This window comes from Lagenorhynchus albirostris, chromosome 17 (genome assembly GCF_949774975.1).
Source record: "Lagenorhynchus albirostris chromosome 17, mLagAlb1.1, whole genome shotgun sequence".
NCBI lineage: Eukaryota > Metazoa > Chordata > Mammalia > Artiodactyla > Delphinidae > Lagenorhynchus > Lagenorhynchus albirostris.
This window is the reverse complement of record NC_083111.1, coordinates 15342373-15414461: the sequence shown is the minus strand read 5'-3', so window position 1 is coordinate 15414461 and position 72089 is coordinate 15342373.

Here is a 72089-nt window from a genome sequence, read left to right as displayed (position 1 = left end):
CCATCAAGTCCCACAAAAAAATCATAAAGGAATAAATGATTATCCACGGTGCCAAAAACACATGTATTTTGAACAAGAAAACATTATGTTAAAGAATGTGAGAAAAAAATGATACATATTTATTCAATGAGCTTTTCAATAAAACCTCTAAGATGGAACACAAGAAATGTTTCATTCCATAGCATGGTATCAAGGTTTTTCCCAAATATAGAAAACAAAACTGTTGTCTGTTGACAATGATATAAATGACGAGAAGATTCTGGGTACAAACTTAAAAATGCAACATGTAAAATATTTTCGCTGTTACATCAAGTTAAAAGAAACTTTACCACTTATGTTTACTACTAAAAATTATTCATTTTTATAGGGATGATGACACTAATGTTATTATAGAAGAATTCTTTTAGAGATGCATATGGAAGTAAATATTTAGGGATGGAATATTACAGGTCTATGATTAACTTTCAAATACTTCCCCAAATGAAGCAAATATGTATTAAATCTCAGTGATAGGTATATGGCCGTTCATCACACTATTCTCTGTATGCTTATTGCTAAAGATTTTACATCGAAAAATTCATGATTAACAATAATAGGCTATCTTATGAAGTTACCAAAATCTTGGAAGCAAAATATTAACAGTACATTATTTAACAGAATATGCCTGCTCAGTGGTGTATGAACTGCCCATGTACGCAGAGCACAAGAGAAAAAATACACATATATCCGTTTAGAGAAACACATCCCATTCTTCTAATTCTGCTGCTAGGTGTACACATTGCTCAGTAGATTTAGAGCAACCCTGCCTCTCCTTGTTTTTAGAATTGAAAAAGAAATGAAGAATTCCATTTTGAGTAAGAGGGGTCAGTTTGATTTTTCTTTTTTGACCTACAGAAAGCCATGCATAATTAATGTATACAATCTGATGATTTTGGAGATAAGTATTAATAAACACTATCACCATCACTGATGCCATAAACAGATCCACCGTCTCCAAAACCTTCCTCCACCCTATTATTTATTTATATTTTTGTGTTAAGAACACAACCTAAGATTTGACCTCTAAGCAAATTTCTAAGTATACAGTATGATACTATTAACACAAGGTGCTATACTCTACAGCAGCAAGTTTGGTGTCGATGGCTGGCAGCGTTCATCTTGGGATCCACAGTAAATGCAAAGACTTTCAGGAGAGTGAACTCCCCTTGCAAAACTAATATCAAAAGCAGAGTTTGTGTGGAAAGCACATGAGAGCATGCACACAGTCTCTTCAAGCTTCCATTTGCAAGAATATTTGAAAGGTTAGAAACCTTCCCTGCCAAGGATATTCAAAAAGCCAGAAGTAGTTTTTTGTCACTTGCTCTGAATTTCTTTTCCCCCAGGATGAAATACAGGAAGCTAATTCAGAGTAGCTAGTAAATTTAGTCATTTCCAGGGCACCATGCTTCACCCCCTCCTCGCCACTACCCCTGTCATGCACAATTCCTAATCTCTACCCAGAAGTATAGCAGCTGGATAGAGGACAAAGATGACCTTGGGTATAAGTGGAGCCTTTAGCCTATCTGAGGGGCTTTTATTCAAAGAAAGCTTCCCATTTTACCTCTCATGTTAATGGGGTGTGTGTGTGTTAAAGCAGGAGATAAAGATGCCAGGAAAACAAATCTGGTCCCATACTGGGATTCTCTTTGGAGAGCACCACCTTGCCTCCAGAAGCTATCAGTCATCAGCATCTCCCAGTTTGCAGATATCACAATACAGTCATGATTTTATTTGACAAATAACTCAGCAATTGACCTCCCAAGATTTGAGAATTTGGAAATGTTGGGTTAGAAAAGATGCTAAACTAACTTATAGGAGAGAAGACTAAACCTCATCTTATGAAAGGAAGACAAATGAGGTGTGCACACGGGCAAAAGCCTAGCTGTGAGCTCTCTCGCCATCATCCCTGTGGTTTAGAGGAAGAAACACTTTATCTCCAACACCAAGGGCCTGGAGACAAAGAAGTAGTGTAGTCAGTGGATTGTCTCACAATTCTAGAAAAAGTTCAAATTGTATGTATAATATTTTTCTATTAACAAAGAAATGATTGTTTCTCCCCAAAAATCATCCCTAATTCCACCCAGGGAAATGGTGCACCATTAGCACATTGTCCATACACCCACAGATGCTCAGAGAGGTTCGCCCTGGCAAATCTAACCAAAATTGACTGAATCCATCACCATCAACCCCACTGTGGAAACTTTGGGTGGTAAAGGTTGGAAAACCCAAATCAGACTGGTTTATGCAGGAAGGGATCTGAATCCAGAGGCTCCAATAATGTCTCCATCTCTCAGACCTGCAGTCCTTCACAGTGCTCCATTTACAGGCATCCTGTAATGAATAGAGGGCCACCAGCAGCAAACAGGCTATAACCTCCCATATTTCAACCCCTGAGGAAATAAGCTCTCTTTCCTACCAGTTGCTTTTGCAAAAGACCAGGGAACACAATGACACCAGGAAGGCTAAAGCCCTGGGAAATGAAGTGAGGAAGGATGCCTTTTTCATCTCGAAGGGCAAGACATCAAGCAGTGTTGCTTACGCCACAGAGCTCGGAGTAGAAGAGTTCTTTATATTTGTACTCACAGCCCCTCAGATACACCAGACCATCCTCGAAATTGTCATCCTGTCTCCCCAACTAATGGCCAAGCTTTGTTACTGAGGGGCATCTGGTCTGGTTCCTTCTTCCCTAGGGCCAGTGGTTCCCCTGGGTGGCTTGGGATATAGTCACGTGGCATCTTTATCCCAGCTGACTTGCAGGTTAGAATTCTCCACTTTTTTCTCTCTCTGTCTCTCTCTCTCTCTCTTTTCTCTGTTTAAAATAACTAAACTCTTTCTCCTTAGCATCATCCATGTGGTGTCAGTTTGGGAGACCTTTTGAAACACAGCATTTGGTTGGCTTCCTGATCATTGTTTTACATATGCGGTGGGGACGAGAAACTAAAGGGAGACCAACTTGGTTCCACTTGGAATAGATGTGATTCCATAAGAGAGCACAGAGATGATGGACCAGATGATACCGGGTCCACTCTGTCATCTTGCTGCCTCCTATGGGTGTCATCCTCTGTCCTCAGCAAGCACAGTAAGTTATGAGTGGACCAGTTTCTAGAGCAACGTCTGAAGGTCTGCATGTCATCATGGCCACTGGGATGGCAGGGCCACCTCTGTCTCTATGGAAATAAAGGCTAAGTCATCAAGAAAGGCAGGTATGTGGGGAGCACATACGCTCTAGCAGGTATGTGGGGAGCACATACACTCTAGCACAAACGCTAGAGTCGGTTGGCTTGGGTTGATCCCACAACTCTGCAACTTACTAGTTATGTAATCATGAATAAGCCCTTCAGTGAGATAACCTTTGCCTCTCTGTGCCTCATTTTCCTTGTATGTAGAAAGGGAATATTTTAAGTCTACCTGCCTCATGGGACGATCCCGAGGATTAAATCAGATAACACACATGACGGGCTTATCACAATGCATGGTGCATAAAGCCATCAAAAATGTTCACTGGTATGGCGAGTATCACGCCTACCACCACTACTAAAAGTACATGGGATTTATGAGCATAGAGTTTAGGGTCAGACTGCATAAGTTCAATTCCGATTCTACCTCTTACTATGGAATCTTGGCCAAGTTACTTGAGCTCCCCAAGACTTAGTTTGCTTATACATAAAATAGGAACAATAATGGTACCTGCCTAACAGAGGCAGGAGTGAAGTTTAAGTTCAATAAACATATCACTGGGCTCTCAGATGTGGTCTATCATTTTATTTACGTGGCATGACATCTGAAGGGTTGTGATAAGCCTCCCTCTCTCCAGTACCTCCACAAAGGAAAAAAAAAAAAATTCCACAATTGCCACTTCTGTCCCAGGCACCTGGAATTCCGGAGTTGGAAAAGTGTTCCTTCAGCTTAAAGGCACTATTCACTGTTAAAGGTAAATGCCCCAAGGTGGCCAGGAGGAGGGGTACCCCGGTATCTGCTCGGCAGTTTTGTTGATTTAGCAAATGCTTTCCAAGGTGACAATTTTCGGAAGGATGAGTGAAGGTCAGAGCACTAGACACAATAGCTGTGGACAGCTGGAGAGCATGGAAGAGGCAGAAAGGTCTCGGATGTGGTGGTCAGCTCTCCCCACAAACGTTACTGACCTTCTCAATTCAGTCAAGGATTCAGGTCAGATGGTCCCAACAGGCCCGGAGCCCAGTGTAGACCCCAGGACCCAGATTATCCTCTCATTGCTGAGCTCAGCATCTCCACCACAGAGCAAGGTCAACCTCAAGATTCACCAGCGCTTTCTCCCAGTTCTGGAAACACTCGAGTTTTCCGAAGCGGTATTGAGGCCACATGTAACTCGTCATGGAGTAGAGAGTTTCAACACTCGCTATGGCCCTTGCTCTCTCATCTTTTCCAAACAGTATTTTAATGATGAGACAATTCCTCCTCAGATGTGGAGAAACTGGAGAACTCAACAATTTCCTAAGACCACAAAGCACAGAAGAAGCAAGGACTCTCTCGAAATAATGGGATGAGCTTAACCAAAAGAAATCTTCAACTTATTAGCCGAACCAGTTTTCATCTAAGGAGAGAACTCCTCAAGGAAATTTGGGCCACTCTCTTCCTGAAGCAAGTTTTAAAATTCAATCAGACTAAACAATGGAGACCACAGGCAACAACACTCCCCTTGCCAGGTAGAAGGGGATGAGGGCTGGAATGGTATTTTCCAGCTCTCATTTCTGTGATAAGTGATCCTAGTTACCTGGGCTGCTGGGCTGGGAGTGGATGCAGACAGAGCTGGTTGTTCACACCGACTTTCAATTTTAATACGAGCCAATTTAATCAGTTCCTCGGCACAGCCCTACTTTCAAGTCTCTGGAAACATCTCAAGGGAGAAAATGACACTAAGAAACACAGAAATCTTTTCTCGGCAGGCGTTTGTCACAGTGCCAGTTCCTAAGTGCACAAACTTTTGGCAGACTGAGTCACTTTGATATATTTTTCCCAGGGTTCAAAAAGAAAAGATAAACAAAGAACTTGGGACTTCAGGGAGAGCAAAGGTAGCCAGGAGTTTATGAGGTAGCTCATCTTCTTTATGTTTCTGGCAAAGGGGAAGGGAGTGTCAGGGCAAAGAAATCACCTTGTTAGTGGTTTCTGAGACTGCAGGTTTGGGGCCTGGGGGAATTTTCTGGGCGGACACACGGGGGTTTGCTGCCACTTTCCACAGGTAAAGCAGAGGGCAGCTTCTGTCAGCCACGGCTGTGCTGAGGTTGGCACTTTTTTTTTAGAACAAGGACAAGTATTCCCCATTTCAAACCTGTTCTCAAAAGGTATATGGATTTTCTCTAACAATATTCCTCCATGAATTAAACAGGCAAGGTAAAAATAGTCAATATTTTCTTTAGGCTTTGTGGGAACAAACAGGATATGTCTAATTAAAACTTTTTATTATCTGGGCCTTAACAGCTTTGGGAGTGGTTTGTTTCTTCTAGGATAAGAGTTTTTAGGACCACATCAAGATCCAAAATGTTAAGGAACCAATGGCCTGGAGATGAAGACGAGTTTCGATATTAGCCATATTTTGATGATACGTTTTCACCTTTCCGTGGCTCTCGGACACGTTTCCTGAGCTGTCAGTCGTATATCACCCCACTGAATAAGACAGACTTTAAACAAACATAGCGACTACTTCTTGACAGTGTATTTCTCTGGATATTTGCCAAGAACTTGAGATGTAAGAAATAAAAACTCATCTTCAGTTTTTCATAGAATCGGACCGGAGCCAAGAAAATCTAGCACAAATCAAGTGTCTTCTCCGATGATGTGCCAATGACGTCATAATTGGAGCTGAGATTAGGAAACCTCACAGGATCTCAGCGGTTATACTCACTAATTCCTTCGTCAGTCGAATTACTTTCTTCACACTCTCTGCCCATTGAAAACGCAGAGCACTGCCTGGCCTAGTAGGAGTGTGGTGACGTGCGTCTCTGCTGATGGAGGCTGGATTGCCTTGAACTTCTAGTCCCTCACTGCAGGTGAGCAAGGTCAACGAGGATGCTGACTGTCCCAGACTGACCCTGCCTGGCTGAATCTTGGAAAGGTCCCCTGTAGCCCTTGCTAGGTCTAGCTCTGCAACGTATGGTGTTTGGGTTTTTGCGTTTCTATTGACTGAGGGTGGCTGGCTTCCAGATGTTGACATGAGCAAAATACCTATGAGAATCATTCAAAACATCAATGTATTCATTCACAGGGACAAATATTGATATAACTCCCAAAGGCTCCGAGTGGCCCTTGAGGGTAATCAGATCATTCTTTCCTCTACAGGAGAAGTCACATGGGAACCTAAATTACATTTAAAAGGCAGCTGGGTGAATCTCTCAGGGAGTACTACCAAGGGGTGATACACTGTGCTACCCAACTCCATTTCCAGGCATAGTTCTCAAAGAGGACAGGAGGACGGTCTTTGGGTCAGTGCTGACACTCTGATAAATTACCCTCCTGATCCTTTTCCTAGAATTCAGGTAAATCACCACCATCCCTAAATGATAAGGCGATAATCCCTTTAAATATGTGATCTACGTGTATTGAGCAGACTATAACATTCCTTTTCTGACAAAAAAACAAAGTATAACAAAACACCCTGATAACTTTGTCAGGACCAAGGAAGAGGTCCAGGGCCCTTGACTGAATCTGTGATACATCCTGCATCTCCAATATGGCAATTTGGAAACAAAATAGCTTCGTGGGCAACACAGAAATTAGACTCCAACCAGAGGGCTTACTTCTGCAGTTGAGCAGATGACAAACGAATCCATAATGTTTTCTCTTCTTGTATTCACCTTCAGAAGTGACATTTTCTGATCTTACTCCCATATTTGGGACTGCATTCTGCTTTGGTGGACTGCTGTATGTCATGTTCCCATGTACCTACAGAATGTCTTGTCTCTGCTGCTTGGCTGGTATTATGGGAGCATAATTTTTGTTCAATAATAAAATGAAGGGGATGCTAGAGATTTTCCATATCCAGCAAGGTAGAAGAAGTGTTCTAGCCCCGTATCTATTTAAGGAATGGTATTAAAGGGATTAAAACCATTAGCCAATATATCAAGCATTATAAGTAAGATTCTCATTTCAGGAATAATTCCTGAAAGTCATGTGCATAATTGTGGAAATTCTCTCAATTCCTCCACTCTCTTTCCCAGTATCTGAAAGATACTAGAAAACGCTAATGAATAAGAAATTCTTTTTCTTTTTCTTGAGTGAATAAATGTGTCCATGGGCAATTTTTTCTATTCAATAATAATGAGAGCAACAACTAATATTTATTGAGTACTTAGTGTTTCACCCCAGACATCATATACCAAGAACTAAAACAAATCTTCACAACTATTTCATGAGTTAAGTCCAATTATTAACTCTAGCAGGCATCAGGGTGAGAAAATTGGGCAAGTTGCTTAATGTCTGTATGCCTCAAGTTCATATAGTTCGTAAGTGTCAGGGCTACTGCTTAAGCCCAGGGAAACTGACCATAAAACTTGCCTTCTTAGCTACTAAGCAATGTGCCTCCTCAAAATTTCAAACTATAAATACTTGTGTAATTTGGCCTAACCCATTATATCCATTAGCATTGACTCTATAAACTTGATTACTATGCTGAAGCTGTTTCTTGTTCCCTTTTCCTTATGAAAAATAGGCAAATATAAAATTAGAACAACCTCCTGTTCTGTTTCTCAGTGAATGATTTTATTATCATCTCAGCCAATATTGAAATCCCATTTCAAAAAAAATCTCCACCACCCACATTACCTTCATTGTTAATATTTACAACATGTGGTGAAAGGGTTTAGAACTCAACTTCATTGTTCCAACAAAAATTCAAAATCTTCCAAATTGGCTAAGGGGTCTGACTTCTAAAAGGTTTACTCCTCAAATGCAGGCCTCTTGCCAACACGTCTGACAAAGTGAGTCTCAAAATTTGAAAGTTATCAGAGCATCTTTTGGCAGGTTAAAGAGAGTTCCAAGAGTCACATGGACTCCCAGAACTGTATCTCCAAAAAATATAATTCCTTCACATTTGTATATAAGAATTTAACCAGATGTTCATTATGAGGAAAAAGAGCCATGTTAACTAAGGAAGGACGTAGTCATACTCTACTATGAAAACTAGCAAGCTTAACATAACTCAGAGGAACTCAATTTACTTTTTGAAATATTTGACAATAATTCTCCAACATAAGTATTTAAATTTCTGAAGATAGACCCCGAAACCTCATTCTTTAGTTAAAATATTATGAAAAGAGTCCATTTTCCCAGTTCTCTCTGATGTTTCCATTTTTCTAAGATGTTTCATGACACTAGAAATGCATCAATGTCACAGGGGATTAATCATTGTCCAATCACCATGTTACTGTTGAAGTAGCCTAATCAGCTAGTGGAATCATTTTCTGCTCTTATTTCTCTTAGGATCTCAAAGGAGAATATCAAAGAGGGTTCTGTTTCAGGCATAAATGTTCCCTTCATCTTCCCATTAATCTCTTGATGCCTAGATGCCCAGGAAGCATGGGCTTTCTCCTTCCCTCCAATTTTCCAAAACCACATACAAGAGAATTGAGCTGTTCTGTAACAAAGTCTCAAAATACAATTCCATCTTGATACCCTCTTGCTCTATGTTTATTTCCTCTTGTTCTCCCATTCCCCCATCTCATTATGTTTGTATATAGCCTCATATTTTCAATGATCCTATACTTCAAATACCTTCCATCTGTTTCAACTTTAGTCCTTTTAGAACAGACAGAAGGGCAATAAGTACATATCACTATTTCCCAGAAATAATCCCAAGATATTGGTGTAAAAAATGTGATACCAGACATGTACTGAATTAGTATATCAGAGATTAAAATCTGTTCTCTTCTGGATTTCCAATCTTTGTTTCTTAAATATTTCCTATTTGTTAGGCTGGGATGTTATTAAAGTTATCATTGACATCTAAAGAGAAAAATCTTTCATCCTCTACTCTTATTATTCAGAGGATAAAAAATTAGTCAAATCTTTTAGCTCACATAAATAAAGCATGAATTCCTGTTGGGGAAAACCTGATTAGAAGCCTCCTCAACTGGACCCATTATAACAATTTGTCAGTCTCTTTGTAGGTTAAATGTTTCAACTTTAGCAACATTGATTCAGGGTTCTTAAGTTAGAATATTTGGGTCCTCCCCACCAAAAAATAGTAATAATAATAAAGAATCTAAGCAGTATCATGCAACTCTTTAGCTCAATTGAACAAATATTAAGTATAACGATATAGCCACTTATGTCACTAATTATACTAATGAACTATTTCCTAAAGTTCCACAGGCACCAGTAGCTGCAATAGTAACAGAGATGGAGGCTTGATTCAGATCCCAGGGCCTTCACATTTGGGTCCATGGTCATCTTCACAGTCATCATGGTCAACAGCAGTGCTACTTCAGAGACACCGGGGGCCGGGCTGCTGCTCTTGATGTCAGGAGGGAAAAGAGACATCACCTCAGAGCAGAGATGTCATCAGAGAATTTAAAAATAGCCAACAACACATTGGCCAAAAGGACTGGTTCTCAGATCATATGTTCTAAGTAACCCTTAGAGAAATTACGTGGGAAGAACATGACGGGAATGGAGTTACCACAAAGCAGGTGAAGGTACAGCCGAAAGTACTACATTGAAATTGTAATTGTGATCCAAGTTTTTTACCTTCACACTGGTATGGACTGGAAAATACGCTTTGTCTCAGTTATCTGTTGCTACATAACAAACCATCCCAATACTCAGCAGCATGAAACACCCACTGTTTTGTTAATTCTTGTGATTCCGTGAGTTGACTGGGCTCGGTGGGTAATACTTCTGCTCCAGGGGCTCTTGATTGAGGTTGCAGTTTTCTGGGGCTCAACTGGGCTGGAACACCCAAGATGGTTCACTCTCCTGACAGTTGGTATTGGTTCTTGGCCACGAGCTTAGCTAAGAATGTTGAACAAAATGCTTGAATGCAGACTCTTCATGTGATTTGGGCCACCCGTCAGTATGGCAGGTGGGTTTCAAGGGGGAACAACCCCAGAGCTAATGTGGTAAGAAAGAAGAAGCAAAGACATAGATTGAGAATGGACAGGGTGTCATTCCTGACATATTTTGTTGATTAAAGCAGTTGCAGGCTCAGCCCAAGCTCAACGGGGTGAAGAAGTACCTCCCTTTCCTCATTTGTGGCCATCTTTCCTCTGTATAACCTCCGTCCTTCGATTTCAAGAGAGGGAAAAGCAGTCAACAGAAACCTGGGCTATTACCACAAACAACTGGGATGGGACAAGGATAATGGTGGGACAAGGGAATCCATCCAACACATCTTGGTTGTGGTTGCTCCCCAGGCTTCCTTTACATGGCTTGAAGTCTATTTTTCAGATTCAGTCTGAACTACTGCATTTATAAGATCTTCTCCATTTCTTTACATTACGCTGCTGAATGGGAAACACCTCTGTCTGGTCAGGAAACCACAAATCTTTTTTATCTGTTTCACTTTGCTGTTTATGTTTTCTACTCCCTAAGTGGCAGGGCTAGAGGAATAGGGCGTGTGCAGCCCTCTGAGGCATCACTGACTTCACATCAGATTCACTGCGGGTGGGGTTATTAAAATCCCAGGCTGTGCTCCAGATCCAGTGAATTGGTCTCTGAGGGCACACACACACACACACACACACACAGGGGAAAGCTCTCCAAGTGATTCAGATATGCACCCTTTGGTTGGGTGCCTTGTTTAAAAGTTTTTAACTTTAAATTCTTTGAGGGAAAGTCTTAAGTGGAAAACTAATATATACGTAATTTTCCTTATATCAGATTGAGTCACACAATTTCCTTGGTCCTGCCTATGACCTCGTGAATAAAATTAAGTATAACCCATTCGAAACGCTTCATCTTTGCCACTGTCTACTTTAAGTACCATTGGACTCACTGTGATGGAAAACCAAGGTACAGACAAAGGCGGCGATGTGCAGCTGAGATGGGGCGGCTGATTCCAGTGCATGATGGGGGCAGGTACTCTGCAGAGCCCCGGGTTGTTGAGAACCGTTACCCAGAACATAATCACCATGCAACGGGTCTCTGTGTCCAACCATGAAAAGTCTGGTAACAGCATCTCATTGTGTAACTGTGGAATCTCTGCTCACACGGCTGTCGAACCCAGTCGTGCTGCCTTTGGAGTGGAGAAGCGGCCTTGCTGTGAGCACCCCGCCAGCACTGTGCATGCCAGCAGAAGGAAGCAGAGGCCCAGGAAAGAAAGACAAATCCTCCTTCCCATATAAAGCGTGTCTGGCATGCCTGGTTGAAAGCTGACTCTGGAGTAAAGAAGGTTGAGTTGTCCCCAGAATCATGCCTCCTAAGGGACTACCGTGACAATAACTTTTCTGTGCCTCAGTTTGCCCTGGAGCAAAAGAACATCTGAGTCCTTGATTCTTCCTGGGGTTGCCGTAAGGATTGGTGAGACAATGCCTGTAAGATGCTGGCAAGTGAGTTGCTCAGAGAGCCAGACGAAGACAATGTATATTGTTAAGACCCACGCAGAACAGGCCAACTGATGAGTTGGAAAGCTTTGCTCCCCCTCATTTGGGAGGGTTGGAAGGGACACACCCAAGACAGCCTCTAACTCTGCGTGTCCCAATCTCAACAGCAGGCTCACTCTAGATGCTGGCAAATTCGTTAAAACAAAACAAACCAAAACACCAGTCATTTCTGATCATCAGAGCTGCATTTACTGGACATCCTCTGTTTTCTTTGATAGAAAGGCAGTCGCCAGCAAGATTCCTTCCCCCGGCTGACAGCCGTTTCCATAAAGTGTTTTTTTAGAGCAGCTTACGGTGACATAGCAGCCCAGACATATGGTGTCATTATTCAGCCGACACAAATTTGACACTTAAGTGAATTTATTATATTTTGCTTTGCTCCTGGTGCCTGAAAGGCTTTGCCACTGTCTCTTCATAGAGCTTGTCACAGATGTTGATGTATTTTCCTCCTCCATGGCCAGGTTTTACTGTGGAAACTGATACAACTTCATGATAGAATTTCTAGATGAATTATTCACGCATTGCATGCTTTCTGCACACGGGCGCTTGGAAGAAATCCATACTATTCAATAACTGGTCTTTCTAATCCTCTTTAACAGAGCATTCTCTCCTGGTTTAAACTGTTTCTCTTATCGCCTTTGTAATCATGTTTTGGATAAAGTCTTTCATAGTTGATAGCTTGGTTAAAGTATTCACAATAGTTCACATTAATGTGCAACACAACTGCCCGGGCCCTGGGATGAAACAGATCCATTCCAGCAACAATAAAGCATATGGGCCAAATTCTCATCAGTTCAACTTTTATTCGCTCAAAACAAAACAAAACACGCAGACGCACACAACTGAAGCCTTTAGTTGATTCTACTTCCAATGATTTATAGAGCAATTCCCAAAATATCTCAATATTTGTTATTTTAGACAGAATAGGCCTCTCCTGATGCTAATACCATCTGTAGAGATGAGTTTTTAATTGAAAAGAATTTTCAACTTGATGGAAAAGAGTCAGATGAACTCATCACTGGCCTCTGAGAAAAGATTAATGAAACAAAAACATATCAAGCTTCTTTAATACCTGGAGAAGCCATAAGGATACCTCAAGTGACATTATGGGCTATGGTATATGGGAGTGAATAACCTTAACATGGCACAGTGAGCCCGTGGAAGAATGAAGAGCTATAATTACAGTTTTTTAAAGTGTACTGACCTGTTGACCTTTAAGATTTAAGACTTTGCCTCAGGGTCACTTCTTGATCTAGTTTTTGCTTTGTTTTATTGTGTTTCGTTGTCTGTGTTTTTTCTATTCCCAACTGAAATAAGTTTTCAACTGTATTCTGTAAAATTCCAAGGGATTGGAAAGTTACGTTTTTTCTTCTCTTTGTCTTATTTTTAACTGAATTAAGTACTTGGGAAGTACATGTTTTTAAATCAGAAATCTCTTCTTTTAGAATTTGCTTCCCATTCAAAGAGCACTGACATCCTGAATTGTTCCCAGAACAGATGGCAAAAGAATTGCACAAAAGCACAAAGGAAGATGAAATTCTAGCTAATGATTATTATTATTTGAGCACATTCAGGCAAAGTGCCGCAGATTTCATGGGCGAAGCTTTGAGGTCCATCCATGCATAACTTCCCTCACTTGTTGTCCGTGGTACCACTCTCTTCCCAGCCTCTTAAACTCTCAACATCAGAGTCATCTTTGGCTACAACTTCTCACATCCTCATACCCATCCCCCAAGTTCTAACAGTTCTTTCTTTCTTTGAAATATATCTTCCATTCAAATCTCTTGGTTTCCTCCACCCTACTCCTAGCTTTCACTGTCTTCATCCAGATATCCATGAGATCTGTCCCATCTTGTCTTCCAGCCACCAGAATGTCCCTTACTTGAGTCTTCCCTGTATATCATTACCAGGATAATCTTCCTCATGCACTATTTTATCACCCCCTGCTTAAGAATCCATAGTAGTTTTCTATTACCTGGTGTATATACTTTTATTTCTGCATATAAAGGTACTGAGCTTGTTCTAAGCCTTTAAAAATATTGACTCATTTAATCCTCACAACAACCCTGTGAGGTAAGAACTATTACTTCCCCCTTTTCTTAGATGAGGACACTAAGGCACAGAGATGGTGAATAATTTGCCCAAGATCACACAGCCAGTGAGTAATGGAGCCATGATTCAAACTCACTCCTCATTTAACCAATATACTGTGTTGCCTCCTGGGATCACTTGCACCTACCTCATGTTTTGTATTTTGTAAATACCTTTCATTTCTCATTTGCCCCAAGCCTTCAGCCTATTCATCCCTAAATCCATCTAATTTGATTTCTTTTTAGTAAAAGGTCCTCCATTTCAATGGACCACTCTCCTTATGGACCCATTTCTACCTCTTGCCCCTTTGCCTGGGCGGATTTTCTTGCCTCAGCTCTCTTTCCATTTTTCTCTCTTTGCCATGCATATATCAAATAATATAAATTATAAATATTTGTCATTGTGATATACAAATTTCTTGCAAGATGTAACTCAGTTCTCAAAGGAGGCTTTCTGAGCTCACAGGAACTTCTTTTCTTCTTTGCCCTCTCTCAGTGTGTGCACACAAAACCCAGGGTGGTTACACTTTCTTCCAAGAACACCCTCACACTCTCCTTCTTTTCTGAAGCCTCCCTCTTAGGCAGAACTTAGAGCCGTGTCAGTCATGTTCTCACAACAAGAAGGGAGTTGGCTCATCCCTTGATTATCACCCCATCCATCTGGCTCTCCCTACCCCCATCCCTACCCCACCAGATAATGAGCTCCTCAAAGGCAGGTGCTCCAAAACCTCTGCCTATACAATAGCATAGTAGGGTCGATACGTTGCAGTACCATTTTTGCTTTCTACTTGTCGTATATATATACATATGCACACACATACACACACACACATGCTTGTATCAGTTGTATTTTCTAACAATATTATAAATCCAGTGAAGACAGACCTGGCCTCTACCTCCCTTGCATTTCTCATCAAATCAAATACAGGGCTATCCCATCAATCCTCACTAATTGCTTGCTATATGAATGGGTGAGTTATGAAAATTACCCCAGGAAATGAAAATCTTGGACTTGCATTGCCAAGTGTTACAAATGGCAGCACACAAAAATACATAGTCAACCACACATTAAAAAGTACTAAAAATAACTCGATATTTCTTGTATGGAACAGTTGCATTTTCTTCTGAGAATCCACATGTTAAAGTCTCTCTCTGTGTTTCCCACAGAGCACTTAAGTCCAGAACTCACAGTGTACCTGGCTTCCAACCAAGTACATTAGTTATTTTGGAACTGCAGAATTCATAGTCATTCTCCCACTTGCAGATCTACCTCAAATAAAATTGTATTTCATTTGGATTAAGAGTTATAACTCATCAACTCAGCTGCAGGAAGCTGTACCAACACAGCTCTTCAGCACTTATCCCATTGCCCTACTTCAGAAAAACACTAGCAACTGTGATATTAGTTATTATATATGAAGAAGAAAACTCTCTTCCCTCAATGCATAGAATACACGTTCTGCTTATATTAAGAACAAGAATGGTATGGCAATATTGTGATTCATAGACCAAATTCACATACAAATTCAGGAAACAGTTTGGGGAATTCAAAGTAACATCCAGATGCTTGAGAATAAAGCCATGATAATGTAGTTACCAAATGTCTCATAACTGTTAAAAATGGAACCAGACAATGGATCCATTTTGAAGTTACTTTTATAAATAAATAACTGTATAGAAAATGTTATCTATCTTAATATTTGTTATTATTATTATTTTTTTTATTTTTTGCGGTATACGGGCCTCTCACTGTTGTGGCCTCTCCCGTTGCGGAGCACAGGCTCCGGACACGCAGGCTCAGCGGCCATGGCTCACGGGCCCAGCCGCTCCGCGGCATGTGGGATCTTCCCGGACCGGGGCACGAACCCGTGTCCCCTGCATCGGTGGGTGGACTCTCAACCACTGTGCCACCAGGGAAGCCCAATATTTGTTATTATTAATAGATACATTTCTATTATCTTAAAATTAAAAAAGGAGAAGAGAAAAATCAACGTTTAAAGGGCTCAGGGAGGCTCAGCCTTAAGCAATGTGGCGTGACAACCAGTGGAAAACCACAGATACTGACAGCCCAGCCTGCTGGACAGAAGGGAGGGAGAGAGGAAATGCATCGTTCAAGCAGTCTTAGCAATCGAGTGAGGTGTAGAGAAAAGTCAAACAGGCACAGTCCTTCTACATAGCAGCTGTAGATGAGAAATGAATAAGTAATGTCATATTTGTACACCATGGAGAGAACAGTTGACTTATTTTTTTCGGTCATTCCCATACACAGAGAGTGTGAGCATCTCCCACTGCCTCCAAAAAGGGAAGAAGCCTGCAGAGATGGGACTATGCAATATCCCAGTAACATGGTCAAACTGAAGACTTGGATTTAATTTCTGTGGTTCCCACTGTTGGAGTTTTCTCACATTTTATTTAAATCAAAGCTAATGACTTTTAGCAATTCCAAATTAGGACAGAGCTAGTTTGGCCATTTCAAAAGAAATGTTTCCATATGCTTATGAGTATCTTTTCACATACAAATGAATTGTCCTTTTACAAAGGATCAGTGAGGACCAGTCATTCACACACAGTGTGCTGAGCGCATATCACACAGTGGTAGGACCTGGGGGAGGTGCTGGGGTGGAGAGATAAACCTGACCCTTGCCCTGGAGGAGCTCACAGGCCCATAGGGAAGACCGACAAATCAAATCAGTTTTTAAAAGATGAGATAAATGCCTCAAATTCGGTACGCACAGAGCACAGAGAAAATGCATCTTGCCCAAAGTGAGGAGCCTGGCAAGGCTTCCTGCAAAAGCTAACATCTGGTCCATGTCTTGCAGCTTGAGAGGATAACTTGGTTTCTTACACTTGGTCACTTTGAAGGTCAAATAAAATGCATGAAGAGGAGGTGCTTTTAGAACTTATGCCTTAGCAGGAATTAAGATCCAAGTTAGTTGTAAGTTTGCATTTGAATACAAAACCAATTTTATGGTTGTCTACTCTGCCTGCACTGCACTAGGGTACTGCAGAGAGTACAAAGAATAAGTGATAGTGTTTATCATCAGGAGTCTATGAGTTAATTAGATAGTAAAAATCACATGCACGACAGCTAAATAACCAGATAGGGTAATATTTGGTTCTGTGTAGACCTCTAGCTTTGCCAAGCCGACTCTGAATCACTTTCTATTCTTACCCAATCTCCTTTCCCACAACTTCTCCTGTTAATGATGGGTTTGCACAAGAGACAATACTCATGTATAATTCTTATAAAGTTTTTCCATTTGTTTGTATATAGATAAATATAACAACATCAAGAACAAAGCAATTATCCTAATAGATCGGCATAGCAAGAAACCCAACTTGGGTTCATATTTCTCCATATTTGTGCTAAATCCCATGCAGTCTTGCTTCATAAAGAAATAGACCTCAATTAGAAGCTGAGTTCTTTCTCAGGACCAAAAAGTCATCATTATAGTTTTTATACAAAGTTAGATATGAGAATGAGTCCAGAGAATCAACGATGACTTGAAGATTTGCCAAACTGGAGAACTAGATTTATAGTTTAGTTATGTGGTTGTTCCTCCATTGAATCATATTTGCTATATCTGAGAAAACATCATCTGTATGTTCTAACATTTAATGAGGCAATTGCACTAAAAAGTGAATCTCTAATGCCTAAGGTCCTTTACCCCTACCTACAATAGGATACAGCAGTTAGCTTTAGAGAACACCTTACAGATCATTGGCTGTAGGAAGACATGGATCTGGGCTTGAATTAAGATATTACCTCTACTGGCTGCCCACTTTAGCAATTCGTTTGACTTCTATGAGCCTCAGTTTTGCCATCTATCAGATGGGTATAATGATACTGAATTGTTCCAAAGGGTTACAGATTAGAGGGAAGGGATGACACACATTCACTCTGAGAGTTAGCTAAGCCTCTGATTTGAAAAGCCACCTAAGTAGAAATGAAGTGGCCACACAGCAGAAGTGTATGCACAGAAATACCATCCATATGCCTGAAATACCACCCATACAAAGGAGGACCTCCCTGACTGCCTTGAGAATCTAAGCTGTACCGTTCCACCACCTTTTACAGACTTGGGCTCACATCAGCCTTCAAGAAGAAACCGCACAATAGTTGATGCACTGCCATTTAAGGGAATATTGATATTCCCTCACACTTAATAGCCATTCAATAAATAGTGACAATTATATTCTTTATTACCAAATGATGAGTTCTTGGTTTGTACGTTCAGAAATACAAACTGAATATAATACAGAACATCCACTTTTCCAGAAGCTTCATGAGCTTGGAGGGGTACATGTCAGAGTACAAGTCACAAAACATCGTTTCTCCTTTAGCTTCGCTCTCTCTCCCCTAGTCTGATTTCCCACCTGCCCGTCTGGGAGCCCCTGCTCAATAGTTTCAGTGGGTTCACAATGTAGACACCCCACCTGCTCCCCCAGGACATCCTTCCTACCATTTCTCCTGCTACTGGGAGAAGTGACACCTCCTACTGGGCTTGAGGCTGTTAACTCTCCAAAGCCAGCCAACCTCCCAAGCCAGCCATGCCCAGAGGCATGTTCCACATCCAAGCTGCCTCTTGCCAAAGTAAGAGCAGGCTCCAGCGGTCATGACGTCACCCCTACCGCACAGGCCTCTCTACTGAAGTGGAGAGAACACCTCTCCCCAGGCCCTTGCCTGTGATTCAACAGGTGATCATCCCCCGTCCCCCCAAGTTGTGCTCTGCACACAACCCGCTCAATTCCATACAAGGGCCCTGTTTCCTCCACACTCTGCTACCTGGTCACAAAAGTGGTGCTGCCTTATGCTCGCTAGGAGCTCAGACACTTTAATAAAAAAATGAAAAAGCTCTCTTACTGGTTTCACTGTGACTCTTCTCCCCTGGGATCTGGTACAACCCCCAAGAAGAGCAAGGGCACATGAAACACAAAGATGAGCGACACGTTGCCAAAACTGCCCCCGCCACTCCCCGCCGGCCTTGTTCATATGGGCCTCGTTCCCCAACCTTGTCTCGGCCTTAGGAATGACCCACTCCTTCTCAGGAGGCTTCTTGGACTTTTTTCAAATAGTCCTCAGACAAGCCTTTCGGATATGCTGGAATCTCAGAGCATATATAGCTTGGGTTCAACCTGAGGGCCTTGTTGTAGTCATAAGCTAAAGATTTATAACTTATGATTTCTTGATAAATTACTCTAATATGAAACAGTGTTTGGAAGTGGAAGAGTATTTTATTTTCCTGAACTCTATTTGCTTCTGCTCCCCACATCTAGAAAGTATAGACACACCAATTTATACACCTAAATTTAGCCCTTTTCTATTCTCTTCACCCTCACCAGAGTTAAAAATGTATGACATTGATCTAAGTCTTCTGTCTCAGAAATTCCATTATTCTAGAAATGTGCTCAAGTTAAACATTTCCAGCCTACAGAATTTTTGTTTCCATTCTCCCGTGAACAAAACTTTCTGTTGATCGGTAGACAAAATATGCTGGTTGCACTTCTTTGTTTGAATAACATAATCCATGGAGGAAAGTTGCTAACATATGCCAATTTAAATTATTAAATGAACCTCAAAAATAATTTTTGACAACATGTCATTCTTTACATTACCATGGAAGTTTCATACTTCCAAAGGCCATTGGCAAGACATAAGAAGTGATATCAGAATCTTGCGCTGGTGAGAAAGCATATTCCAATTTTTTTTAAGTCTAATACAGTTTCATTTCTAAATTAGGAATGTAAAGCGTAAGTACTCTTATAATATACCCCTGTGTACACAAACCAAAAAAGAGAAGCACCCCTAGGAGTATGTAAGAACACTCTAACAATTTTAGCTGGTTCCTAAAGGTAGCTTCATTAATCATTACTTCACTCAGGTAATTTATTTTTCATGCTGCTCCAGAAAATTCTCCAGTTGTTTTTAATCTTTCCCAACACCTTCAACAATGGCTCCAACTAGCTTTTATCCGCGAGGCTGTTTTGTTACTCCTGCCGTCAGACACAAAGCAGCACACCAACTGAGTGATCCCAACAGCTGAAAGAACTACCTGGTGAGAGCACATGTGAGGTAAACGTACAATAACTCTCCAGGACAGTGGAGAAATTCACTTCTGAGGAGATTTAACATGCTTTTGGTAAGCTTAAGTACTACCCTTGGAGAAGATAAAAATCTAGGTATATGGCTTGTGTGAGAAAAATTCCAAATAAGTGACCCTAGAGGCATAACACATATTCTGCTATAGTTTTAGCAATAGTTTCCAATTTGACTCACTCCCAGGGAGACTTGCCATGAATTTTAATGAATCTTTTCAACTCACATGTTGCAGTTTTTCTTTTCACACATAGCTAATAGCCCTGGAATCAGACAGTTAAATTTCTGTTTAACCTTAAGTCATTTTTGAAGTAATTCTATCTTTCAGGTCTATTAGAGCCCATTTTACTGTCAAAAGACATAATTTAAGTAAAAACCAGTGTTTATAAATTTTATCACTTTTATATTTGAGTATATATTAAAGAAAAACAAAAGATCAAAAATACTTTGGGTATCACATAATAAGAGGCTTTATTGTGAGACACTGATACTGAGAAACAAGGAAAAATGATTATCTAAGAGGGAGGAAAGCTATGAAAACAGCTTTCATAACAGCTAAATGGAATTGTCAAAAGAAGCAAAAGGTTTTCAGGCACATACAAGTGACCTAAAGGCAATAGCAGTTCTTCGTTGAAACTCTACAACATGTTCATGTTTCAGAGATGAAATAACACACCTTTCCTTGGTATCTGGTCTCTGGAATATGGAAAATGCCCAGGGTTCCTTGATCCATATTTCAGGTACCACTTTTCTTAATGCACAAGGAATTTTGCAAGTCTGACCAAGACCTGAGGTCCTCTAGACCTCTGTAAAGACCTTGTTGCAGGTAAGGATGTTTTACAGTATTGTTTCAAATGTCTAATTACGAAGAAGGAACTGTCCTATCTCCAACGTTTAACCCAGAATTAGACCTTTTCAGGAACAGCTACTCCAGATCACCTTCCAAAGCTTGGGGTGGCTGGCACTGATCAGTTAGCCTTGAATTCTTCAGTTTCCTCTGGCCAGAATAGAAACAAAAGAAACCCTTTGTCTTTGTTCTGCACTATTTCCTCGGACCAGCGTCTGACCTGCCATTCAACCGCACCGTGTCAGGGTACCAGGAGAACCATGAATTTTCCACCAATGTCCCAATTTGACTTTTCTCCCTGGTCCTGAGTGCCGTGCTTCACACCACTTAGCCGTCCACATCTCAGGAGCGCTAACACATGGAGCCTCAACTATGTGTTCTCCGCATTGAATGGCTGCTCTGGAGTAGCTGGAAAATTTGGAGAGGTGGAGACACTTTATCAAAGTTGCTCCCTAGTGCAATAAATGCTTCATTTGAGTGGAGCGCTCTCTTTAAAAAGGAAAAGACACTTATTTAATCAGCGTAGTGATCAAGGAAGGAAGCAGTGGCCTGACCACTGGGGCCTTGCATGGGGTTTACCAGGAGGCCTGTTTGTCATCCTCATATCACAAAGGACCTTGGATTTAGACTTTTGACTTAATTCCCAAATGAAGTTGTGCTACAGTCACTGTACTGTGTGTATAAAAGGGGAATTTGTTAAATATGTTCATTTAAACATACCAAAAGTTTTTGGAATCCTCTTTGGATATTTATTTTAATATTCTGGGAAGACAAAAATAGACAGTACTTACCCCATGCCAAGGACCATTCTAACACTTAGTGTGTATGAAACCACTTAATCTTCATAGCCACCCCGAGGTAGGGAGTATTATTAGCCCCATATTACAGAGAATAAACTAAAGCACAGAGAGGTTAAGAACTCATCTGAGGTCACACAGTTAGCAAGGAGTGGCACCCAGTTTCTAAGCTGTCTGGATCCATGCTCCAAACCTTTACTGTACTGCCTCCCTTGGAAGTAGCTCCAAGAGGCCTGATAACTACCTGTCCTCTGAGGCTTTGCCCTGGCCCCAAGGCAGGGTATTCTCATGGTCTAGGCATTTCCTCTTGCTTGATGTGGCTATGATCCATGCAATGTCAATGATCCCACTTGAACCGCAGCTGGGCCCTATTTCTGTATTCTAGGTAAGCTAGTCTCAAAGCATCATCTGAACAAGCAAGATGGCCAACACACACAGCAGTCACACCTTGATCCTGTGGTACCTTCTCACTCCCTGAGCTTGCCACTCACCAAATGCATCACCTGTGGCACTTATTCCTCGCTAGCTTATTTTCTCTTCAGACCCAGAGAAGTTAGAGTCTAATTAGCATGAGTCCAGTTGCTTTATCTTACTCAGGAAGATACATTATAGTAAATATGTGAGAATTTTTAAACACGTTGATAGATATTATTGACCAATATTAAATTATCTCCGGTTTATCACATATGTTAAGCAAAAATACACTAAACCTAAACATATTCTGTCTTTTACTTCTTCTTTCCCAGGTATGAAAATTGTAATGTGTTCTTTAGAAAATTCCCCAAACATAGGCTGGCACTAGGTCTCCTTTTCCCTCATTTCCTCAAGGCAAAAATAATTACAAACAGAACTTTAAGAAATCTTGTATGTTTTGGGAACTTGGTCTTTCTTTGGGGTGTCAGCTTATTCAGAGACCATTCCCTTTGAGAAAAGCTAGTGGTTCTCTTGATACCAGCAACTCCAAAGCTCTTCCTTTATCCAGACTATGACATTGTCATTGAATATGGTTTAGGACCACCATGTAAGCAAGTCGTTTGAAACAGTTTTTAACATATCCTGTGACTGATGAGGAATCAAACTTCATATATCAAGTAGTATTTAAAATACAGCTATTTCCAGTTGACATGTGTCAAGAGATTTTTCTATGTTCATACCCTTTGACCAAATAATTCCACTGTGGGGACTCTATCCTAGGGAAATAACCTGAATAACAAAAAAAAAAACTTTATGCACAAAGACAGCAACCCAACTACCTAAATGTCCCCTAAATATAGGAATGGCCAATAAACTATCCACTTAAAGGAATATTTAATAGCCCTTGAAATAAAGTTTTGAAAATTTTATAACATGGAGTATTTTTCTCATGTTAAATGGAAAGTTAAGATGAAAATTATATGTAGAAGTTAATCACCCTTATGTAAAAATTAGGAACACAGCAGAGCCGAGAGAGAGAGAGAGAGAGAGAGAGAGAGAGAGAGAGGAAAAAAGGAACCTAACACCCTAACTCCCAGAGTAAGTAATTTTGACCTCTTAAGTAGTCTTAAAAGAAATAAGAGTAGGCAAGCCCCAAGCCAAGGGGCTCTAGAAGAGCCTTTGGTCTTTTACATTCTCTCATTTAAGGTGGGACTCAATAAATACTTGTTAAATGAATGAATAACTAGAGCATAGGTGTTCACTATTACCGAATACGTTGCAGCATATGAAATTGCTGATATGTAACCATTTTGACCAATAAAAACAGCAATTTCATGTGGTTCGACCATATAGGTCAATGAGCCTTGACCACCACATGTTGCAAAAGATCAGGATGAAATACTCTGAACCTCCCACCAGTCACTCCCTTCTTTCCTCCCTCTCGCCCCTCCCTTCCACCCCACAGTGGTCAAATAACCAGCCTGAAGAAAACACAACTGGATATTTGACACGATATTGCAAAAGAAAGAAAAATTTCAAAAAGACCTGTGGCTGACTTTTTTCATGTTGCGCTCATCATGTAGACATACTTTGGGCTTAAGCAGGAGAAACACATAATGCTTAATCTTTCTTTGTCATCTTGGAATAATAGATTCTAGACGATGAGTCTCATTTCCTACATCTGGACACCTAAAGAGAAAATTACTAGAGGATTTAAAAGATACAGGGATTTTTCTATTAGAAATAATCATTGATTCCTTTTCAATATCCTGAGATCACTCACTGTGGTCTTCTGATTTATTTCCTTTCATATAAATAGAGTGGGAAATGTTGAATTGACACTCCCTATTTTGCAAAGAAAGCACTTTTATTTCTATTCCTTTCCCTCTTTGCAATCCCTTTCCCCACTCCCAAGCAATTAACAAACAACAAACATCATAGGTAACCTGACTGGGAGGTGACAGGGGGTGAGCGGTGCTAAGGAGGCTTGGAACAGATTCAGAACAGTCAAGCAATATTTCCAGTATTATAGACAGCTCTTGGGCAACATTCTACTAACAAACAATTTTTTAGCAAATAATTTACTTTTTATCGTTTACCTTTTCTCATTCCTTTACTGAGAAGAATAAATATATAACTGTGTCTAATCACTTTTGTAAAATTTTCACTTCCATCTCAATGCTTTTCAGAGTTATAGTTGTTAAAATTCTTATCCAAAAAAAGGGGATACTTGTCTCTTTTTTTTTTTTTTTTTTTTTTACATAGGAAGGAGTCTAGGAAAATTATTCATGAGAACTGCTAGAGTAAAACAATTAATCGGTTACCCTCAGTTTTTGTTTTGTTTTGTTTTGTTTTGTTTTTTGCGGTACGCGGGCCTCTCACTGTTGCGGCCTCTCCCGCTGCGGAGCACAGATTTCGGACGCGCAGGCCGCGCAGGCTCAGCGGCCATGGCTCACGGGCCCAGCCGCTCCGCGGCATGTGGGATCTTCCCGGACCGGGACACGAACCCGTGTCCCCTGCATCGGCAGGCGGACCCTCAACCACTGCGCCACCAGGGAAGCCCTACCCTCAGTTTTATGATACGTTTCTACAACCAAAAGACAGAATAACAAATATGTGAGATGATTAAAGAAAGCAGTTGATTTTAACCCATGGTGTGGTCTTAGCACTAAGTTTACAGTATATTCTGTCCTGCTTGCTACTGAGTTGACAAAGGGTGATTGGCAAGTTGTTCTGATCTGACAGCATTTTGTTAGGGGAGCTTAGAAAAAAAAATCTTTGAAAATATTCACTTCTAGGAAAAGGAAGAAAGGTATAAACTCTGTAGATATAAATGCCTAACTGCTTTCAGTGCCTATGTAAGCACGACAATATCAAACCTTCTTTTGTGAAAACAAATGAATCCAACTTCTATCAGAATTTACTGTACGTTTTTATGTTCCTATCATTCAAAGACAGATGTGAGCTTTAATACATTTTAACCATATAAGGAGTCAAACTGAGCTTCAAATCTATCCAGGAACTGAATTCATTCCTTTGATATTCCAGTGACTTTCTTTGGATTTAAGACTCAAGACAAAATGAAAAGTATACAAAAGACACTAAGATTATTGCAATCACCTGAAGATTTGTCACTATAAAGTCACCTTATGTTCCAACTGAAAATATCTTAACTTCGTAATTCCTCTTACAGCAAAGAAACTTTCTAAATTTTGCCCAACGTTTTCATAAGAACCTTATTCAAACATAGTATGAGGCATTTTCTCAGTTAGCAATTAGGCATCTATATTTTTATTATTAATTTGGTAATATCAAATCTATGACTTATAAAATCACAGGGAGGTTGTTAGGAAAAGCACTGGACTAGAAGACGTGATTCCCAAGAGGTAGTCTGTTCTACAACATACGTAAAATGAGAGTATTTTATTAGATTACTCAGTTTGCTTCTGCTTCTCCCTAGAGTTCCTTGACCTATTTGAACTTCAGTTTCTTAATCAATACAACGGACAGGAAAACAAAAACAAATGAACTCTCAGTTGACTTCTAGTAATATTAATTTAACTACATTTTCATTCACAGGCACTATGAATCTACAAGTTCCAAAAGATATGATACAATTTCAGAGGTTAAGAATAGAATCAGAGGGGCTTCCCCAGTGGTGCAGTGGTTAAGAATCCACCTGCCAGTGCAGGGGACACGGGTTCAAGCCCTGGGCCGGGAAGATCCCACATGCCGCAGAGCAACTAGGCCTGTGAGCCACAACTACTGAGCTTGCGCGTCTGGAGCCTGTGCTCCACAACAAGAGAGGCCACAATAGTGAGAGGCCCGCGCACCGCGATGAAGAGTGGCCCCCACTCGCCGCAACTAGAGAAAGCCCTCGCACAGAAATGAAGACCCAGCACAACCATAAATAAATAAATAAATAAATAAATTTATTAAAAAAAAAGAATAGAATCAGAAAAGGTCATCTTTTTTGTGGTATATATATTTTACAATGGAATATTACTCAGCCATAAAAATGAATGAAATAATGCCATTTGCAGCAACATGGATGGACCTAGAGATTATCATACTAAGTGAAGTAAAACAGAGAAAGACAAGTATCATATGATACCACTTATATGTGGAATCCAAAAAAAATGATACAAATAAACTTATTTATAAAACAGAAATAGACTCACAGACATAGAAAACAAACTTAAGGTTACCAAAGGGGAAAGGGGGAAGGGATAAATTAGGCATTTGGGATTAACATATACACACTACTATATATAAAATAGAAAACCAACAAGGATCTACTATATAGCACAGGGAACTACACTCAATATTTTGTAATAATCTAAATGGGAAAAGAATCTGAAAAAGAATATATATATATATAACTGAATCACTTTGCTGTATGCCTGAAACTAACACAACACTGTAAATCAACTATACTTCAATTAAAAAAAAGAAAAAGTCATCTTCTGCAATTGACATTAAAATAAGATAAAACAGATACGATTTATCATCTATCTAGTAACTCGCATTATGAGGTGGTTCTCACGTGGTGCTCACTTGGTAATCAGTAATACAAGTAATGTAAAGAAAGACGTTATCTCAGGTCTTACGAATCAGCATAAGCTTGAAATATTTTGTGGCTAGAAAAATTCCAAAATTATTATGCTTACACTACTATCCAAGGAAGAGGATGCCCCAATTCTGAAAGTCAGTGACAGGTGTCTAGAAAGATACATTTGGATTCCACTAACGTTTATTGAACACTGGTGCATCATCCATTGTGATTGGATCTTTCATGTGTTAACTCATTTTGTCTTCACAAAACCCTATAAGATAATACCCCGATGTTACACATGAGCTGCCTAGAATTTAATCCCCTTGTTCTCTGACCCCAAACCCCAATGTTTTCTATTATGTTTACTCTTCAGTGAATGGGGGGAAAAGCTTTTTGTAAATACCCTAGACATGAAAAAAAAGTAATCCATTTCTCTTTGTTATAAATGACTTAATTTGTTCTTCAGTGTTGGAGCAATTGCAAATGACAACCTGCCCCCGTACACATATCTGCAGTTTTCAAACGTCTGCCCCTATATTTTTATATTATTTTGTCCATATAGATTATATGATTTGAAAGGTTTTTGATGACCAAACAAGTTACAGTAATGTGTGCTCTGTTAAAAAAAACTAAGTTTCACCCAAAGAACCCAAATCATCAAGTACTCACAGTAATATTATGAAATCATATAAATCATTAATGATGATAATAATAATAACTAATAATAAATATAATTTATTTAAATATAATGATAATAATAAAATAATAATGATGATTGCTTATGATGATAAGCAATTAATTTAAATAAGGATTTAGACACAGAGCACTGTTTACTGCTACTGGACCCTTAATTTTGGCTACCACCACTGTGTCTTGTCAGAGTTGATGGATGGGATGTGTTCGGTTCAGAAACAGCCTGATATGCGACTCTGCTAATAGCATATGCTAGAGCAGGCGTGCCCAACCCCCGGGCTGAGGACCCAAACCGGCCACACGGCAGGAGGTGAGCGGCGGGAGAGTGAGCGAGGCTTCATCTGCCGCTCCCCATCGCTCGCATTACCACCTGCACCATCTCCCCCAGCCCACCCCCCATCCGTGGAAAAACTGTCTTCCATGAAACTGGTCCCTGGTGCCAAAAAGGTTGGGGACTGCTGTGCTAGAGCAACTATGCCTCAAAGTTCCTTTGACCTCAATACTGGAATCCCTGGACAACACAAGATAACGTCAGTTTGGCCAAAGGAGATAGAACTCATCATGCTTCTTAACATTTTGCCTAAGACAAATTAGGTTTGCACAAATATTCAACACAACCTATGGACCTCTTTTCATGACTTTCTCGGACTTCTAGACGTCAAGTGAAGAACCACTAGGCTAGCAAACCCCCTGTTTTAAGTTAATATATTGGTGTTCTGTTCAAAAGTCATCATTCTGATTTATGTCAATCATGTGCATTTAATTGGCACATGTTTGTTTTTCTAAGGTACATGCTGATGATTTAACTTTGATAGGCTCTCTCTGGATGATGCTTCGTGGGCAATAATAGCAATTGAATGTTTTGTTATCTCCATATCAAGACCATTTACCATACTCTGTGACTCAGCAGTTCCACTCTCATGTATTCACTCCAAGTGATAGGTGGCATCATTGAAAATAATGGACAACTATCTAGCTGCCCAACAATGAGGAATTATTTAAAATATAATACATTGTTCAACAAATAGCTGAGGGCTCCTATATGCTAGGTGACAAAGATTAAGTAGTGCACAAGACATATGATCTCTACATTCATGGAGTTGGAAAGATGTATGTTTCAGGGACTACTGCTGCATAAAAAAATACTCCAAACTTTTGTAGCCTGAAACAGCAACATTTTTTTTTTCAAGGCTTACAGATCCTGTGAGTGAAGAATTTGGACAAGGCATGCAGGAATGGTTTCTCTCTTCTCCACAATGTCTGGGACCTCAGCTGGGAAACCTGGAGGTGACAACAACAGGAGGGCGGAATTGCCTACAGGCTCCTTCACTGACACGTCTGGACAGGGATGAATCAAAGACTAGGGCCTGTCGACCAGAGCGCCTATGTGTAGCTTCTCCATATGACTCGGCTTCCTCCCAGCATGGCGGTCTCAGAATAACTGGACTTCTCACATGTCATCTCAGGGCTCCAAGCATGAGTATTCCGGCAAGCACATTACTTCTTATGACCAAGCCTTGGAAGTCCCGCTGTAATCTACGTGTCAAAACAATCATAGGCCCACCCAATTTCAAGGGAAGAGAAATTAGACTCTCCTTCTGGATGTGGGGAGTAGCAAGGTACACTGTGGAAGAACATGTGAGGTGGAAAGTCATCTTTGGAAAATACAATTTGCTACAATGTAGTAGTGATAGTAGTGGTAAGAATGCTATTATTGGTAGTTCTTAAATTATCTTTTAGGATGGCTAACACTTGTGGAGTGTTTATTATGAGTTTCAAGGACTGTTCTGAGACTTTTACAGGTATTGACACATTTAATCTTCAAAACAGCCCTAGAAGGTAATGTTTTCGTTGCTTTCTTACAAATAAAGACATCACCAAGAAAAGAAATTATATCACTTGCCTAAGGTGACGCTGGTAGTGGAAGAGTCTGGATTTGAACCCTAACAGTCTGGTTCCAGAGCTCCCACTTGGAACACTTGTTAACAGCCATAATAATTCTGAGAAGCAATATTATAGGTTATTATTTACTTGCTGTTTCTTTTTGCTTACTGACATTTCTAAAATGAGAGGAAAATAAAGGAATGTTTCCTTGAGGTTATTCTTGTACTCTCATAGGTTTCTCTATGCAGTGTTTTCCAAACTGGCCAGATCAGAAGAATCATCTGACAAACTTGTTAAAGAATACAGATTTGGGACCCCACCCCAGATCTACTGGCTCAGAATTTTCAGGGAAGGGGCCTGGGTTGTATTTTTAGCAAACATTTAGAGTCAAGGAAGGTTAGGAATCCCTAATATGTGGTGTATTAGATTTGAGTTCTCTCAAATCTGTGTGGCGTTTCTCTCTCCTTCCCTTTGCTGCAGCTATCAGAAACCATTCAAATAAAAGAAACCACTCAACCATGTAACTAGTGATTTTATGTAATAAGGAAGAACTTGCCTCTTAAAGGCTGATAAACATTTGATAGCTAAAGGATTCCTGGCAGCCCTAAGACACAGTTTAGTGTCTCAGAGTTGTAGGAACTTCAGTAGTGTTTTCGATGAGGCAGGGTACATGTGGGATGAGAGGTGCTGTCATCTTTGGAAAATACAGTGTAGTGGTGAGAACAGGCCACGGTTGGCAAATATTAGTGAACTATACAGGTCAAAGGAAGCAAATACTTACTACAATTAGAAAGGTGAATTGGTTATGTAATTTAATTTCCCAAACATTTGATAACATCTATTGTTATCTTGAAACATAAAATCTATAACGTTTTTACTCAGATCAGGAAAAAAAATTGTGAAAGCAATTCAACTGTCACTCAAGGATATCATTTATCTTAAAATTACCTTATTTGGAGCAAGCATTTATATATCCACCACTAAATATCCTCAATTCAAAAATAATCATAATAAAAAAATAAAAATAAATAATCATAATAACATCTAATACAGGAAAACTTACTACATGCCAAGTACCGTGCATTGCCTCACTTCATTCTCACAACACTCTTATGAGCTATCCTCCCTGTTGTACAGATGAGGACACTGGGACTTAGAATAATGTAGTCATTTGCCCAAAGTTTCACAGCAAGAATTTGAACCAAGTACAGCATTAAATCACTAAATGATACCATAGTGACCTTCATATTAGTAAAGGCCATATGCTCATTACGTTTTACACATGCATATGCATAATATTTTACAGTCATGGCATTTGAGGTCAAGATCTGTTTTAAGTAGGTAGACATTTTAAATATGGATGAGGGAGTTATAGTCATGAAAAACAATATTAAAAAATTATTTTAAAACTGCACAGGTGAAGTTTGTGGCCCTGAAACAAGATGGCAGAGTAGAAGGATGTGCTCTCACTCCCTCTTGCGAGAACACCAGAATCACAACTAGCTGCTGGACAATCATCGACAGGAAGACACTGGAACTCACCAGAAAAGATATCCCACATCCAAAGACAAAGGAGAAGTCACAATAAGATGGTAGGAGGGGCGCAATCACAGTAAAATCAAATCCCATAACTGTTAGGTGGGTGACTCACAGACTGAAGAACACTTACACCACAGAAATCACCCACTGGAGTGAAGGTTCTGAGCCTCACGTCAGGCTTCCCAACCTGGGGGTCCGGCAATGGGAGGAGGAATTCCTAGAGAATCAGACTTTGAAGGCTAATGGGATTTCATTGCAGGACTTCGACAGGACTGGGGGAAACAGAGACTCCACTCTCGGAGGGTACACACAAAGTAGTGTGCGAACTGGGACCCAGGGGAAGGAGCAGTGGCCCCAGGGGAGACTGAACCAGACCTACCTGCTAGTGTTGGAGGTAGGTAGAGGCCGGGGGGTGGCTGTGGCTCACCATGGGGACAAGGACACTGACAGGAGAAGTTCTGGGAAGTACTCCTTGGCGTGAGCACTCCCAGAGTTTGCCATTAGCCCCACCAAAGAGCCCAGGTAGGCTCCAGTGTTGGGTTGCCTCAGGCCAAACTACCAACAGGGAGGGAACCCAGCCCCACCCATCAGCAGTCAAGCGTATTAAAGTTTACTGAGCTCTGCCCACCAGAGCAACAGTCAGCTCTACCCACCACCAGTCCATTCCATCAGGGAAATTGCACAAGCCTCTTAGATAGCCTCATCCACGAGATGGCAAACAGCAAAAGCAAGAAGAACTACAAACCTGCAGCCTGTGGAATGAAAACCACATTCACAGAAAGATAGACAAAATGAAAAGGCAGAGGACTATGTACCAGATGAAGGAACAAGATAAAACCCCAGAAAAACAAGTAAATGAAGTGGAGATAGGCAAGCTTCCAGAAAAAGAATTGAGAATAATGATAGTGAAGATGATCCAGGACCTCGGAAAAAGACTGTAGGCAAAGATCTAGAAGATGCAAGAAATGTTTAACAAAGATCTAGATGAATTAAAGAACAAACAAACAGAGATGAGCAATACAATAACTGAAATGAAAACTACACTAGAAGGAATCAATAGCAGAATAACTGAGGTAGAAGAACGGATAATTGACCTGGAAGACAGAATGGTGGAATTCACTGCTGCCGAACAGAGTAAAGAAAAAAGAATGAAAAGAAATGAAGACAGCCTAAGAGACCTCTGGGACAACATTAAACGCAACAACATTCGCATTATAGGGGTCCCAGAAGGAGAAGAGAGAGAGAAAGGACCTGAGAAAATATTTGAAGAGATTATAGTCAAAAACTTCCCTAACATGGGAAAGGAAATAGCCACCCAAGTCCAGGAAGCGCAGCGAGTCCCATACAGGATAAACCCAAGGAGAAACACACCGAGACACACAGTAATCAAATTGGCAAAAATTAAAGACAAAGAAAAATTATTGAAAGCAGCAAGGGAAAAACAACAAAAATTTGTCATATTTGCATGACAAATAACATACAAGGGAACTCCCATAAGGTTAACAGCTGATTTCTCAGCAGAAACTCTACATGCCAGAAGGGAGTGGCATGATATACTAAAAGTGATGAAAGTGAAGAACATACAACCAAGACTACTCTACCCAGCAAGGATCTCATTCAGATTCAATGGAGAAATCAAAAGCTTTACAGACAAGCAAAAGCTAAGAGAATTCAGCACCACCCAAACAGCTCTAATATGCTCTAACAAATGCTAAAGGAACTTCTCTAAGTGGGAAACACAAGAGAAGAAAAGGACCTACAAAAACAAACCCAAAACAATTAAGAAAACTGTCATAGGAACATACATATCGATAATTACCTTAAACGTGAATGGATTAAATGCTCCAACCAGAAGACACAGACTTGCTGAATGGATACAAAAACAAGACCCATATATATGCTGTCTACAAGAAATCCACTTCAGACCTAGGGACACATACAGACTGAAAGTGAGGGGATGGAAAAAGATATTCCATGCAAATGGAAATCAAAAGAAAACTGGAGTAGGAATACTCATATCAGATAAAATAGACTTTAAAATAAAGAATGTTACAAGAGACAAGGGAGGACACTACATAATGATCACGGGATCAATCCAAGAAGAAGATATAACAATTATAAATATATATGCACCCAACATAGGAGCACCTCAATACATAAGGAAACTGCTAACAGCTATAAAAGAGGAAATCGACAGTAACACAATAACAGTGGGGGACTTTAACACCTCACTGACACCAGTGGACATATCATGCAAAATGAAAATAAGGAAACAGAAGCTTTAAATGACACAATAGACCAGATAGATTTAATTGATATTTATAGAACATTCCATCCAAACACAGTGGATTACACTTTCTTCTCAAGTGCACACAGAATATTCTCCAGGATAGATTACATCTTGGGTCACAAATCAAGCCTCAGTAAATTTAAGAAAATTGAAATCATATCAAGCATCTTTTCTGACCACAATGCTATGAGATTAGAAATCAATTACAGGAAAAAAATGTAAAAAACACAAACACATGGAGGCTAAACAATACGTTACTAAATAACCAAGAGATCACTGAAGAAACCAAAGAGGAAATCAAAAAATACCTAGAAACAAATGACAATGAAAACAAAATGATCCAAAACCTTTGGGATGCAGCAAAAGCAGTTCTAAGAGGGAAGTTTATAGCTATACAAGCCTACCTCAAGAAACAAGAAAAATCTCAAATAAACAATCTAATCTTACACCTAAAGAAACTAGAGAAAGAAGAACAAACAAAACCCAAAGTTAGCAGAAATCATAAAGATCAGAGCAGAAATAAATGATATAGAAACAAAGAAAACAATAGCAAAGATCAATAAAACTAAAAGCTGGTTCTTTGAGAAGATAAACGAAATTGATAAACCATTAGCCAGACTCACCAAGAAAAAGAGGGAGAGGACTCAAATCAATAATTAGAAATGAAAAAGGAGAAGTTACAACAGACACAGGAGAAATACAAAGCATCCTAAGAGACTACTACAATCAACTCTCTGCCAATAAAATGGGCAAGCTGGAAGAAATGGACAAATTCTTAGAAAGGTATAACCTTCCAAGACTGAACCAGGAAGAAAGAGAAAATACGAACAGACCAATCACAAGCAATGAAATTGAAACTGTGATTAAAAATCTTCCAACAAACAAAAGTCCAGGACCAGATGGCTTCACAGGTGAATTCTATCAAACATTTAGAGAAGAGCTAACACCTATGCTTCTCAAACTCTTCCAAAAAATTGTGGAGGAAGGAACACTCCCAAACTCATTCTATGAGGCCACCATCCCCATGATACCAAAACCAGACAAAGATACTGCAAAAAAAGAAAATTACAGACCAATATCACTAATGAATATAGATGCAAAAATCCTCAACAAGATACTAGCAAACAGAATCCAACAGAACATTAAAAGGATCATACACCATGATCAAGTGGGATTTATCCCAGGGATACAAGGACTCTTCAATATACACAAATCAATCAATGTGATACACCATATTAACAAATTGAAGAATAAAAGCCATATGATCATCTCAATAGATGCAGAAAAAGCTTTTAACAAAATTCAACACCCATTTATGATAAAAAATCTCCAGAAAGTGGGCATAGAGGGAAACTACCTCAACATAATAAAGGCCATATACGACAAACCCACAGCAAACATCATTCTCAATGGTGAAAAACTGAAAGCATTTCCTCTAAATCAGGAACAAGACAAGGATGTCCACTCTCACCACTATTATTCAACAAAGTTTTGGAAGTCCTAGCCATGGCAATCAGAGAAGAAAAAGAAATAAAAGGAATACAAATTGGAAAAGAAGAAGTGAAACTGTCACTGTTTGAAAATGACATGATACTATACATAGAGAATGCTAAAGATGCCACCAGAAAACTACTGGAGCTAATCAACGAATTTGGTAAAGTTGTAGGATACAAAATTAATGCACAGAAATCCCTTGCATTCCTATACACTAATGATGAAAAATCTGAAAGAGAAATTTAGGAAAGACTCCCATTTACCACTGCAACAAAACGAATAAAATACCTAGGAATAAACCTACCTAAGGAGACAAAAGACCTGTATGCAGAAAACTATAAGACACTGATGAAAGAAATTAAAGATGATACAAACAGATGGAGAGATATACCATGTTCTTGGATCAGAAGAATCAATATTGTGAAAATGACTATACTACCCAAAGTTATCTACAGATTCAATGCAATCCCTATCAAATTACCAATGGCATTTTTTACGGAACTAGAACAAAAAAATCTTAAAATTTGTATGGAGACACAAAAGACCCTGAATAGCCAAAGCAGTCTTGAGGGAAAAACACGGAGCTGGAGGAATCAGACTCCCTGACTTCAGACTATATTATAAAGCTACAGTAATCAAGACAGTATGGTACTGGCACAAAAACAGAAACATAGATCAATGGAACAAGATAGAAAGCCCAGAGGTAAACCCACACACCTATGGTCAACTAATCTATGACAAAGGAGGCAAGGATACACAATGGAGAAAAGACAGCCTCTTCAATAAGTTGTGCTGGGAAAACTGGACAGCTACATGTAAAAGAATGAAATTAGAACACTCCCTAACACCATAAACAAAAATAAACTCAAAATGGATTAGAGACCTAAATGAAAGAGCAGACACTATAAAACTCTAAGAGGGAAACATAGGAAGAACACTCTTTGACATAAATCACAGCAAGATATTTTTTGATCCACCTCCTAGAGTAATGGAAATAAAAACAAAAATAAACAAATGAGACTAATGAAACTGAAAAAGCTTTTGCACAGCAAAGGAAACCATAAAGAAGACGAAAAGACAACCCTCAGAATGGGAGAAAATATTTTCAAACAAATCAACGGACAAAGGATTAATCTCCAAAATATATAAACAGCTCATGCAGCTCAATATTAAAAAAACAAACAACCCAATCCAAAAATGGTCAGAAGACCTAAATAGACATTTCTCCAAAGAAGACATACAGATGGCCAAGAAGCACATGAAAAGATGCTCAACAGCACTAATTATTAGAGAAATGCAAATCAAAACTACAATGAGGTATCACCTCACACCATTTAGCATGGGCACCATCAGAAAATCTACAAACAACGAATGCTGGAGAGGGTGTGGAGAAAAGGGAACCCTCTTGCACTGTTGGTGGGAATGTAAACTGATACAGCCACTACGGAGAACAGTATGGAGGTTTCTTAAAAAACTAAAAATAGAATTACCATATGATCCAGCAATCCCACTACTGGGCATATAACCAGAGAAAACCATAATGCAAAAAGACACATGCACCCCAATGTTCATTGCAGCACTATTTACAATAGCCAGGTCATGGAAGCAACCTAAATGCCCATCGACAGACGAATGGATAAAGAAGTTGTGGTACATATATACAATGGAATATTACTCAGCCATAAAAAGGAACGAAACTGGGTCATCTGTTGAGACATGGATGGATCTAGAGACTATCATACAGAGTGAAGTAAGTCAGAAAGAGAAAAACAAATATCATATATTAACGCATATATGTGGAACCTAGAAAAATGGTACAGATGAACCGGTTTGTAGGGCAGAAGTTGAGACACAGATGTAGAGAGCAAACGTATGGACACCAAGGCGGGAAAGCGGCAGGGGGTGAGGGCGGTGATGTGATGAATTGGGCGATTGGGATTGACATGTATACCCTGATGTGTATAAAATTGATGACTAATGAGAACCTGCTGTATAAAAAAATAAAATATAATTTAAAAATTTAAAAGATTGTACAAAAGATAAATTGCACAGCCACATGGAATATATAGTATTTGTCTGAAAGTCACCTAGCAAATTTAAAAGGTAATTTAATTCAATAAATATTTATTGTGCAAGTAGTATAGGTAGTATTTAGTCCCCAGTTTTTTAGAATTTACAATTTAGTTTAGAAGGGCAGGGCACACTAATATCCATGTAACAAGAAGAAGAGAAGAATTTATTCCTCTTTTTTTAGCAAACACTCTCAAAGGGAAGAAATGGCTATTTTATCAAGAAAGTAGGTGTAGCCTTAACATTAAGCTATGACTATAACATTCTTCACTAAATTATGAAAATCGGGACTTCGTCCAAAGAGGGTCAAGATTTCACCTCTAAGGTCATTCTAAAGCATAAACCTGAAAAACAATGTTATAATGAGGTTTCAGTGTATTTAGAATCCAAACTCTTTTAAAATTCACTTGGGAATCATTAAAATATTTACTTGAGTTCTTTTTTTCCCTTCCACCTTCACTAACTTATAAGGTTAGATGCCTAAATTCCCTCTTTGCCTCTGTTATGTATTCCCATCCTCGTCTCAAGGTAGATTTTCAAGTACACTGATAATTCCATCATCAAATTCCCAATTATGGAAAAATGAACCACCGGCTTAGTCTAGGGCCTGAGCACCCAAATGCTGCAGGTTAAGGTTTTTTAAAGCTTTGTCTTCTCAAACTTCCTAAGACCACACTGAGACTTCTGTAATGAAAGTACTAGTAAGACAATGGACTTGAAGGCTACTTTCAGTCTATTTTCAAGCCAATTCTCTTGGGTATGGTTTCCTCCACTATGAGTTGAGGGTATCACCTACCTTACTCAGCTCTCAGGGTAGCTGTGAGGATCTTGGAACACAATGAATATAGGATAGTTCACACTTGTGAACTGGAGAGGACTATCTGGAGGTAAGAGATTATTACTATACTCTGGAAACAAAATCCTTCTCCTCCCCACCAAAAGTCTAGGAAACCCCAGCTGCTTTACCCATTTTTCTTCAGTGTATCAAGAATGCATCACTACTCAAGATGCCGTGCATGCAATCTGTCCTGCCAACATTTTTAAGTCTGCAGAACAAATATAAATGGATACGTGGATGGATTCCTGGCCTCAGTCCTATATAAATACAAACGTGCTCTATTCATGATGATTTATATGTAACCAAGACATCCCACACATTTCCTTATAAGAAGGGTTAATCGTGGGCTATTAAAGATACACAGTGATCAAGTAGCCTGTATCACTCTACTATGAGGGTGCAGAGAGCTGCACAAAGTCACATTTGGCAATGTTGATTTAACACCTCATAAAAAATCCAACTCTTTAGAAAAGCACTCTGGTCTTCAGGCTGGGGACACAGTGAGAAGAGTTTAAAATAGGTCAATTAGCCAACTTTTTTTTTTAAACCTAAAAGCTTGTCCAGAGCATGATACAACAGACTTTTAAATGTTCAAAGAGAATTGAGAGTACTTTGTCAATGTACCAAGACGACTAGTGACTTTTCTCAGCAAACTACATTTTAATTCTGTATTTTTTATATGTTCTACAGAAGATTAGGGTGATGTTTTCAATTGCTGGGTTTCATTAAATAAAAAGTTTAAAATATACCTATGCTAAAAGTAGAATAATAATTTTAGGATTAATATCTTTGCTCTATTGGCAATGTGATATTTTCAAAACAGTTTTCTATTATTAAATAAGACAACACTGAAATACCATATATGTCCAGAGAGCCTCTAGAACATGATTATTATGTTAAGAAATTATACCTTCCTCTTTAGATTACACATTTTGGCAAAACAGAAAACTGAGTAATTGGTAACTGAACATTTTCCCAAAATTAATTTTCTTGAGTACATTTCCAAAGACCATATGAACAGAATAATAGCTGAAATGGTTTTTCCATTTAATCTTTTATCTGTTTCTTTAGGAATAAGAGTAATAGTAAATATATCAAAGTAACTGAATATTTTACATTAGAAACCTGATTTTCTTTAAAGAATTGTATTTGTATTTCCCAGTTCTTGGAACTAAAGACCAAGTCTCATCCTAGTGCCTGGTACTGTAAGTACGTGTCCCTCCTGCCACAGAACGTCTTGTTTGGTGACTCGGAAACCAATGTGAAGGCAACAGATCTCATGGCAAGAATAATGTAAGAAGGAGCCTATTCAGTGTGGCCAGGGGAGTATGGATTAATGGAAACTGGAAGGTCGTGGTTGCCTAGAGACGAGGTCCACTCCTTAATACCGTCACAAATCCTCTGAATTCCTTTCTCTTTCTCTCTCAACTCTTGAATAGATCCTTGGCCTCTGCAAACAAAGAGCTCTAGTCGCAATTCTATGAATCATTTGCTCCATAGTGTTGGGTATGTTAAGGTCCCTGAGTCCCTGCCGCTTAGATGCTTTGTCTTTAAAAATAGAGACCTAGCTCTTCCCACCTCTGACATCCATAGCGAGCTCCAAATCCAAGAACTACCTAGCTTCTAAATGATGGTTTGTCAAGATGCCCCCCCGCAAAATATATATTCATATCATAGAGAGTAAAGTATTAAACATTCAAGAATCTCTACTGAAATAAGAAAATTAAAGGAATAAAATAGAAGAATGTCAACGGCCAATCCATAAAGATGACCTTGCCTTAGTTACCCTTGACATCATAATACACATTCTCAATTCTACTGCTCCCAATAAATAACAAAAAAAAGAAGTTTTAGATTTCTTAGGCTAGATCACATAAAATTGCCAATACTTAACCATTTTGACATTCGATAATGATTTTAATAACACCCCAGACACAAGAATATTTGGATTAAATATGAAATTTTGAGCTAATAAGCTACTCTTCCACATCTAAGTATATTAAGTTTTTTAAAGTTTTAAATGAACAGTAGTGTTAAAAATTTTTTCAATGTTGTTACATTTTTTTTTTTCTGGTTCTAGTAAGAGCCACAATGACAATTTTGAGTGGTTCTTTCAGGATAGAATTGCCTGTATTTTCCACTCAGTGATATGAAATCACAGGAGAGCTCTAAATTTCACATGGGTCACATAGCACAGAGCAGGTAGACCTTCAGAATACTGAAATTCTCACTGTCAGCAGGGAGAAGCAGATCACACTTTGAATAAATATCATTTCTAAAAAACTCTCAGCTGATTATGAAAGAAGGTAACTAAAACATTGTTTATGTAATTAAGTGTTTGTTTGGTGCTCAGAAAGAGGTAGTTTGCTACAAGCAAATACCTCTAATGTGTTTGACTACCAGATTCCATTCCCTGTGCCGATAGCACATCGTTCTCCCACATCTGTATTCCCAGAACACACTGCACAGACTTCCTGCCATCATAACATAGTAACTTGTTTCCTTCTGTCCCCTCTCTTGAACTGGAGGGCTCCTGATGCAGGAATGAACGCTTATCTATCTTTGTACCCCTAGCCCAATGCCTGACACATAGTAGGTGCTCAACAATTTTGGATGAAGCGTCTCAATTATTCCCATAGAAATAGAATTGGAAAACAAACTGATTCCAAAAAGTTTTTAGAAATAGAATCAACAGGACTTGACAAACCCTTGGACGTAGGGAATAAGGGACAGGGAAAAGCCAAGGATAAGTCAGATTTCCAGCTTGGAAAGGCATAAATTCAAGAATAGTCTGGAGGCAGGGACATAGTTTGGACAAATTGAGTCTGCAATATGGGTAGGCCAACCAGAAGAAAAATAAATAGCAAGAAGATGGAAAACTACCTTGGAAGAGAATTCAGGACTACACAGATTCGATTTTGGCATCTCCCATACACAAGTCACTGTTGGGTACCTGGATGAAAATAAGGTCACCCAGGGTGAGAGCAGAGGATGAGAAGAGAGGGCTAAGAACAAGAACCTAAGGCAATGCCTGTGTTTGAGCCAGGCTAAGTGAAACAAACAGGAGAGGTAAGAGAAACTTACAATGACACAGCATAATGAATATAAGAGCTGGGTTGGGAAGTAAGAGCAAATTCTATGGAGAGGGCAGGCAGAATCAAAGCACCCAGAGAAGATAGAGTTACCTAATAAGAGAGGATTGATACTGTTCAAGGGACGTAATTCAGTAGAATAGAGCAGGAAAGCACATTTGCAGGGGATTAAGAAATGAGAGTGATTGTCAGAATTCAGTCTTAAAAGCAAGGACTTTTGGATATGAATAGACTGTTGGAAAGCCGGGGTCAATGGGAGGCTTTTTTCCATAAGGGAGATTGGACTTGTTCATGATGCTGATGGGAGAAAGGCAGCAGAGGGAAGATCATGTCTTTTACTTTGATTTTGAATGTCTAGTTCGATTTTATGCAGTAACTTATATGGTGTTTTATTGGATGGACAGTAGAGGTAGCTTTTAATTTGCAAGTCTTTTTCAAAAACACCCGAGGACATTTGCAAAGAAACATTCAAGTGCACATTTTCTTAGTTTAAGGTGTCATAAGAGTTGAAAGGATGGAAATTTCATGGACTAATTTTAGCTAATTGGTGAATGTAATTGTCCAGCAATAGAGTCAAAGACCATTATGTAGCTACCATTCATCAGTGAACCAGGATTAGTCCTTCAGTAGCTCTCACCTATTTGAGAGCTGACTAGCGAGCTAACGCATTTCCTCTCCACGCAGCGCTCCTGTTGAGTGCAATGGTGAATACAAGAGCTCTGGAATCAGCCTGCCATGCGTTCTTGGAGCAAACTGATAATGGTCTGTATGTCTCAGTTTCCTTATGAATAAAATAGGGCTATCGAGAGTACTTACTTCACAGAGCTATTATGAAGGTTATATAAGTTAATACATATAAAATAAAGCTCAGAACAAGAGCAGATAGACAGGAAATGCTCAATAAATTCACTATCCTCTTGCATACACTTCATAACACACACGGAAATTTGATTTTTATGATGATAATCTCGGGTTCCATTCTCTCCCATTTATGGCCACCTTAACCAGGATGATGTTCATGGATTATTTTTCCAGGAGTGACAGAGGATTTTCCCGGAGCCCCATTCTCTCTAGAGTGGTCCTCCTTCTTGAACCACGGCGATTATTGGCAAATCAAGAAGCTAGGCATTGTTAGAGATACAGCCTATGGTATTTTTCGCCTTCAAAACACCCTAGGCCATATGGGAACTGAACCTTGGTCTCATTAGTGCCATGTTTACAACCGGCCCAGCTAACCAAGCCAGGCATGTAGCGCCTTGCAGATTTTGAACTCTCTGAAAAATGTCAACTTGTCAAATCACCAAGAAAAGGTGTTAAGAACTACTGAACTTAACCATTATTTCCATTAGTCCAAGCATTAGACCAAGGCAGGTCCTGAGAAGTCTAGTCTGAACCTAGGACTAGACTTCGTCCTAGGTTTCTGTTAGCACATGGTTGGCATTCAATAAATGCCCTCTGGGTTGACCGATCGTTGAGGCTAAATTCCTAAGCACGTGTAATAAAAATAGGAACCTGCCTAAAGATCAAAATAACAGTAAGTAGAAGGTATGTCAGTATTTTATATGACTTTGCCTAGCCAGTTAAGAACCAGGTGTTCAAAGCTTTAACTATCACTATATACACGGTTCAGAACAGATTTTTATATGTGCTTCCCTGAAGGTAAAGTACTTAGCCTTCTGAGTCAACTTTACAGCCTTTTTGCTTTCACCTTAATGGATAACATCCGTCCACAAATTTGTAACATCAGTGGATTCTAATAATGACTGGGGAGAATTCCATTCCTATTTGAAGGTTAAGACATTTTAAACTTCATTTCAGAGTGTGGCTTCATCTAAAAGTTAATCAGCTTCAACCTTAAAGATTTAACAAAAACATAATAGAATAGCCCTGAGATCAACCTGTGTTCCACTAAAGGCTCTAAGGGAAAGTGAAGAGGCTGATCTCTTTATTGGATCCAGCACGGGGAGGCAGCTACTCAACCAACCCCCTGGAGTGAACCTCCACCAACCACACCAGGGAGGAAAATTTCTCAGGCAGCCTCCCATATGGCTTATAAAGGAATAAAGACCATGACCCTGAACGTTTTGGTCTTCATAATACCTGTAGATCAATCCTTGCAGTAAACACTAATCAATATTAAGAGCTAGATTTCCTTAGCATTTCATTTCAGGCTCTTTGTCCTGCTTTGTCTCCTGAATAAAGATGATGGAGAATCATTTCCAAGGATTCCACTAAAATTCTACAGACTCAGGTCTCTTAACCAGTCAAATCCTTCTTTATTTTTCCCCAGCTGTAAAATACTTTATTGACAGCATCTGGAGGAATAGACAGTCATTAAATAGAAGAAAAAGGTATTTCTCACTTGCATCTTACATAGAAAAAATATATATATGTGTGTGTGTGTGTGTGTTCTCATTTTTAAAAAGTGAGTACAAAAGAAAAGCGTTGTGTAGTCTCATCAAAATAATTTAGGTGTTTAACAAACTTGAAATCCAACCAGATACTACTGAACAGTGAGATGGCCCAGATGATAAGCTCCTTCCTCTTGGGCTGTAGAAACATGTGGAATGTAGCTGTCTATCACAGATCTGAATGATATTCAGCTAAACTATTTGATAAGGCCATTTAATTTTATCTTGTGTTCATATTCTCAAGTGGATATGTTTTGATTGGAAAACATGATCTGAAACTTAGATATTTCCTCCCAATAAAGTGTTTCAGGATTACATTTTCCAATCTAAATTTCATTCACAAAAAGGCTAAATTTGTGTTATCTTTTATGGTTTCTTTCACTCAGAAAATCGTCTCCTTTTCTTTGTTTTTATCCTACCGCCTAACAAATATCCTCCCATCCTTGCTAATTTTGCCTGACTATAACTTTACAGCTGTGCTCATTCTTCAGGAGCTGATTACCCGTTGCGTACCAGGCCTCGTCCCAGAGCTGAGAAATCAAGTACCTCCTGCCATGATCTCTGCCTTCACAAAACTAATTTCCTACTATTCAGGCAATGTGTTACCCCCTTATTTATAACTTGGGTTACTCCACTTACTTTCTTTACGTCTTTGGAAGCTCCCACGGCCTCTCCATTAGGTATCTGTTTCGGAACTTTTTTCTCCCTGCCAAAAATTCTCTGACCCTCACACAATTTTAGGGCAGGTATCCTATGTCTGTATTAGATCACACCTTCCTCTTGTAAGAGCGATTTCTCTCAAAACTTTTAGCTTCGAGCATTAGCTTCTTTTTCTAATCCTTTCCATTTCTTGGTAATCTTACAAAAGCCAACTGTATGTGTATGTTCTAGACTACTTCAGCTTCCATTTTTGTGTACTCACACTTTGCCTGCTTTTCTCTTTATAGAAACCTTTACTCTTCTCCCCTACTCCCCACACTCTCTGCAATCCTTTCAATTCTAAATTATCCTTCACTGATTCTGGATACAAGAAACTGACACAAGAAAACCAGTTCTGAGATGGGTAACGTATCCATTCACATCACAAAATATGAGGTTCAGAGGGAAAACAAAGCTATTACAATTTTGATTATTTTTTAAAACAAAGTAAATTTCACAAAAATTACCAACTTGAGAATTCTTAAATCTGAAAGCCTATCTAATTCATACATTTAATATTGTAAGCACGCACCCGCTCGACCAAAAACAAACTATGCTGCCTAGAAACTTTGGAAAAGAAAATTAAGCGCTTCCATTATTTGAGTGACTGGGCTGTATTGCCAAGAGGCATTGAGTTTGATTCAATGCCAAGTTGCATCACTACCAAGTCAAGGTATATACACCTCTCCTCTAGGAGGCCCTCCCATTAGCCCTACCTTGGGAGCATCTGGACCAGATCCAAGTTACCCTGAATTCCAAAGGCACCTCTCTCAATCCCGATGCTTCAGAAATATAAGGTATCATTTGGTGCTTCAGAGCTTTCTGCTAAACTAGCAATAATACCCCCTGAGAGTTGAGACTGCTTTCTGAACATTCCAGAACCTGCCTTCTCGATTACTACACATTGATATGCATGACAGGTGCTCTTTGTGCCTCTCCTTCTCCATCACTCCCTCCATCCCACCACGCCCTCGATCCCCACTCCCTCCTTCCTCTTTACCTCCAAGCCTTCTTGGAGATAGTGGATTTGACTAACACCAACTGAATCCAAGGAATTCAAACAATAAACAGATCAGCATTGCAAGTGTAATAAGTTTACTGTAATGAACTGATTAGCAGTTCAAAATGTTAACACTGGAAGATGTATTTAGATGTGTTTCTCTAAAATGTACACACATATTACTGATCTCCTCCACACCAACCCCATCTTTTCTGCATCATTTATGGGAGCCATAAAAGGCGTACCTGCTCTTACTAGAGAATGGACTTGAGAACACGGGGAGGGGGAAGGGTAAGCTGGGACGAAGTGAGAGAGTGGCATGGACATACATACACTACCAAACGTAAAATAGATAGCTAGTGGGAAGCAGCCACATAGCACAGGGAGATCAGCTCAGTGCTTTGTGACCACCTGGAGGGGTGGGATAGGGAGGGTGGGAGGGAGACGCAAGAGGGAGGGGATATGGGGATATATGTGTATGTATAACTGATTCACTTTGTTATAAAGCAGAAACTAACACACCATTGTAAAGCAATTATACTCCAATAAAGATGTTAAAAAAAAAAAAGGCGTACCTGCTCCATCCCATTCATTCTTCCTCCTGACCATTCCTACTCCCTGGCAACGGCCTGAGCTGAAATGCCAAAATTCCACATAAAGCAATTACTGAAAGGCCTTGTGTAAGGCCACACAAATTACACTGATAGTTTTCTGGATCACTTGTAAATTCAGTTATTCCAGTATAATGCTAGGCCCATAGTATACCTACAATACATTGTTATTAACTAATTACAAAACCTCCCAGAACATCTAAGAATTAAGTGGCTCCATTAAGTAAAAATCATACATTTAGAAATTTAATAGATATGTGCTTTTTCTCAAGGAAACTGAGACCCACTAAAACTGGCATTTCATTAAGTATAACTAGACCCATATTTAATTTTCAGGACTTTCCCAGCCAATTGGTTGTATGACTAGAAAACAAAGAGCATGTGACCAATGAACGCTAGGGCATTTATTAGATGTTGGATTTCAACCTTCCTTACAATTCCCTGTTTAAATGTTAATGCCACTGTGAAATTTATTACTAGTGGTGGAAACGACCCCCATAAATTACTTGAGGCTTGGCTAATTGAAATATATGATGCAGGTATCGTATCTGTAATGTATTTGATTCAAGAAAGGTAGCTGTGTTTTGTATCAAACTGGATTTGGCAGTGCACATAGGGCTTACAAATCTCTGGTGTCAGACTTGCGCTAAAGCACCATTTGTTTTGGGGAGATTTGAAGAACATGAGCGAGTAGGAAAGAGTAGGTCCAGATGTTCTGCTTTAACCCAGGTGTGGCTCAGTTGGCCTGTTTTGTGCTGAGGGATTTTCCAGAGCACAGGAAGCAGCACCTGTGTGAGATTACACACAGATTTAAACCCTTTACCAAGTTGACTGTCTTCTGTCTGGTCTCTTCCTAATTGCAGTGCCTTAGATCTCCGGTGGAATTGGCCAAACATACAGACTTTGTTTGCTACTTACTACTAGATTGAAAAATATAAAAAGCTCAGTTGCAGTTTGATCTTCTTAAATAAGGAAGATCAACTACCAATATAATGAAATCAAAGTTGAGAGCACTGAAAAGATTAAAGCTCACCAAATTAATAATTAACCCAGGCCTTTTTATTGCTATTATATCCTTTCACTCAAAAACAAGACAAGCACATTTCCTATACAAACTCAATACCAAATCAGAATAATGCTGGAAAAAAAAAAAAGAAAGAAAGGATCACTAAGCATCCGTGATGCTGTGTTGGTATTCAACAGGTTTGGGCTGTAAATTGGTTTGGTGTGTGTAGATGACTTTAGGCTGCCTTATTAAAGGAAAATTCTTCCAGTAAAAATACACAGCACCCATTTTTTATATAGTTAACAGATGTCAGCCTTTCACTGTAAAGTATTTTTGATTCAGTAGATGTCAAATATTACTTTAACAGACAGTTCCTGTCTACAAAGAATACTTACTATTTGTAAGATAAAATAATGACTCAAAAGTTTGGGGGTTTTTTTTAAACAGCTAATGAGGCATCATTAAAATAAATGACTTTGAAAATCTAGTCTGAGTACTTTAAGGATGATTTCTATGCATTAAAATTTCTCTAGTGTATGATTTTGCAGTGATAAAAACTTTGCCATTAGATGTGTTTATCTGATCAAATTACCCTCCCGTAAGTCTGTTGTGCTTTCATAAACTGCTGATTCTTCTTTAGTTACTACAGGCTGTAAGTGCTGCATAACAGAAAGCACAGGGCAGATGACCAAATCAAGACAGTAGAGCTATTTCTGAAGACCGAAGTATTTGCGTTTAAGACTTCTGTAACATCTTACGGAAAAACGTGAGCGAAATTTTTGGCCAACCCCATATGTGCCAAGGACTGCAAAGGAAATAGTCTTTTCATTATTGAACATCTTACCATTAGATGTTTTTGATCGAGTTCATGTCTATGTATATTGTTTATAAGGAAATCCTAACTCAAAATTAGTTGCTGCACACTAAAAGTATTTAATTCGAGTAGTATGGTACAAACCTGGATGGTTTCATGGACTCAGAAGCATCTTTGTAAGCATGGCCCCCAAAAGTGAACCACTTTGCAAGTTCTCATGTCCCGCTAACAGCATCAAACTCCTCCACCTACTTTTGCATACCACTCCTCAGTTTACAGAGTGAGTCCTGTGGTGTTTTATCCTCCTAACCTCCAAAGTGACCAGCTCCTGTGACAAAGGAGAGACCTGTCTGCAGCTGGTAATTAGCGGACCCAGGTCTCAAATGCAGTGAAAATAAAAAAACACCCTTCCTGGGCTTCCCTGGTGGCACAGTGGTTGAGAGTCCGCCTGCCGATATAGGGGACACGGGTTCGTGCCCCAGTCACGGAAGATCCCACATACCGCGGAGCGGCTGGGCCCATGAGCCATGGCCGCTGAGCCTGTGCGTCCGGAGCCTGTGCTCCGCAACGGGAGAAGCCACAACAGTGAGAGGCCCGCGTAACGCAAAAAAAGAAAAAAACCACCTTTCCTAGTCTCTGACTAGAAATGTTTAAAAAAATCTTTATTGGAGTATAATTGCTTTACAATGTTGTGTTAGTTTCTGCTGTATAACAAAGTGAATCAGCTATATGTATACATATATCCCCATATCCCCTCCCTCTTGCCTCTCTCTCCCACCCTCCTTATCCCAACCCTCTCGGTGGTCACAAAGCACCAAAATGATCTCTCTGTGCTATGCAGCTGCTTCCCACTAGCTAGCTATTTTACATTTGGTAATGTATATATGTCCATGCCACTCTCACTTCGTCCCAGCTTAACCTTCCCAGTCCCCGTGTCCTCAAGTCCATCCTCTACGTCTGCATCTTTATTCCTGTCCTGCCCCTAGGTTTATTAGAACCATTTTTTTAAATATTCCATATATATGTGTTAGCACACAGTATTTGTTTTTCTCTTTCTAGCTTAATTCACTCTGTATGACAGACTCTAAGTCCATCCACCTAACTACAGTTAACTCAATTTTGTTTCTTGTTATAGCTGAGTAATATTACATTGTATATATGTGCAACATCTTTATCCATTCATCTGTCGATGGACACTTAGGTTGCTTCCATGTCCTGGCCATTGTAAACAGAGCTGCAATGAACATTGTGGTACATGACTCTTTTTGAATTATAGTTTTCTCAGGGTATATGCCCAGTAGTCAGATTGCTAGGTCATATGGTAGTCCTACTTTTAGTCTTTTAAGGAACTTCCATACTGTTCTCCATAGTGGCTGTATCAATTTATATTCCCACCAACAGTGCAAGAGGATTCCCTTTTCTCCACACCCTCTCCAGCATTCATTGTAGATTTTTTATGATGGTCATTCTGACCGGGGTGAGGTGATACCTCATTGTAGTTTTGCTTTGCATTTCTCTAATGATTAGTGATGTTGAGCATCCTTTCATGTGTTTGTTGGCAATCTGTACATCTTCTTGGGAGAAATGTCTATTTAGGTCTTCTGCCCATTTTTGGATTGGGTTGTTTGTTTTGTTGATATTGAGATTCATGAGCTGCTTGTAAATTTTGGAGATTAGTCCTTTGTCAATTGTTTCATTTGCAAATATTTTCTCCCATTCTTTGGGAGAAAGGGTTGTCTTTTCATCTTGTTTATGGTTTCCTTTGCTGTGCAAAAGCTTTTTAAGTTTCATTAGGTCTCATTTGTTTACTTTTGTTTTTATTTCCGTTTCTCTAGGACAGGGATCAAAAAGGATCTTGCTGTGATTTATGTCATAGAGTGTTTTGCCTATGTTTTCCTCTAAGAGTTTGATGGTGTCTTGCCTTACATTTAGGTCTTTAATCCATTTTGAGTTTATTTTTGTGTATGGTGTTAGGGAGTGTTCTAATTTCATTCTTTTACATGTAGCTGTCCAGCTTTCCCAGCACCACTTATTGAAGAGGCTGTTTTTCTCCATTGTATATTCTTGCTTCCTTTATCACAGATAAGGTGACCATATGTGCATGGGTGTACCTCTGGGCTTTCTATCCTGTTCCATTGATCTATACTTCTGTTTTTGTGCCAGTACCATACTGCCTTGATTACTGTAGCTTTGTAGTATAGTCTGAAGTCAGGGAGTCTGATTCCCCCAGCTTCGTTCTTCTTTCTCAAGATTGCTTTCACTATTCGGGGTCTTTTGTCTTCCATACAAACTGTGAAATATTTTGTTCTAGTTCTGTGAAAAATGTCAGTGGTAGTTTGATAGGGATTGCATTGAATCTGTAAATTGCTTTGGGTAGTATAGTCATTTTCACAATGTTGATTCTTGCAATCCAAGAACATGGTATATCTCTCCATCTGTTGGTATCATCTTTAATTTCTTTCATCAGTGTCTTATAGTTTTCTGCATACAGGTCTTTTGTCTCCTTAGGTAGGTTTATTCCTAGGTATTTTATTCGTTTTGTTGCAGTGGTAAATGGGAGTGTTTCCTTAATTTCTCTTTCAGATTTTTCACCATTAGTATATAGGTATGCAAGAGATTTCTGTGCATTAATTTTGTATCCTGCTACTTTACCAAATTTATTGATGAGCTCTAGTAGTTTTCTGGTAGCATCTTTAGGATTCTCTATGTATAGTATCCTGTCATCTGCAAACAGTGACAGCTTTACTTCTTCTTTTCTGATTTGGATTCCTTTTATTTCTTTTTCTCCTCTGACTGCTGTGGCTAAAACTTCCAAAACGATGTTGAATAATCGTGGTGAGAGTGGGCAATCTTGTCTTGTTCCTGACCTTAGTGGAAATGGTTTCAGTTTTTCACCATTGAGAATGATGTTGGCTATGAATTTCTCATACATGGGCTTTATTATGTTGAGGTAGGTTCCCTCTATGCCTACTTTCTGGAGAGTTTTTATCATAATTGGGTGTTGAATTTTTTGAAGGCTTTTACTGCATCTATTGAGATGATCATATGGTTTTACCCTTCAGTTTGTTAATATGGTGCATCACATTGATTGATTTGCATATATTAAAGAATCCTTGCATTCCTGGTATAAACCCCACTTGATCATGGTGTATGATCCTTTTAATGTGCTGTTGGATTCTGTTTGCTAGTATGTTGTTGAGGATTTTTGCATCTATGTTCATCAGTGATATTGGCCTGTAGTTTTCTTTTTTGTGACATCTTTTTCTGCTTTTGGTATCAAGGTGGTGGTGGCCTCATAGAATGAGTTTGGGAGTGTTCTTCTCTCTGCTATATTTTGGAAGAGTTTGGGAAGGATAGAGGTTAGCTCTTCTCTAAATGTTTGATAGAATTCGCGTGTGAAGCCATCTGGTCCTCGGCTTTGGTCTGTTGGAAGATTTTTAATCACGCTTTCAATTTCGCTGCTTGTGATTGGTTTATATTTTCTATTTCTTCCTGGTTCAGTCTTGGAAGGCTGTGCTTTTCTAAGAATTTGTCCATTTCTTCCAGGGTGTCCATTTTATTGGCATATAGTTGGTTGTAGTAATCTCTCATGATTCTTCTGCAGTGTCAGTTGTTACTTCTCCTTTTTCATTTCTAATTCTGTTGATCTGAGTCTTCTGCCTTTTTTTCTTCATGAGTCTGGCTAACGGTTTATCAATTTTTTTATCTTCTCAAAGAATCAGCTTTTAGTTTTATTGATCTTTGCTATTTTTTCCTTCATTTCTTTTTCATTTATTTCTGCTCTGATCTTTACGATTTCTTTCCTTCTCCTAACTTTGGGGTTTTTTTGTTCTTCTTTCTCTAACTGCTTTAGGTGTAAGATTAGGTTGTTTATTTGAGATTTTTCTTGTTTCTTGAGGTAGGAATGTACTGCTATAAACTTCCCTCTTAGAACTGCTTTTGCTGCATCCCATAGGTTTTGGGTCATCGTGTTTTCACTGTTATTTGTTTCTAGGTATTTTCTTATTTCCTTTTTGATTTCTTCAGTGATCTCTTGGTTATTTAGTAGTGTATTGTTTAGCCTCCATGTGTTTGTATTTTTTCCTGTAATTGATATCTAGTCTCATAGTGTTGCAGTTGGAAAGTATATTTGATACAATTTTAATTTTCTTAAATTTACCAAGGCTTGATTTGTGACCCAAGATATGATCTATCCTGGAGAATGTTCCATGAGCACTTGAGAAGAAAGTGTATTCTGTTGTTTTCGGATGGAATGTTATAAATATCAGTAAGTCCCTCTTGTCTAATGTGTCATGTAAAGCTTGTGTTTCCATATTTATTTTCATTTTGGATGACCTGTTCATTGGTGAAAGTGGGGTGTTAAAGTCCCCTACTATTATTGTGTTCCTGTCGATTTTCTTTTTTATGGCTGTTAGCATTTGCCTTATGCATTGAGGTGCTCCTATGTTGGGTACATCAATATTTACAATTGTTTTATCTTCTTCTTAGATTGATTTCTTGATCATTATGTAGTGTCCTTCTTTGTCTCTTGAAATAGTCTTAATTTTAAAGTCTATTTGGTCTGATATGTGAATTGTTACTCCAGCTTTCTTTTAATTTCCATTTGCATGCAATATCTTTTTCCATCCCCTCACTTTCAGTCTGTCTGTGTCCCTAGGTCTGAAGTGGGTCCCTTGTAGACAGCATCTATACAGGTCTTGTTTTTGTTTCCATTCAGCCAGTCTATGTCTTTTGGTTGGAGCGTTTAATTCATTTACATTTAAGGTAATTGTTGATATGTGTGCTCCTATTACAATTTTCTTAATTGTTTTGGGTTTGATATTGTAGGTCTTCTCCTTCTCTTGTGTTTTCTGCCTAGAGAAGTTCCTTTAGCATTTGTTGTAAAGCTGGTTTGGTGGTGCTGAATTCTTTTAACTTTTGCTTGTCTGTAAAGGTTTTAATTTCTCCGTCAAATCTGAATGAGATCCTTGCTGGGTAGAGTAATCTTTGTTGTGGGTTTTTCCTTTTCATTACTTTCATTATGTCCTGCCACTTCCTTCTGGCTTGCAGTTTCTGCTGACATATCAGCTGTTAACCTATGCGGATTCCCTTCTATGTTATTTGTTGCTTTTCCCTTGCTACTTTTAATATTTTTTCTTTATATTTAATTGTTGACAGTTTGATTAATATTTGTCTTCACATGTTACTCCTTGGATTTATCCTGTAAGGGACTCTCTGAGCTTCTTGGACTTGACTATTTCCTTTCCCATGTTAAGGAAGTTTACAACTATAATCTCTTCAAATATTTTCTCAGACCTTTCTTTTTCTCTTCATCTTCTGGGACCCCTATAATTTGAATGTTGGTGTGTTTAATGTTGTCCCAGAGGTCTCTGAGACTGTCCTCAGTTCTTTTCATTCTTTTCTCTTTATTCTGCTCTGCGATAGTTATTTCCACTATTTTATCTTCCAGGTCACTTATCTGTTCTTCTGCCTCAGTTACTCTGCTATTGATTCATTCTAGAGAATTTTTAATTTCATTTATTGTGTTGTTCATCATTGTTTGTTTGCTCTTTCGTTCTTCTAAGCCCTTGTTAAACATTTCTTGTATTTTCTCCATTATATTTCCAAGATTTTGGATCATCTTTACTATCATTACTCTGAATTCTTTTTTAGGTAGACTGCCTCTTTCCTCTTCATTTGTTAGGTCTGGTGGGTTTTTACCTTGCTGCTTCATCTGCTGCATATTTCTCTGTCTTCCCATTTTGCTTAAGTTACTGTGTTTGGGGTCTCCTTTTTGCAGGCTGTATGTTTGCAGTTCCTGTGTTTTTGGTGTCTGCCCCCAGTGGCTGAGTTTCGTTCAATGGGTTGTGTAGGCTTCCTGGTAGAGGGGACTGCTGCCTGTGTTCTGGTGGGTGGGGCTAGATCTTGTCTTTCTGGTGGCTAGGGCCTTTTCCGGTGGTGGCTTTTGGGGTGTTTGTGAACTTAGTATGATTTTAGGCAGGCTCTCTCCTAATGGGTGGGATTGTGTTCCTGTCTTGCTAGTTGTTTGGCATGGGGCATCCAGCACTGGAGCTTAGTGGCTGTTGGGTGGAACTGGGTCTTAGCATTGGGATGGAGATCTCTGGGTGAGTTCTCGTTGATTGTTATTACATGGGGCCAGGAGGTCTCTGGTGGACCAATGTCCTGAACTTGGCTCTCCCACCTCAGAGGCTCAGGCCTCCTTTTTATTTTATTAAAATAAAAAACATTTAGAAGTAATTTAAAAAAAGAGAGCAATCAAACCAATAAACCAATCCACCAATGATAACAAGCCCCCAAAACTATACTAAGATAAACATAAAAAATCAGAAACAAGTCAGTCACAGACAGCAAACCCCAAGTCTACTGTTGCTTCAAAGTCCACCACCTCAATTTGGGATGATTCGTTGTCTATTCAGGTATTCCACAGATGCAGGTACATCAAGTTGATTGTGGAGATTTAATCCGCTGTTCCTGAGGCTGCTGGGAGAGATTTCCCTTTCTCTTCTTTGTTCACACAGCTCCTGAGGTTCAGCTTTGGATTTGTCCTCGCCTCTGTGTGTAGGTCGCCTGAGGGTGTCTGTTCTTCGCTCAGACAGGACGAGGTTAAAGGAGCAGCTGATTCGGGGGCTCTGGCTCACTCAGGCCGGGGGGAGGAAGGGGTACGGATGTGGGGTGAGCCTGCGGCGGCAGAGGCCAGCGGGACGTTGCACCAGCCTGAGGCGCACCGTGCGTTCTCCCGGGGAAGTTGTCCCTGGATCACAGGACCCTGGCCGTGGCGGGCTGCACAGGCTCCCGGGCGGGGAGGTGTGGATAGTGACCTGTGCTCGCACACAGGCTTCTTGATGGCTGTAGCAGCAGCCTTAGCATCTCATGCCCGTCTCTGGGGTCCACGCTGATAGCCGCGACTCATGCCCATCTCTGGAGCTCGTTTAGGAGGAGCTCTGAAACCCCTCTCTTCGTGCACCCGAGACAGTGGTCTCTTGCCTCTTAGCACTTTTTCCTGGACTCCCTCCCGGCTCACTGTAGTGCACTAGCCCCCTTCAGGCTGTGTTCACGCTGCCAACCCCAGTCCTCTCCCTGGGATCCGACCGAAGCCCGAGCCTCAGCTCCCAGCCCCACCCATCCCGGTGGGTGAGGAGACAAGCCTCTCGGGCTGGTGAGTGCTGGTCGCCACCGATCCTCTGTACGGGAATCTCTCCGCTTTGCCCTCCGCACCCCTGTTGCTGTGCTCTCCTCCGTGTCTCCGAAGTTTCCCCCTCCGCCACCCGCAGTCTCTGCCCACGAAGGAGCTTCCTAGTGTGTGTAAACCTTTCTTCCTTCACAGCTCCCTCCCAGAGGTGCAGGTCCCATCCCTATCCTTTTGTCTCTGTTTTTTCTTTTTTCTTTTGTCCTACCCAGGTACGTGGGGAGTTTCTTGCCTTTTGGGAAGTCTGAGGTCTTCTGCCTGCGTTCAGTAGGTGTTCTGTAGGAGTTGTTCCACATGTAGATGTATTTCTGATGTATTTGTGGGGAGGAAGGTGATCTCCATGTCTTACTCCTCTGCCATCTCGAAGGTCCCCCCTTCCAGGGATGTTCTTGAATCATCCACATCTTAAAAATTACACGTATAATATTTTAAAATATCTGCTATATCTTACAGTTGTTGAATGTCATATTTTCTCAAGGCAGCTTCTTTAGGGAGCAAGGTTACAGTGGATTGAATCGTGGCTCTCCCAAAAGATAGGTTCACATCCTAACACCTGAAAACTGTGAATGCTACCTTATTTTGGAAAGAGAGGCTTTGCAGACATTATTAAGTTAAGAACCTTGAGATGAGATTATCCTGGATTATCCAAGTGGGCCCTAAATCCAACGAAAAGTAGAGACAGAAGAGGAAAAGATACAGACACAGAGAGGAGAAGGCCATGCAAAGACAAAGGTAAAAACTGGAGTGATGCAGCCACAAGCCAAGGAATGCCGGAGCCAGCAGAAGTTGGAAGAGGTAGAAAGAATTCTCTCTAGGGGCCTGCTGACACTTTGATTTCAGGTTTCTGGCTCCAGAACAGAGAGAGAATACATTTCTGTTGTTATCAGCCACCCAGCTTGTGGCAATTTGTCACAGCAGTCCCAGGAAACCGATACAGTGATATTAAATTATGTTAGAGTTTTAAACTGCCAACTAAATTAAATGCTTTGTCAGTCAAGTTATTTCAATCAAGAAGATGTCTATGCTTCCTTCGGAAAAGGTCTTAGAGGAACCCCAAGGTGAAAAGATGCTTTTCTCCCTGTGCCTGGAAGATTGACTCCCATTGTGCTCAGACCTGGGAAAACCCCAGCGTCACAGAATTACCTGGGACTCAAATTCACAAAGCTTTACTAGTATGAGGGAGAATGGGTGCAAGGTGGTGAGCGCTGGGCTCTCAGGGCTGACCCACCTCCAGCCCTGGAAAACAACGCAAAACTCAGTCTGACTATGGTCGGGTAATCACCTCACATTTGGCTACACACACAGACAGCACACTCTTATAAAGCGCAAAATGCCATTAAATTGAAGTCTTGCTCTCAGTCACGAGGTAGCTGCGTCCGGAGGGCACATCAGAGTCGCTGCGTAGATGTAAACTACTCGGGAGAATGCCGATCGAGTCCCTCAGGACATTCAAGAGGCTCTGACACCCCGAAGCAGTGACATTTAGTGACCATTCCCAACATGGCACCAAGAGGAGCAAGTGACAAAGCAGGAAGGAGTTCCTTAGGGAATAAAGTAGCTAACACGCCCCCGCAGCTGTGGTAAGCGAGACGTTCTCCCGGCAGCTATTCTCGCTGCTGTCTTTTTTTAAGGCTTCCTTACGATCTGCTTCTGCTCAGCAGCAGCCCTGCTCCCTCCCGTTGAAACTCGGACAAACACGGGAACAACCTGTGGCAAGTCCAGCTTCTTTTCCGTCCCCATGGCAATCCTGGCATCTTCCCCACCATGGGGCTGAACGAGAGCTCGCGCCAGGCCACACGGTCACGGTACCCAGTCTCGTTCAAATACTATCAGAGTCACAAGAGGGGGAAGGGGAACCCCGGCAACTTAAGGAGTTAAAGGAACCTGATATAAGGCCCTCCATCGTGACCCTCATCTCCGACACAAGCCATCCACCTCTGCTGGGAAGATCTCCTTGTAGCTCTGCAGAGTCCCACCCTGGTGCCTACCCTCCATGAAAATTCACGCTGTATCCTCCATCCTTCTCGATACCTTCCTACTTAAGTGGAGTACACCCTCCTTCCCTCACTACCTACTCAGCTCATTTCACAAAGACTAGCTTAAGTTCTGCTCCAGCTACTCAGACTTCACCCTCTCACCTGTCCTTACAGCATACGCTTCATGCCAGGGAGTATCCCACACCCCACAACTCCGTCCCTCTCCCTAAGAGGAGAGTGAGATTGGATATAAGCAGAGACTGGAATACAATTGGTTTCTATTGTTAAGGAATAGAGTTTCTATAACAGGAATATCGTAAGACTCTATGGGGGGTAAGGGTCAGCTTTTTTCACTTAAGCTTTTCAATCTTTCCTTAGGTTTATCTTCTCCCCATTAGTATCAACTTAGCTCAGAATAGTGGTTAAACACCCAGGTTCTGAATGCTGACTACTCGAGCCCTAGTCGTGGATAAGTTGCTTACTTTCTTCACCTGAATCATTGGAAAAATGATACCTCCAAGGGGAGTTTTCTGAGGACTCAATGAGAAAACACCTCTTTGGTGCTTAGTACAATGCCTGGCACATGTAAGAGCATTAGCTACTGGTATAGGATCTAAAGGGCTGAATTAGAGTAAAAGCTAAATAGGTCATTCAGCCTGTTTTTAGGGTAAACCTTGGGTTGCAGGTTAAAACAAACAAACAAACAACAACAACAAAAACAGTGTTTGTGATTCACCCAGGGTCCATCTCAGCCAACTATAGCTGGAATTCCAACAAAAGAGTTTGCAATCAAAGCCTTATGACAATAAATAGCTTTTCCCTGGACTCCATCCCCCACCCACTTCCTTGTGAATCTATAGTAACAGAACACAGCTGATAAAGGAGTCGAGGATTCTAGCCATTTCTCTTTCTCTGCCTACCCTTCTGCCCAAGCTTTTTTCGTCCCTCCCTCTCCAACTCCCCAACTCTCTCCTCATCTGTCTTTCTATCATCCATCTCTTCATCTCTGTTCTGCCTCAGCTATGGCTCACTGTAGAGCTTGCACTGGGCTGTAAAATCCTTGAGGGCACGATTCAAGCCTTAGGTCCACCAAAGCCCCTCACAGCCCCCAGCACCTTACCGAGTGCAGAGCAGTAGCACGATAAGTACTTGGTTCAATTTCTTATTGCTAGTAAAGAATATGTGTGTTTTCTTTATACCGCATCAACCAACATAAAAGGAGAGCAAGGGAGGGTAGGACACCTCTAGAATAGAGACGCAAATATACGTGAAACCACAACCCAAGTTTTACGTGAAGGTCTAACCCCAAACCTTCAAGATGTGAAAAACTATGCAACTACCTAGCTATGAAATGTGTAAAAGACTTTCATCTGATAAAGTGAAGTCCAAATGAATACTGGATGTTTTCATCAAATTGTTGCCAAACTCAGTTCTCCCCATAGTGCTGGTTACATGTTTAAAATCCCCATAATGAGGCGTGTTGTTTTTGTGCCTTATTTCTCTGCCTTCCAGAGTTTCAGCTCAAGGACAGAAAAAAATTCCAGTATAAATTCTTTTTATAACAGACACACCAGCAGCTTCAGCTGATGCAACTTCCACAACTTACAAAGTGAAATGTATCTTATCCTCAGCCAAGTAGCTAACGTTCATGCTCAACACACGATCTGGTGAGAAAGTCATCTTGTGTTCTCTGGGGTCCCCAAAATATAATCGGATTGTACGAATACAATGAAATCATCAAGAGTTTCTCCTCTCAGCACTTTCAATTTTTTTTGTCTTTTTCCGATTATACCAATAATAAAATTCAAAAGTATTTGAACGTATGAGAGTCAACGAGAGCTGAAGCAGGAGAAATGCCTTGTAGACAACCCTGAGCAGGGTCTGTTACTGAGTGTTTATAAGCATTGTCAAGTCCCCATTGTTTCTAGGGAAAATAGTGATGCAAAAATTATGCCCCTGCTCTAGGGGAATGAAAATCACATAAACTGTCTCCTGTAAATCATATTCTGCTCGTCTAAGTGGATCAGACAAGAGAGAAGGAGAGGGGGCTCTCCATGGCGAGGAGCTTTGATCATTTTGATCAAACACAGACCACCTATCAGCCTTCCAAGGGCCACCATGCGTCATACACATTTTCAATATTGTGTCATAATAGCTACCAGTCATTGTAGTTGAGATAAAAAAGGGATTGTAATTAAACATATGATTGGATCCAGACATTTTAATCATGCCCTCTATCTATTTTGCAAAGCAAGCCTTCTGTCTTTTCAGCAGTCCCCAGGAATCGCCCTAGGATGACAATTTGCATGCTAACTGAATTCATGTACCACGCAGACTGCACGAGGACATCTGTTGCTGATTGCTTGGGTCCTCTGCTTTTCAGACTCAAATAGGAAAATGCAGAAAGTAAAAGGCAAATTATGGAGCCCGGGGCAAGAGAGCCGACCGATGGTTTGATTTTTCTTTCCCTCTTGCCATCCTTCTAGAGGAGACTATTACAGAAACTAAAAACGTCCCCCACTTTGCCATCCTCCCGGCCTTACAGTAAAATCAGTGCCCATGAAATGATGCTGTCTTCCAGCTGCTTCTTGTCTCAGTCTTATTCAAGTTGGCCAGAAAGAGACCCCATTCCCAACTCCAAACACAATACACTAGCAAAGGGGAGGGGCTGCCCTGACTTGGGAACGCGGACGTAAGAAAAGACGGGGCCTGAAACGTCCTCTTTTGCTTAGAGAAATTGATCAACTGGCTTGGCAAACATTCTCCCCAACCGCGGAAAGACGGGGAATGGGATGTATTCACAGGCAAATGAACAGTGTCAAGCAAATACGTAGGGATCGTTGTTAAAGACACAGCCTAAAAGATCCCACGTGCCGCAACGAAGACCCGGCGCAGCCAAAATAAAAATAAATAAATAGAATAAAATATCAAAAAGAGAAAGACACGGCTTCTTCAAAGGGCCTGTGTTAACAAACCTCGCAGAGGAGACATCTCTCAGGTGTTGCTGTGGAATAGCTTCCCACCCACCCCCGCTGTATTCAGGGCAAGGCTGAGACAGACCTGAGATTCAGAAAACACTTCTTAACAGCTATCGTGCGCCTGGCACCATTAGGAATGTGTTCACCTTCATTTTTCTCCAATCCTCACAAAATTTCCCTTTTGGAAATGAAGAACCTACAGTTCAGAGAGATTAAATAATTTGCTAAGGTTACGCAAATCACAGACCAGGGCTGATTCAAATCCAGGTCTTCTCCCTCCGGGCGCAGGACGCTTTGAATCGTGTATATGCTCCCCCGCTTCTCGGGTTGCATTCACCAACCCCTTCCTCCGTCCTCCACACAGCACAAAATTTATAACTTGGAGAAAACCCACCCCTTTTTTCTTCTGTGGGATGTACTTAGCTTTTGGCCTCAACAGAAGACAGGCAAAATATGCTTCATTGTTTAAATCAGTCCAAGCTGAGAACTTACCTTTCCACACGCAACTTCAGGCTGCCTGGAGGCCAGAAAGGAATGTTTCAACCACAGGACCTGCTCGAGTCGGCCGAGGTCACCCAGAGAGTACGAGGAACTGCTTCTCTTCACCACTCTTCTGCCCCACCCACCTCAGCTCCAACTTCAAGTACTATTTTTTGAGCACTGACGATATGTCAAGGACACGCACATATTAACTTGCTTTGCAGCCTTAAAGCAACCCCGTGAGATAAGAGGCAACACCTGAGCCTAAACAAGCAGGGCTTAGGGAAAGGAAAGGGATGGCTGGAGACCACTCAGCTGTTGGTGACGGAGATGAGATTCAATCTGATGTTAACTATAGGCCATTTCCCACTCCCACGACCGGCCCCATTGTCCCCGTGCCTAATTTTTCTTATCCTTCCCATCAAAACCCCACCTCTCACACCGTAGACTAGCTCAGAGCCTCATCTGCTCATCATCTTCTCCCCCAGCATCTAAGCTCCCTTCCTCCAGTTGGCCACGTCCAACTCCTTGGCCCCCTTACAGCAGTGGTTCTTACACTTTATTGTGTTTAAAAATCACCTAAAGAGCTTGTTCCATTTCCTGGGCCCATCCCGACATATTCGAACTCAATAGTTCAGGGTGGGGCCTGAGACTCTGCATTTATGACCAGCTCACAGGTGCTTAGCTGGTCTGGCGGCCGCTCTTTGAGAACCTCCGCCAGCCTGACTCTAGTCTCTCTGCCACTTCCCCGTGGCTGGGGGCCTTCCTTCTCACTGGCAGGAGAAGAGCGGAGACGTCTGGGCCCTCTCAGCCTCGCCCTCACGCTAATGGGGACTACCAGGAAGATGTGTTCTGAGACCCTACGCCCTGGCTCGGCTTCAGTGGAAAGCCTCCACTCTCACTGGCTTCCTCCCCACTCGAGAGGAGTGCTCTCTCAAGGGGCGTGGTGTGCTAAAAGTTCCCAGGGCTTTAGAATCAGACTTCTACTACTAGATGTGGCCTTGAGCAAATAATGGGAACTCTCTATGCCTCTGATAACAGATCTGCAAAATCTGTAAAAAAAGACATCTGCAAAATTGGCGTTAACATATTTACCTTATAAGACATAGTAAAGACTAAAACAGATCTGCAAAATCTGCAAAAAAAAGAGACATCTGCAAATTGGCATTAACATATTTACCTTATAAGACATAGTAAAGACTAAAAACTAACACGGTGCTGTAAATCAACCATACTCCACTATAAAATCAATTTTTTTTAAAAAGATACAGTAAAGACCAAAATGTTACTGACCTGGATTCTTAGACTCTTTAATCAAGAGAAATTGACAAGAGGCCGGACGAAACATTCAGGCAAGACTTTATCGATGTCACCAAGTCCAAGCTCATACTGCTCACCAGGCCCATAAATAGAGAGATGAGCTGCTGGGGCAAGGAGCGGGGACTTTATTCGGAAAGCTGGCAGACCGAGAAGAAGGTGAATCCATGACCCAAAGACCCATCTTGCTTCTTTCATACTAAATGGGGACAGAGTAAAGTCAAACACTTCCTGGTTCCCATCAGCCTCTAGAGGGGGTGTGTTAACGTCTATCTGACTGCAGTCGTTCACAGATGGGCCTGCTCACATGTTCCCTGTGAGCTGAACAAAGGTATTTTAGATTAATGCTCATTACCTGGGAGGCAGAGTTCCCAGAGATGGGCCATTATGTATAATTTAAGCTTGTAAGCAACATCCCTTTAGTGATTAACTTGTAATAGAATACAAAGGTTCAGTCCTATTACAGTGGGATTTGTGCTACAGCACCAGGGAGAGAAAACAAGTAACAGGTGTCCTTGTTCGCGCCCCAAGGAGCGCGAGCTGGTCCTTTAAGTGGTATAGCGGTGGGGCGGATCAGTGGGTCCGGCTGGAGGGGTAGCTTAGGTTGTCGGCCCAGCCCCGACGGTGCTGTGCGCTGGGCTCATCGCAGGACCCTGCTTTGCTCCTGACACCTCAGAAGTGGCAGTTGGGATTTGGCCTTTTTGTATCTTGTTCATAACTTGTCCCAACTGCACATGCACACAGTTGTTTTTAGTCCCTAATAGTCTCTTTGTATTCTGTTGCTTGAGGAGACATCTGTCCGGGTGCAAGCACTCCAGTAAAGGGTCCCAGGTCCCAGGTCCCAGCCTGTCTCAGCAAGAAAGAGCGTAGTGATACTCCTAGCACGTTGCCTGACCCGAATAGGAGCCCGATTCATAGTCATTCTCTTGTTCCTCTTTCCTTTCTTCTCTCGGGATGTGTACGGTTCAGTGTCTACCTCTGAATGCTGCTGCAGCAGCTCAAGGCAGAGATGAAACTGTCAAGACGGTGAAGGCTGGCAGCAAGCTCACGGCTGCCACGCTCCAGGCGTTTTCAGAAACCGTGAGTGTGCCTGCCCTCCCGATGGCTTTATCATGCGTACCTGCAGCCAGGGGAGCTTGATTCTGTCGCACCATTTGCTGGCTATTTTAGAGGATCACAGGGGCCGGGACCCTCAACATAAGAGAGCTGGAGAGGCCAGGGATTTGCTCTCTGCCCTGGGACCCCCTCCTCGAGGACCTGTGTGGGAACCTCATGCTGAGGGGTTGCTCCAGCTCAGGCCCTAAAAAAGAGCATTGAACCCAAGAACTCCTTAGGCCTTTTCACTTTTTGCTTTCTAAAAATCCCTTTGTCTCTTATAAGCTTTGTAAATATTTATATTCTTGTAGTACTTTTTTCATTCTTTTAATATTTTAATTTCTGGTTTGTACAGCTTGATGGAATATTCATTACTCCCTGCTTTCTTTGTCTGTCTTACTGTTTTTACCATTTAGTCTAACTTAATGCTTTTTTTGTTTCTAAATCTTGTCTACTTATTTTAATTTCATGTTTTTCATAAGCAGCTTTGCTTATAATTATAATTATATATATAATGTAGGATAATTTCAGAGAAATCACATTTTACAAGCAAGCAAAATGAATAATTTTTAGAGATTATACTCTCATTCACCCAAAGATAATCACATACAACCTGAAGTTGTGTACACTTTCAGACCATTCCCCTGGAGAAATATCCTAAATTTCCTCTTAGTGTGGCTACTTTTATCCTTTTTAACAGTGTATATTTCTTGTTTTGTTTTATTATTTTTCTATTTCTCTGGTTTAGTGTTTCACCTTTGACCTCTTTATTTCAGTGTCTACATTGTATTTTGGCTTTCCTTAACCTAACACATTTTTACCCCTCTTATTAGTTTTCTTATACTATTTATGTTCATTCTAGCTTTGAAAGTCCTTGTTACTATTTTGATTACGTTTTTCATTTACTTTGCTTGTTATTGTCTAGGAGGTTTTACTTTTTAATTTTTTTGCATTCTGAGTTTATGAATGACCCACAGATAGAGTCCCCAAACAGAGATGGTTGAGGACTCACAACAGGCCTTCAAGCTCCTCATGATAGAGATCATACCCGCCCTCAATGACGAATCACCTAAAAGTTACTGGAAGCAAATAAGAAAACCCATAGATTGAATCTACTCTGAAGGATTATAATAATTTCCCCCAAACAGGCATTATTCTTGGGCCATTGGAACAGTATGGCTTTCTTCCACACGTCTCCTCCGGTCCCACAGAATGTGAGTTATATGGCCCAACAACTAACGTACAGATCATCAGAGACATTCAGAAAGAACTGTTTGCTACATAATCGGATGCCAGGGAGGAAGAGGGTCCATGCAAGCAGGACTCTCAGGGTAAAGCCTGTCTGGTTTTTACAAGGAACCTGAAGACATTGAAATGTCCGATAACATTCCATGAAGACAGCCATTATTACACGCTCCACAACCAAGTTTTTCGAATCATACATCCACTTGTCCCCAATCTTTTATCACCAATATCACTCACCATTCATTTAAGCAGCATCCCTGGAGACCCTTCTTAGTGTCTAAGTCTCCTCAACTCCACCCCTTTATTAAAAAGACCAAAGATAAGTTAACCCACGTGGAAGCAAATATCCCTTGTAGGGGCCCACAACAATGGCTGCTTCCGTTTTGGTTTGGTTTTGTTTTTTTAATCATAAAGCTGTTTTCCACTCCAAAAGCCTTCAACATACAGAGAAGCAGATCAAACATTTTCTTTTGATAATGCTAGATGCCTATTGGATTAGTTTGTGTCCCTGAAAAGTAACCTGGTGAATCTAGTCTGATTTCCCTTATTTGTTGTATCTTTGATTGGATACTTTCTCCACTGCCTAGGTATGCCCGTTGGAGGCCTGTTCAAGAAAGAAATTCACTCTCTTAGGGGGAATTTTCTCACTGACATCGCCATCCACCAACCCGATATCTGTACCCCAGCGCTCTCCCCCCATTCTTTGTCCTGCAAGGGCTCGGGTTCCTTTGCATCCCTCATAAACATCAGTCTCCACTCTCTCCAACAGGCATGAACTATCCTTAGCCATTTAACGCTTTACTATGTATTGCCTTTATGTTAATTCTTTGGTCTAAAGGGCCTGAAAACTCTCATATCAAAAAGAATATAACCATTCCATGCTTTTATCTGAGTAAATTAGACTGCTCATTTCAGGTCAAATCATGCAACTAACAACCCCCAAGATGTGTCATCTCAAACTGATTAGATTCTCAGGAAAGTACCTTTATGAACAACATTCCTCTTATGGAATGTGGCCAAATCAAAGCCTAAATGTAAAGATCCAAAACGGACACCTCTTCACCTGGAGGTTAGCAAGGGTTCCATCTCGGCAGCTGTAAGGAGGAAACATCCTCATAGACGTGAGGATAGGACCGGCCTTCCGACTCAGACCCTGTTGAGGGGCTGACCCTGAGCTCCTGAACTCACTGAGTGAGGAGCTCTTCCTTCTCATCTTGATTTTTTTTTCTCTAATAAAATGTACAGAATATGCCTGGATGTTTATGCTCAATTGGAAACCAAGAATCTCCACTTGTTTATTTAAAAACTTCCCATATTTTCCAATGCCAGATGTGGATAAGAATTGTCCCTGTGGTTCATGAAATCATAAACCATAACATTTGCTTGAGAAAGCATCTAGTTCAGTTCTTCGGTTTCACAGATGAGGAAACTGAGGGCCAGAAAAATTAAATGAATTTTCCAACACCACAGGATCAAGAATCCAGGCCTCAGTAATTCCAGGTCAGAGATTTTCCCACGACACGGTCCTTCCCACACTCAGTGAGCGTCTGCACCCTCCCCCTTTCCCCGCCTCCCCCAGTCAGAGTGCCAAGGACTGTCTGCATTTTGCTAAATGCAGCTTTCAGTTCCTCGCCAACTTACTTGGATCAAGCTCCACAACCGCCTGTGCATTCAAGCTGGGACGTCTTCTGTGGCAGCTTTAGAAATAGCCACCTACTCCCTATTAAAGAAAGGGGACAACACAAAAATGAGATTCCCCCATAGGACTGCGCTGATTTCTACCAGCATCTGGCAAAGAACTGCTTACCAGTCTATCCCCCAACTAAACTGTAATCCTCTCAAAGGCAGCACCTCTGTCTTCATTTACAATTATTTGTCTTTCCATTTTAGTCATCTTCCCATCCCCAAACCAAACAATGCCTCACACATTATTAAAATAATGACCATGCGTCCTTTATGTCACGCTCTTTCTCTCTATGACGGCAAGTGAGCTGCTAACAAATTCCCTGTGTGTGGCCGCAGTATCTGCCCTTATTAACCGGGATACTGAAGCCCACTGGTCACCCGCCGCTTAGAGAAGCAGCGCAGTTGCAGCACTCCTGGAGATGACACGGAAATCATTCAATACCTGATTATAGCACCACGCTGCCAGCAACTCTTCTATTGCTTCCTTCCTAAAGGAAGTTCAGGTTTGGGCTTCCCTGGTGGCGCAGTGGTTGAGGGTCCGCCTGCCGATGCAGGGGACGCGGGTTCGTGCCCCGGTCTGGCAAGATCCCACGTGCCGCGGAGCGGCTGGGCCCGTGAGCCATGGCCGCTGAGCCTGCGCGTCCGGAGCCTGTGCTCCGCAACGGGAGAGGCCACAACAGTGAGAGGCCCGCGTACCGCCAAAAAAAAAAAAAAAAAAAGGAAGTTCATGTTTGATACCATGGTTCTTCACAGGATGGCCCAGCCAACATTACGGGCCTGATTTCCTGCCCACACTTCCCTGTACCTGACCCTCCCTGCCTCCCCACAAGGGCCATGTCATTTACACCTTGCTTCCTTTTCAATGTATTGTTCTTTTTATTCAGGGTGCCCTTCCTCCTCTGCATCTGGTAAACTAGGCATACTTCCACATCCCGTTTAAATATCTTCCCCTCCGTCCATAGCTCATGCTCCCCTCTCTGAGTGCCCATAACATTTTGTAACATTTTGAGTTGTTTACAAGTTTTGCCCCCAAAGAAATACCTCTGAAGGTATTCTTGGGAGGGTCAGAGGCTTAATGAACTAGCTACCACACCAAGTCTGTGGGTTTTCAGAAATGAAAGTCACTCACTTTTGGTAAAGTTGATGACTCTGTTCTCCTTGGATACATCTTCCATTTAGATAGCGGGGACATCTGTGTTCATTCACTGAACCAATATGTATCAGGTGCCTCCTATGTGCTACACATCATTCCAGGTGCTGGGATGGAGCAGGAAGCCAGGGGCCCACAGCCTGACACAGAAAATAGCCAAGAGCTTTTGACAGGAGAGCCTCCCTGGTGAAACATTGGCAGGGATTAGTTAGGCGTTAGATCCATTACTTTATCAGAGAGTTTGTGGAAAGGTGACCGGGAAATAAGCCTTGGGTTGAAAAAGAAAACTACTGAAACTAATTTTAGCCAGAAAAATACCACACCCTCATTCTCTAACTCTGCCTGCACTCGGTGACATGACACGTATCACCGTTAAACAGTTAAAGGAGGAATTGTTGAAGAATTGTTCCCTGGTTCATGAGGCCTTTTTTCCCTACTCTTTTCTTTGTAAGCATTTGCCTTTGAAGCTTCCTGCTGTGCGACCTTCATGTTATACAGGAAAGTATCAGGCCAATGACTTCTAAACCGGCATGAAAACAACGCCAAGAGTTTATAGTTTCTGAGCATCAATCCTCCTCCTGACCTGAAAATAAGCTTTGTGTGAAAGAGATCACATTCAAAACACAGCAGTGCTTTTCAAAGCACCAGACAGGACTGGAGTGTGATGTGCTCACTAACTTGAAAATTGCGGGAAGGGTTGGCTTTGAAGTACATTGCTGAGCACGGCACATGGATGCCAAATGTCAGCCCTTCACAGCTTACAGGACGGGTGCCCAAGGGAGACCTCCACCCAGCGAGCCCCTCGGCTTCTGCCAGCCTCACACAGGGCTAACTGGAGAAGTCACCTCCTGCTGACCAGGAAGGAGGAGCTTCAACTATCAAATGCAGTGAAGTTTCCACGTGGAAAGGCATCTGAGTGATATGCCAGTCAAACCAGACAGCTTACCAAGCCTTTCCTCTAGTTTCTTTTTATTTTTGTTGTTACTGTTGTTTTGTTTGTTTGTTTTTGAGCCAACCTGAGAATTTTTTTAACTTTTTATTTTATGTTGGAGTAGAGTTGATGAACGATGTCGTGATAGTTTCAGGTGTACAGCAAAGTGATTCAGTTATATATATACATGTATCTATTCTTTTTCAAATTCTTTTCCCATTTAAGTTATTACAGAATATTGAGCACAGTTCCCATGCTATACAGTAGGTCTTTGTTGGTTATCCACTTTAAATATAGCAGTGTGTACACGTCAGTCCCAAACATGTCAAATCCTCTAGTTTCTATTTTCACGCCTGTATTTCTTACAGCATGAGTTTCAGTATTTTCAATTTACTAGTACTATCAATGGTTAGGAAGCTTCATCCAGTTGCATATGTAAAAGTGAGTATAGTTTTTTGGGGTTTTTTTTGCAGTTACAGTAATATGAATAAGAAAAAATAAAAAGGGAGACTATATAAAACAGGAGTTGCCCATTGAATGCAAAGGGTTTGCCTTTTATTTTAGACCATTTCACATAAATTTACTTAAACGTACAATAAACAGAATTAGAAAGCTAATTTTGTATGTTGTCAGTAGAGGGACAGAATATACTGAAAAGAAAATTAATGTAAATGCAACTTGAATTACTTGTGAAAAAGCCAAAACCTACCACAACTTTAGCCCTTATTCTAAAATTATATTAAATGTAAATCATTTAAAGGAATGGAGGGAGGGGCAAGATTGGTGAAGAGGATTAAGGGACATAAACTACTAGGTATCAAAAAAATAAGTTTGAGGGTTAATATACAGCACAGGGAATATAGCCAATATTCATAATAAGTTTATATAGACTACAATCTATAAAAATATCAAATTACTGTGTTGTACACCTGAAACTAATATAATCTTGGGAATCAACTATACTTCAAAAGAAAAAAACACTTGTTTAAAACAAACTCTCACCAGGTATCATGGGCCTTTCCTTGTCACCTTTACTAGGATAGCATTATGACCTCTGACACAGCCTATCAGGATATAATGGAATTAGCTATACTTACTAAAATGACAAGGAATTCCTTACAGGGTATCCCAAAGGCCTGAAAACAGTAGTGGAATTTCTCTTAGGCCCTCATGATATCCAGTATTCAATTACACACTTAGAGAATCTGACTTGGTGTCATCTTATCTACTTTTCTGTAAACATTTGAAACACTCTGCTAGATATTTTCACATACATATTTGATAATTAAATAGGGAAACCCAAACAAATCCAACTTTTTAAAGCTGATCTCACGTATTTTCTGAACAGCAATTCAGAAATTACTGAGAGCTTGCCTATATTTGGAACATTTGGAACAGGATAAATGGTTACATTTTTAAGTTTACCTAGAATGCCCTTCTTCTATTTTGTAATGTTAGCAATAACGGTAACAGTGCACATTTGCTTACCACCTTACAATTGACAAAGTAGTTCTACATCCATCATTTCTTCCAGGAGGCCATAGGCTCCACCATGGCAGAGTCAAGTTGTCTTGTTCAGGGCTGTACCCCTTGTGCCTCGTGCAGTTAAATGCCAACTACTTTTATTTTTACATAATGAGCAATTTCATTCAAGTAGGCATGCCAGGTATAAATATTCTCATTCTAGAGATGAGGAAATGGAGGCTCAGAAAGGCAAACAATATGTACATAGAGGGCTTCCCTGGTGGCGCAGTGGTTGAGAGTCCGCCTGCCGACGCAGGGGACACGGGTTCGTGCCCCGGTCCGGGAAGATGCCACATGCCACAGAGCAGCTGGGCCCGTGAGCCATGGCCGCTGAGCCTGAGCGTCCGGAGCCTGTGCTCCGTGACGGGAGGGGCCACAGCAGTGAGAGGCCCGCGTACCGCAAAAAAAAAAAAAAAAAAAAAAAAAAAATATATATATATATATATTTTTTTATATATATATATATATATACACACACACATAGAAGTGAAATAAGTAAGTGCTCAAGCTAGTTCCAGAGCTAGGCCTTCTGATCCCAAGCCCATTTCTTTTCACTGACTGAGCCATGTCATCTTGAATAATTTTGTTTTTTAGTCACTGTTAATCTACAAACTGTTAGCTTTTTTTTTATCATGTCACTTGATCCATGTGCTGGCCCTGTGAGAAGAGTATGGGACATAGCTTTTCTATTTTGTTGTTGTGAAAACTGAGACTCAGTAGGGTCACAACGTAGAGAACAGACTTGTGGTTGCCAAGGCGGGTGCGTGGGGAGGGATGGATTGGGAGTTTGGGATTAGCAGATACAAACTATTAAACATAGGATGGATAAACAACAGGGTCCTACTGTATAGCACAGGGACCTATATTCAATATCCTGTGATAAACCGTAATGGAAAAGAATATGACAAAGAATGTATATATGTGTATAAAGGAATCCCTTTGCTGCACAGCAGAAATTAACACAACATTGTAAATCAACTATAGTTCAATAAAATAATTATTATTAATTTTTTTTTTTTTTTGCGGTACATGGGCCTCTCACTGTTGTGGCCTCTCCCGTTGCAGAGCACAGGCTCCAGACGCACAGGCTCAGCGGCCATGGCTCACGGGCCCAGCTGCTCTGCGGCATGTGGGATCTTCCCGGACCAGGGCACGAACCCGTGTCCCCTGCATCGGCAGGCGGACTCAACCACTGCGCCACCAGGGAAGCCCTAAAATAATTATTTTTGTTGTTGTTGTTGTTGTTTTGCGGTACGCGGGCCTCTCACTGTTGTGGCCTCTCCCGTTGCGGAGCACAGGCTCCGGACGCGCAGGCCCAGCGGCCATGGCTCACGGGCCCAGCCGCTCCGCGGCATGTGGGATCCTCCCGGACCGGGGCACGAACCCGCGTTCTCTGCACCGGCAGGCGGACTCTCAACCACTGCGCCACCAGGGAAGCCCTAAAATAATTATTTTTAAATATAGCAAAGTAGGGTCACAAATCACCCTCACTAAGAAGCTGCAGGGCTAGAAACAGAGCTGAGATTGTCAGAGTCACGCTCAGTGCCCATCTGGCTGCTTCTCCGGTTCCTCTTCCCAGCCCTCCAAGAGGCAGCTCTCATTTTCACATGTAATGACTGTAAGTCTGCAGTGGGCAGGCCATGGGCAGCCTCTTTGGGGACATATGGGACCGACGGCCCTGCTCCTTGAACACGATAAGACTCTTCATTACCTCATCCAGGGCGAGACACAGTCTTGAGGGCACTAGCCCACTGTGGCCCCCTCTGCCTGGCAAAGCAATAAAGCTATTTCTTTCTACTTCACCCAAAACTCTGTCTCTGAGATTTAATCTGTCACCGGGTATAGAGGCCGAATTTCGGCAAGAGGATCACCTCGGTGCTTTTAAAAAATTCCAATGCCTAATCGCACCCAGATGAATTATGTTGTCCTTTTTTTTTTTTTTTTTGGTCAACAGAATGAGATGGGCTCAAATCACTTAATAATGATACGTAATTTTGTCTCTATGATTTCCTGTTGTGAATTAAGGCATTTCAATCTTTTCTATCTAGAGTCAATAAACAATTGTCTACAGAGAATTTCTAATTTAATGTGAAATAACCTGAAATGTTCTCACAATTATTTAGGTGAATAAACTGTACCCTAAATTCAATGGACACTAAAAATAAACTTAATATCTTTTTTTTTGGAGGAGAATTAGTGAAAAAGAATGAGAATGAACTTGGTTCACTTTAATACATAATTATTTTTAATCGGTGACAATGATACAATGTTATGGTAAGAACTGAAATGCTTATTATCAACTACTAACATAAGCTACTGCAGTGACATATATAGTTTGTAAAATATATAATGGGAAATACATGCAGTGGCTATGTTCTAAAAACACGTTTTTGTTAGGTTATGGTGCTACTTCCTAAAAGTGAGGAACACTGGAGTTTGAAACTGACCACTTTGTCATTAAATTACTTTGACAATTTCAATGGTCTGAATTTGTAAATGACATGAAACAGCTACTACAAGAACAAAATTGTCTGATTCTTGTTACTCTGTGGTTGCTCTGTATTTCAGGGGCAAAAGCAGTTTCTAGAAGTCACTGAGAATCATGTATGAACACATTAAGGTTTTTTTTCCACCATGAAGCACAGATCAAAAGGACTCCCTAAAGCCATGTCTGTCCTTTATTTCTGCTAGTATAATTGCTAATCTATTTGGTGGAATACTGGCATTTTACTTTTTTCTAGTCTCATGATTATATTACTTTTTTTATCCTTGCTGTCTAAAATGCCAGCAGTAGGCCAGAATAGCTCAGGGACTTTGGTCATAATAAAAACTTAAAATTAAGAGTGACATATAGATCTCATGGTATGGTGGAAAAAAGAAAAAAATGGATTAGAAGCTAGCTCATTTATGTATGAGTTAGAGCAAGCTGCAAACAATGAGATAAAAGAAAAAGTAATTTTGGGGGGAAATCCTTAAATAAAAGAAAATTAACTTTCTCACTCTGACACCAATTCAATGTACAGTAGTCCCCCCTTATCCATGAGGGATACCTTCCAAGTGGATGCCTGAAATCATGGGTAGTACCAAACGCTATATCTACTATGTTTTTTTCCTATATATACATACTTATGATAAAGCTTAATTTATAAATTAGGCACAGTAAGAGATTAATAACAATAGTTAATAATAAAATAGAACAATAATAATAATATACTATAATAGAAGTTATGTGAATGCCATCTCCGTCTCTTTCTTTCTTCCTTTCTCTGTGGGTGTGTGTGTGTCTCCCTGTCTCTCACTCAAAATATCTTATTGCACTGTACTCACCCTTCTGCTTCTTGTGATGATGTGAGATGATAAAATGCTTACATGATGAGATAAAGTGAGGTGAAGCATTGTGACTTAGCATTAGACTACTGTTGACCGCCTGACCCAAAGTCAGAAGGAGCGTCATCTACCCCAGGTGATCCTGGATCATCAAGCCAGGATGATGTCCATGGTTGGATGTCAGGAGCAGATGATGTCGACAGTTGGGGATGCCAGGTGAGACAATGGGATGGTGTGAGATTTCATCATGCTACTCAGAACAGCACACAATTTAAAACTTCTGAATTTTTTTACTTCTGGAATTTTCCATTTAATATTTTTGGACCACAGTTGACTGCAGGTAA